The following is a 72,089-nucleotide window of genomic DNA, read 5'->3' on the forward strand; positions in this document are numbered from 1 at the left end:
CCATCGACAAGACGTGAAGCCAAGAGGACATCGAACGTTACGGAGATTGTCATCGTCATGCCACGGTGATGGCTCACAATTTTTTCGGATACGATGGACAGTTTCTTCTCAGATACTATACGGAACATGGCACCGAACGTCCTAAAGTGACTTTGAACGGAGCCAAAATCATTTTCATGCAAGTGGGACAAGTGCAGTTTAAAGATTCGATGAGTTACTTGGCCATGCCTTTGAGTCGAATGCCTAAAACGTTTGGAATGACAGAAATGGCTAAAGGGTACTTTCCACACTTTTTCAATACGGAAGCCAATCAACATGCCGTTCTACCCCATTTACCTGAGGCTCACTATTACGACCCCGACAACATGCGTACCGAACAACGAGAAGCTTTCTACGCTTGGTACCAGGCTCACGCCTCGGACCCTTTCGACTTTCAGGAAGAAATGCTAAAGTATTGTCGTTCCGACGTGGACATTTTACGGCGTTGCTGTGGAAAATTTCGAGAACTGTTCATGGAACACGGAGGGGTCGATCCTTTGAAAGAAGCTTGCACCATTGCCAAAGCGTGTTCCTTAGTGTATCGACAACGATTCATGCCTGAAAACACCGTGGCTGTCATCAGCCCTCAAACGACCCACTATGTCAAACGTCAATACTCGGTCAAAGCCCTACGTTGGTTACATTACTTGTGCGACAAGGAAGACAAGTGGATTCAGCATGCCCGCAACGGAGGGGGTGAAAAGACCATCGGAACGTATTCGGTCGATGGCTGGGACTTAGAAAACCCCAAGATCGTGTACTAGTTTAACGGTTGCTTATTTCACGGATGTCCCGTCTGTTACCCTGACCGTGGCACTAAAAATCAGTTTTTACAACGAACCATGGAAGACTTGTACCAGGACACTTGTCAGCGACACCTAAAGTTAGAACAGCAAGGATACCAAGTGGTGGAAATGTGGGAACACGAGTACGATCACCGTATGAAAACCGATCCCGAGTTTAAACGCCTCGTGGAAAGTTACCAGTTCATGGACCCGTTGAACCCGAGGGATAGTTTGTACGGAGGAAGGACCAATGCCACCTGTTTGCTGTACCAAGCCGACGAAGAGAAAGGAGAAGAAATCAAATACTTGGACGTGTGTTCGCTGTATCCCTACGTGTGCAAATATTGTCGCTTTCCTGTAGGGCACCCGCAATTGCTGACGGAACACATCGACCTGAAAAACATTCGACAATACGAAGGCTTGATCAAGTGTAAAGTTTTGCCTCCCACGGACTTGTCTTACCTCACCATTGTCAAGGCAAACTGATGTTTCCCTTGTGCCGTACTTGTGTCGAAACGTGCAACCAAGACCAGCCTTGTCAGCACACCCAGGAAGAACGTGCCTTGACGGGAACCTGGGTCAGCGTAGAATTGTTCAAAGCTCTGGACATGGGATACCAACTGTTAGAAGTGTACGAAATTTGCCACTTTCCTAAGACACAACAATACCACAAAGGTGATCCCAGTCAGAAAGGCATTTTCGCTGACTACGTGGATGCCTTTTTGAAACTGAAGCAAGAAGCCAGCGGCTATCCTTCCTGGTGTCACACTCCCGAAGACCAAATACAATTCAAAGAGAAATACTATGAACAAGAAGGCATCTCTTTAGACCACATCGAAAAAAACGAAGGCAGGCGATCGTTTGCCAAAGTGATGTTAAATTGCTTGTGGGGTAAAATGGCACAACGACCGTGTTTACCCAAGACGGAATATTTGACAGAACCTTCCCGCTACTTCCAGATGATTCACGACAAAACCAAATATATGAAATACGTGGACGTCGTTCGAGAGAATTTGATCTTGGTCAATTACGAAGAAGATCTGGACTTTGTACAAGACGACCCTTTTGGAAATGTCATCATTGCGGCTTACGTGACAGCTCATGCTCGCTTAAAATTGTACGAAGCTTTAGAACTGTTAGGGGAACGCGTCCTGTACTTTGACACGGACAGTTGCATTTACATCCATCACCCGAGTCAACAGCACCCTAACATCGAAGGAGACCGTTTAGGAGCCTGGACAGACGAGCATCCCGACGACAAGATTCTAAGTTTCGTCAGTGGCGGCCCCAAAAATTACGGCTACGAATACCGGGACAAACAAGGAGAAGTGCACACGACATGCAAATTGAAAGGACTGACTCTGAATTATCGTACCGGTCTTCTTACCTGACTATTGTGATTGTGCCCGTCGATTGGACACGTTTCAGAAATGGCCTACGGATAGGGAAGGATTACCTTCTTCGCATGTTTTAGCTAGAACAGGATTTGTCTACTTGGGACCTGAGTCAGGATTGGGATACGAGGTACAGTGTTTCGCTTGCGGACTGAAGTTACGAATGGATCTATGTATCTATAAAGATTCAGCTATTCTGGAACATACTCGATGGTCTCCGCACTGCCCTTACTTTTCTATGGCCTTTCCACCCATCACACTACGGTACAATGTTGACGGTACCTTAGAGACGGTACCTTCCAGAACAGGACATAAAAAACGTAAAAAAGGAAAGATGTACAAGCTGGAGACTGCATTGCGACTAGTATAAAAAGGGGGCTATGGTCAAGATCGATAGTTCATTGTGACTACCAAGACCGAGCGAACAAGATGAATACTTTCAGAGAAACACAGAACAAGTTGTTTAGAAAGGCACAATTCAAGTGTGAGGCAACGGAAGTGGAATGCGATTGTGAGCCTTGCGATGAGTACGATGCTGTACGCTGTGACCTTAGCGATGCCGTAAAGCATCATGGGAACTTTAGTGTCACTACCCCTATCATGGAAAGGGATGCTGTGCGTGTCAAACCTGTGGGATGCGAAAGCGATGCCGCTCGTCCTCTTGGACACTTTACTGGGTTTAAAGGGGAATGTTCACCTTCACGTCTACCCCCCTACGGAGGTCATCCAGCCCTGAGCAAACTCCTGCCCATGTCACTCAACCCTCATCGAAACGAACCTGTGAAAGACGAATATTCGTTCCCTGTGCGTTTGTCGGAATACTGCGACTTTGAAAATCGTCTTCAATCGTTCAAAGGAAAATGGCCTAAGTATCTGGGAGGACCGACCCCCGAAGAATTAGCCAGAGCCGGATTTTTCTACTTGGGCGAAGGAGATAAAGTCAAGTGCTTCAGTTGCGGTGTGTCACTTCACCACTGGGAACCGCAAGATTCGGCCTACGTTGAACATGCTCGATGGTCACCGAATTGTCATTACTTACCCTTAGTGGGACCGAGACATTGAAGTAACTTACCATCATCTGTTCATGGATACTTTACAAGAGAACATTCGTGCTTTGCCTGTGGAGTTGAGAGAACGCATTTACCGAGAACTGGTGAAAATACAAGTGAAACGTAAAGAACAATTGCATCCGTTACGTCACCGGTGTTTGAACCCTGGTACCTGATGGCTATACAAGGATTGATTCAATTGAAAGTGTTCCATTGGACAGACATTGATCAACGATCCTCTAGTTTTAAAAAGGATTGGTTTGTCATGGACGATTCTACCTACATCATTGTAAACTTACTGCATCGAATTCCAGAGGAAGAGTTAACGAATTACCAACATCTTGAACACAATGTCAGCTTAGTGAAAGAGGAAACTTCTGAACGAATTGTAATGTGCAAATTAGTAACTAAAGGATTTAAATTCGACACTGAAGTAAAACCATGTTTGTGCAAACAGTACATTTCTTGTGTCAGACCAAAGAGGATTTAGTATGACCTATTCATGGATACTTTGCTAGAGAACATTCGTGCTTTGCCTGTGGAGTTGAGAGAACGCATTTACCGAGAACTGATCAAAATACAAATGAAACGCAAACTCAAAGTGATTCATCCGTTTGTAAATTATGCTCTGATTATGAGTGGATATTACATTAGGCACAAAGTTAAACGAGGCTATTGGCCACCACCCAACGATTCCAAAAACAGTGTATATATTTATGGATACTTTACAAGAGAACATTTTGGGCTTGCCTGAGGAGTTGAGAGAAAGGATTTACCGAGAGCTGGTCAAAATACAAGTGAAACGTAAAGAACAATTGCATCCGTTACGTCACCAGATCTTTAACCACTGGTACCTGAATGGTATAAGAGGACTGATTCGTCAGAAATTTTTTCAGTGGTCAGACCTTGTTGAACACTTTCAGTTTGGGGATGATGATGGACTAGACGTTCGTAATTTTGGTTACTTCGAGATTCACTTACTGCAACGTACTGAGGAAGACGAGTTAAAGGATTACCAACATTTGTTACATGGAATCTGCTTAGAAAAAGACGAAACATCTAGACAAACTCTGACGTTTCAGTTACAGTATGTAACATTTAAATTCCCTACTGGAGAACGAACATGTTTGGTTAGAAATTACCTTTATTGCTTCCGAAACAAAGACACTATAAAATCAAGTTGCCATGCCACGGATTATGTCACATATTATTGAACAGATTCCGTGGAAGGAACTCAATGACCATATTCAAACCGTGGATCATTACCATCGATTATTACAAGAACTGTATCCATTCAATTTGGGACGACAAGTGGTGTGTGTCTTAGTGACTTGTTTTCTGGGATATCGCTTACCAGCCGATTCTTTGTGGACTCTTTACGATCAGTACTTACCACCTCAATGGCCTTAAATGGTCACGAAAAACTCCTTTTGCTCAAAGCCTTGCGGTTTCATCTGGATACTTCTCGACCTCAACAGGAAAAAAAAGATTCGTCAACTTTTAGCTACCCAAGACGTGTATGACGATGTGTGTGTGTAGCTTGTGACTTACATCCCCATTGGACAGATGTCCGTGCCTGGAAAGAATGGGGTTTTGAGGCTAGGACCCAAGACGTGGCCCAGTATGCACGAGAGTTGTTCAAGGAAAAAAGTTACTTTTCAACCCGTGTTAGTGACGGTGCCAGAAGAACCCGTCACCCAGGACAGGCCTGAAAGACCCTTTCGGGAGGACACTTGTGTGACCTTACCCCCTACCATAGAACTGGTTAGAACATTACCCAAAACATGTTGCTGTACAGACACTTGTTTTTATTCCACGTTAATCGTTATCATGTGCCTTTTATTCTTGTACTTAAGCCTTTGGCTTTTATGTATTTTTGTCTTTCGTATTCATGTTTGAAAAAAAAATTCAATAAACGTGTTCTGAAAAAGTATATAAACTCTTGTCTTGTTTGTTTTCGTGTCACAAGTGACATTTCTCACACAATGGCTACCTCTGCTGTCTCTGCTCCCTCTTCCTCTACTGTCAAAGTCATCGACGAACACTTAGATCGTGCCAGTTGGGAGGCTTTGTATCTTCGCCATCCCTTTAACATGCTCATTGCTGGACCTAGCGGTTCAGGCAAAACCGAATTCGTCAAACGTTTGATCGAACATAAACATCATTTGATCGATCGGCCACCTCAACGGATCGTGTGGTGTTACAAAGAGTGGCAATCGGCGTACAACCTCTTGCGAGAAAGTCAAGGCGATTCCATCGTGTTTGTGGAAGGCATTCCTAAAGAAGACGACGGCATCGTCTCTGACTCCCGTCAAACCCATTTGGTCATTTTCGACATGTTAGGAGAAGACGAAGAAGAAATTAAATTGTGGTTCACGCGCAAAGGGCATCACCGTAATGCCAGTGTCGTTTACATCACCCAAAATTTGCCACTCACACTCCTCACGCCTATTTACTCGTCGATTTGAAACCTACGACCCCCGAGGATTTGCGATTTCGTACCCACTTGTTTCACCACTGGTGCCAAGACGGAGGGCCTGTCCTGTACACGTCTCCGTCCTCGACTTCATTTCACTCCCCATAAAAAATCTATAAAAACCTCAGACCCTTTTTCGTCTGTCTCACACAGTGTGAACATGACGTCCCTTCAGTCGCATCTTCCCGTCAAATTGATTCGTGCCTTCTATGGCATCAGTCGAGAAAAACATCTACAAACACGAGCTCGTGTCTTAGAAGCTAGTCTCAAAGAAGTCTTACGATGGTTCACGGTGACGGCACGTCAAATACTCCAAGGAATCATTCAGATTCCCCATCAAACCAAACGCTTTTTCGATCGAAACAAAGTCGCTTTGGTCCAACTGGCCGATCCCCGCATCGACACTCAAACCAAAAAACAAATCATTTTGAAACCTGGAGGGAGCGGTACTCTAGGAGGGGTCATCATTCGCTTTCTCTTAAGATGGGATCCTAATGCCCCCAAAGTTATACCCAAGAAAAAAGTCCAACGAAGCCCCAAGAAGAAGAAAAAGACCAGGTCCCCAAGGAGAACTTCTCCAGTGGCGGGACCCTCCTCTGACCAGACACCACCTCGGAAAAAGAAAAGAAGCCCCCAGAAAAAGAAACAGAAAAAAGTCCCCAGAAAAAGAAAAGTCCACAGAAGAAAACTAGTCGCAAGAGAGGCACTTCGGCCAGGACGCAACCTTACACTCGCAAACCACGATCTGCCACAGCAGTGACTGCGTCTCCGGCAGCCTCACGTTTATCCACTTCTCCGTTAATGACACCCAGAACTGAAGAGCACTTGGAGACGTTGATCACACCAAGAACTTCTCCGTTGATGACCCCCAAAAGAACTTCCCCAGTGGCAGGACCTTCCAATTTAGTGGCAGTGGCTGCTGCTCACAAAGTACCTTCTCCCAAAATCAAAGTCAAAGAAAGATCGGGCATGTTACAAAGTTTACTGGATTTGTCCAAGCAAGAACTGGCTAGATTTAGTCCGTTACGTACCCCTGCACGACGTGTCATGCCTGTCCTCAAAACTGATACGACGTAAAGACAATCAGTGGCGACGCGTTCCAGTATAAAAAAGGCCTGTGACCAAGTAGGGTATCAGTGTTTTTTTGTTGCTCCTGAAGACTCAAAGATGTCACCCTCCAGAAAACCCCAAGGAAAGAAAAGGAAAGGACAGCCACCACGTTTAGCCAAACATGGGGACATGTTATCTGTCCTGTCCAAAGCTTCTCCACCCCTACGAAAAAAACTCATTCAAACGGCCTCCAAAGAGGTTATCGATACCGTGTGCGAATGTTGTTTGAACGTTTTGAAAGGCACGATCCCTTTGTCCAAACACCAGAAACAATGCTTAAGCAAGCATCGTCACGTTCTTCGCCAAATGGTTCAAAAGAAAATTCCCATTCGTCAAAAAACGAAGATGTTGGTCCAAGGTGCAGGCATTTTGCCTCTCTTGTTAGGCCCCATACTGAAAGGAGTCTTGGGAACCATGTTGGGAGGACTGCTGGGAGCAAGATAAAAAGGCCTTCGGAAGTCCCAAGATCTCAGAATCGACCCTTGACAACCCCATGGAAGGACGAAAACTAGCTTTAGTGCCTTACAAACGATGGATGGAATACCATCGGTGGCAAGAACAACGCACCCCGCATTTACCTCCCAATCCCAATTTGAGCGAAATGTCCCAGTTACAACACGAATTGCAGTCCTTGATGGATCGCCAAGATTTGTCCGAAACAGAAAAATCGCAAAAGTACGGTCAACTCTTGCAACGACTGCAACTCTTTCACCAGAAAGCTTTAGACGAAACAGCTCAACCCACTCTGAAACATTTTAAGACCTTGATGAAAAGTCCAGCACCATCACCAGTACCAGTACCAGTACCAGTGACCAAGACAGAAAAAGGAGAAGAAGAAGAAGGGTTTCAAACTCCACCAGAAAAAGTACGCAAGTTAACAACACCACCTACCTCCAGAACTGGATGGATTAAAAAGATGATGGCCACCCCTTCTTCATCACAAGAGAAAAAGAAAGTGAAGACAGAAGTGAAACAAGAACCGATATCCCCCGCTCAGACATCCTCCTCTTCAACACCTATTGCTGGTCGCACACGCAAAGCATTGCAATCCAAGAAAGTACCTAAAGAGAAAAAGAGTAGCATCCTCCAAGAGTGGGTGTCTTATTAACACACAAACACAAAAAAATGGAAAAAGTCTTAGCCAGCATTTACTACGATCCCTCCCATCCTGCAGGTTACGCAGGAGTTCAAAAATTGTATCGTGCTGCCAAAACTCGACTGAAAAGTCTCCGTTTACCTCAAGTGCAACGATGGTTACAAGAACAAGCTACCTACAATTTACACAAACCCATTCGACGCAAATTTGCCAGAAGTCGCACCCGAGTGGAAGGCATCGATCATCAATGGCAAGCCGATTTAGCCGATGTCTCTCATTTGGCCAGCTACAATCGTGGCTACAAATATTTGTTTTGTGTCATCGACGTCTTTTCCAAATTTGCCTGGGTCGTGCCCTTGACTTCCAAAACGAGCAGCGAGTTAGTGCGAGCCCTGCAACGGGTGTTGAAACAAAGCGGTCGTCACCCTCTTCGATGGCAAACGGACAAAGGCACCGAATTTCTGAACCAAGCTTTCCAAAAAGAATTAAAGAAACGTGACATTCATTTTTTTACCACCGAGAATCCCGAAACCAAAGCCAGCATCGTGGAACGTTTTTAACGCACTTTGAAAGAACGCATGTGGAAATATTTTACGCATCACCACACTCTGAAGTACATCGACATCTTACCGCACCTGGTGCAAGCGTACAACCAATCTTACCATCGAAGCATTGGACGTGCCCCGCAAGACGTGACTCCCGACAACGAAGTGCTGGTGTTTGAGCGTCTGTTTGGTACGTCCCCGACGAGGGCTGTCCCCAAGAAAAGTGGAATGTTGGCCGTAGGAGATTGGGTGCGCATTGGCAAAACCAAACGCACTTTCTGCAAAGGTTACTTACCCAACTGGACGACCGAATTGTTTCGCGTCACTGGACGAGTTCATGGCCGTCATCCTGCCGTCTATAAATTGGAAGACATGAACAGAGAAGTGCTCAAAGGAACGTTTTATTTGCCCGAGTTACAACGTGTCACCAAAAAAGAAGACGACGTGTACGACATCGAAAGCATTCTCGAACGCAGAACCCGTAAAGTGGGCAAACGACGTGTCAAAGAAGTTAAAGTACGTTGGAAAGGATATCCACCTAGTTTCGATTCTTGGATCGACGCTTCGCAAGTCATCGACTATAAAAAGAAGTGACCATCATGCCCTTTCACAAAGCAGACGCAGCTACGTCGACCACTCCTCCTTCACCCAGTTCTTCTGTGCAAGATTTACAAAAACAACCCTTGTGGGTGTGGTGTGGAGAACGTGTGCCTAAAACGCAAATCGTCTTTTTCTGCCAAATCTTCGTGGTGTATTGTGTCATCGGTGCAGCCATTGCCAATTTGAGTTTGCAACAAGGAGACAAACAATTGTGGACCATTTTATTGAGCAGTTACATCGGTTACCTGCTTCCTAATCCCTCCCTGAAATTCTCCTCGAACGGGAACCACGGGAACCTTGTGTCCAGTGCCAGTGTCAGTCACCACTCCAACAACAACCAGAACCCCATTTTAGACGGAGACACGCCTCTGACGTCCAGTAATAACCCCTCGGACAGCCACAGAACTCTGGAATTATTAGTCACCAAAACCAATTTTACTTAACCTTACCCAGTGACAGTTCCATGGAGGTGTTTCCCCACAACACGTTGTGCTGTTACACGGCCAAATTACCTCAGGCCATCCCCTTAGATCACGAAGCCCATTGGGAAGTGGCTTTGGTAGAAATGATTTACCCAACACAAATCAAAAACATCACTGAAACTCAAAACAATTTTGAGGTCGAAATTCTGGACCCAGCACTGCAGCAAAAGATGACGGGCAGTCCTCAACATAACTCACATCTTGCAAAGGACCTATTACCCCGCAGCAGTGACTCTTCTTCTCCTCCTCCTCCTCCTCTTTTCGTTTATCACTTTAAAATTAACTCAGGCAATTATTTCAGTGGTCAACATCTGGTGGAAGCCATCGCTGACAAATTCTATGCAACCTTTGACAAAGTTCTGACCAAAGAAGGTAAACGTGTCACCATCGAGTACCACAAACAGTCTCACCGTCTACTCATCAAATTTCAAAGTGAGGAAAAAAGTATACGTATTAAATTTTGATCTGAATTGTATGACATTTTGGGTGGAGACCTCAATTTGGTCACGGATAAGCAGACCAAAAAGATTAAAATGGCAGACATTGACAACGACATGCATTTTGCAAGGTATTTTCGTAGAACTGAACCAGGGACTGAATTTGATCTTCGTGTACTCCGATGTGGTGGACTACAACGTGGTGGGACACACCTTCGTACCATTACTGCGTGTCATTCCTTTCAAAGTAACTTCTGCCACGGCCACTGACGAGGAAGGTGGGAACACTTACCACGTCCACCGCGAATTTGTCCATCCTCACTATTTGCCTGTCAGCAAGTCTTATTTGGACTCGTAAGTCATGTATCCAGTGTACCGAGGGGTTGCACGACAGCGAGGACACGGTTTAGTAGATATGTTAAAATCGGCCTTTCGTTCGGTGGCCCCGGTGTTAAAACCGATGGTGACACGCGGATTGCACGCCTTGAAAGATGCGGCACTGACACAAGGCAAAGAATTTCTCCAAAATGTCATCATCGAAAAGCAAAACCCTAAAGAAGCCTTCATGAGGGCAGGCAAAAATGTCTTGTTACAAATGGGCAAAGACCTTTTGGGCCGACGAGAAACACCTATAAATGCCCTGCACGCTACCGAGTCAGGCATTCAGCAAGGACAAGGCAGAAAGAGACGAAGAAGAAAACACCCTTTCACCAGACTTCAAGCTAGAAAGGCAAAGAAAAGAAGAACCGTTCGAGACTTAGACGTTTTCGATTATTGAGAAAGAGACAAAAAATGATGCACCGAGAGTCATGTGTTTGTTCCAAGACGGAACTGGATCTGTTTGCCATGCCCCCCACCATGATGACGATGCAAGAATCCCAGTGGGTGGAATTTCACCCCGTCTCCTCATTGACCGATTCCGCTCCCATCGAGTTTGAAATCAAAGGACAGCCCGAAGATTACATCGATCTGAATAGCAGTTACCTATACTTGAAAGTGAAAGTGATCGAACCACCCAACGCTAACATAGACGCTGATGAAGCAGTAGCTCCCGTCAATAATTTCATGCATTCCTTGTTTAGCGAAGTGGACTTGTACTTGAATAACAAACTGGTCAGCAGCAGCATGGATACTTATCCTTATCGTGCCTACCTGGAAAATCTCTTGACGTACGGAAAAGAAGCCAAGAACACTCATCTAGATGCTTGCGTGGTATGGAAACCTGACCAAGCGAATAAGTTCAACGGCATTACACTTGCTGGGGACGCTTCAAATCCACCGGGATTTGTAGAACGACAAAAGAAAATTGCTGGAAGTCGTAGTTTAGAACTAACGGATGGCTTGCATTTGGACATGTGGTTGCAAGAAAAGTATTTGCTGAACGGGGTGGATATCCGCTGAGACTGAATCGCAGCAGTGCCGCTTTCTATTTGATGGCTGCTAATGATGCCACTTACAAAACCAAAATCGAAGAAGCCAGATTCTACGTGCGACGTGTAGAAGTGTTGCCTAAAGTAGGTAACGACATCAGTCAGACGTTGAGCAGAACGACCGCCAAGTATCCGATACGTCGCGTGGAAGTGAAAACCTTCACCATTCCTGCTGGACAGCGATCCATGATCGAAGATCATCTGTTCCAAGGACAGTTACCCAAGCGTTTGATTGTTGGTATCGTCAAGAATTCAGCTTTCAATGGAGCCTACAATGAAAATCCTTTCTACTTTAATCATTACAATGTGTCCAAGATCGAAGTCAGTCGCGATGGCAAGACCTTGTGTACCCGACCCTTTGAGCCTAACTTTGGTGCCGCGAAGAATTATTTGAGATCGTACTTGTCCCTGTACGAAGCTACCGGACAGTTAGGAACCAACACCAGTCACGACATTACGTACGACGATTATGCAGGAGGCTACGCTTTGTGGGCTTTCGATTTCACTCCAGACCAAGGCAGCGACGAGGGACATTTCCACCCTATAAAATCCGGCCAAATTCGTGTGGAAATTCAGTTTGCGAGTCCACTGGATGCAGGGAACACAGTGAACGTCATCCTGTATGCAGAATTCGATAATACCATAGAAATCAACAGTTTGAGAGAAGTCATCCTAGATTACTAGAAGCCATGGAAGACTGTTATCCCTCTTTACCTAGTGAAGAAAATTTGGAGATGAAATGTGAGGAGACCGTGGAAAAAGAAGAAGTGATCATGATGAAGTCGAGATGGCCAGAACAAGAAGCCTATTTAGTCTCCTGTTTTGCCAAACACTTGGTGGAAAAAATGACGGAATTGATCAAGAAAAATTGTTATGGATGTCAAAGCGATCATCCCAGTCAAATTCAACACGATAAATGCCTAATGTTAAGTCAAGAAGAAAAATTGGACGAGTATCTGGACGAAGCTTGGAGTCTCATCTCGGACAAAGACGTGTTGCACCAGTGGTATAAAGACTTGCGTGAACATTCTTGTCCACCATTAACCACTCAAGAGATCCAACGTATCGAAGCTCTCCTGAATCAGAGTGAGGAGACGAAACGAAGAAACGGTTACTTGTCAGACATTTTCAAGCAAAAAGTCAGGATCGAATTGACGACTTATTATTACCTGTGAACAAGAAAAAAAACCACACAAATCAATGGATACCTGGGAACTTTATTACCTTTTGAACCACAGTTCGTATACGGCTTCTTGGAATCCTGTCGTCTGTGCTAAAGATGAACTCCCTCATCGCAAACCTAAAGACCATCAAGCTTACGTGATCAACACGGACGACAGTCATCTCCCAGGAACCCACTGGGTAGCCGTCTACTTTCCTCAAGAAGGATGTGTGGAATATTTCGATTCGTACGGATTGCCCCCTTTGGAAGACGATATCATTGACTTTATGAGAAGAAATGCTCAGACCACCCGATTCAATAACGTGAAATTACAAGGCACAGATTCCTTGGTGTGTGGACAGTACTGTGTGTATTTTCTGCATCATCGCAGCCTGGGCTATTCCTTAGAACATTTAGTGACTCATTTTGATCCTCGTTCTTCTGCTAGAAACGATGTGAAAGTAGGTCGATGGTTTTGTGACCATTATGCTTATCTTTTGTCTCAAGCTAGGAAACGTAGTGTCCATCAATGGCCTAATGATTTCCAACAGTGGAAATCACAATTTCATTCACAACGTTGTCAGCCCTGTTTAAAGTAGACTGTCAATTGAGAAACAAATGTTTGTGATTTGAAAAAATTGTTTGATGTGATCATGTTGGATTATTGTTTAAAAATGTTAGAGTTGTTGTTTAGTGTTAAGTGATTATTGAATAAAAAATGTTGTGTTTTGAAAAAAATGCCTTTGTCTTTTGTTTAGCTATAAGAATGTTTGATTGATGCTCTTTAACTTCTTACTATCCCTCTCATGACACTCACTGACGTTGCAGCTCGAAAACCGTGTGGGGGATGTTTTCCTTCACGTCCGCGCTTTGACTTTAAGAACCGGGGGTTGTTTCCAGTCTAACCATCCATTGTCGACTCATCCTCCTACGAAGATGTGCTCCAAACTAGCTAAACTCAACGAAGCCTACGTGAATTTGCATAGGGTCAGACACAGTCTGATACCGAAGCCAGAAGAGATAGAGAATGTGAGAATGTTAAAAGTCACTGAAGACCTGATAGAAGAGCTCTTCAGAGAAGAAGTGAACAGGGAGAAAGAAGAATGGACAGAGAAGTACAGACTTTAGAGACAGCAGCAACAGCAGCAACAACAGCAGCAACCTGAACCTGACAGAGGCTTTGTCGATTGTCGTATCGACACCAAAGAGTTCTTCTTCTCTTTCCGAAGAAGCAGACCTATCGCCAGAAAGTCTATCCTCAGAGGACATCGCATTCTTAGAAACTAAAAAGATTGCCATAGCAAACAAAAAAACAGCCCTTTTCAGGGCTATCCCAATACTCTAGAAAAGAAATAACGATCGATTTGCCAATGTGTGTAGGTACAGTAGTGTGAATATAAACACTAACTCTTTTTTAAAAAAATGTGAGGGTATGTGTTTGTGTGTTTGTGTTTGTAAGTGCTAAAGTAAGTTGGTGACGATAGTAGATTAAAATAATGTTTTTTGGTGTTTGGGTTAGATTGGATTGCTTTGCGTATGTAAATAGTCTATTGAAGTGATTTATAAAAAAATTTAAAATAGTGATGGGTAGCATTAAAAAGTGAGTGAGTGTTTCTTTTAGGTCCGCGCATTGCTTTTTGGTCATGATCTAGGTAAGATCAACTTTATGTTTTTAGGGGGATGTTTTCCTTCACGTCCGCGCTTTCACTATAAATTGAAACTCGTTCGGCAGTCTAACTACCCTTGTTGATTGATCAACACCAAAAATGAACACGAGATTGGCGAAACTGTTGGAACATCATGTGCATCTGGAATATGCCAGGCTCCTGTTGAACGAACTGTCCGCGGAGGCCATTGTGGAAGAAGGAAGGATAAGAGAGGAGGAGGAAAGAAGAAACAAAGAAGAGGAGGAGAGAAGATATAAAGAAGAGGAGGAAAAAAGATACAAAGAGGAGGAGAGAAGATATAAAGAAGAGGAGGAAAAGGAGAGAAGAAGAAATTTCAGAATCCCAGAAACCGAAAATTGGGATTCTGAAGCCGCATATCCTGCCTCTGCTCTCTCCCCCAAAAAAGTAAAAAGTAACTGAGGAACAAGATGTGTATGTGGCGCCAGGCCTGGAAGGTGCCACCATTAACCAGGTGTCCATGAAGTTCCAAAAAAAACCAGCCCTTTTCAGGGCTACCCAATACTCAAGAAAAGAAATAACAATCAATTTGCCAATGTTTAGGTAGAGTAGTGTGAATATAAAGACTAACTCTTTTAAATAGTGAGAGTGTTTGTAACTGTTCACGTAAGTTTGTGTGAATGGTAGATTATGGGTTTCTTTATTGTTTCTTAGCGTATGTGGAGAGTATAGTTTGGGTTTTATTATATGAAATGAGAAAGTAGGGGATGTTTTCCTTCACGTCCGCGCGTTGTTTGGTTTATGATCTAGGTAAGATCAATTTTTTTGTCTTGGGGTATGTTTTACTTCACGTCCGCGCTTTTCGTATAAGAACCCACAGTATTCGTCGTTCAAACCATTCTGCAAAGAATAAAAAAGAAGATGCCTTCGAACCACCTTGACAAAATGGAAAAATTGCAAAACGTCCTGGACAATTTAGGAATGATGGAGCAAATGTTGGTTAACCTAAACGAAGATCACTATTCTTATAGTCCCCATCGAGTGAAGATGGAGATAAACAACTTACGAAAAATGAAGGTAATCATCAGTGATCTGTTGGAAGAAATAAAGGAGGAGAAGGAGGATGAAGAGGAAAGGATAAGGATGAGAGCATGGAACGAAAAAATTGAAAAAGAAGAAGAAAATGAGAAGAGGAAGAAAGAAGAGGAGGAGAAGAAAGAAGAGGAGGAGAAAAGAAAGAAAGAAAAGAAGAGAAAAAGTGTAGGACAGAAAATAAGAAGCTGGTGGAGAAATAGAAGAAATTAGAAGAAGAAGAAAACCAAAGCCCCTTTTCAGAGCCAGCCATATTTCTCGAAAAGAGATAGCCTTTCCATTGCCTACCCCTTTTTTAAAAAATTTAAAAAAAAAAAAAAATCCCCTTGTCCCTAAACAAGCCCAAACTTTATTCCCCATGTTAAATTCCCCTTGTACGTATAATGACCCACGATTTTTCGCCATGTTAATTCCCCTTGTACGTATATTGACCCACGATTTTTCGCCATGTTAAATTTCCATTGTACGTATATTGTCCCATGGGTGTTTTAATGCTAATTCCCATTGTACGTACGGTATCCCTATATACTACTACCGCTCATCTGTTTCTAGCTCCTCATCCATGACAGCGGTTTACAGCAGTGTCCGTTTAAACTTGCTAAATCAGGTACAAGCCTGTTATAGATCGATCGCATCTGCACTCACGAATGGGAGTCCTCTTCTGCTTGAACAGATATGTAACCGTTTTATATTCTGCTACCTCTCGTGCATCACTTAGCTCTAACTGTTCTCACCATTTTAACGAGACTTGCTACCTAAAATGTAACTCAGAATTACCGCATTGTAACTGTACTAAGTCTACCATAATTTTGTGAACTCACGATATGCGATTTGCTCACTATCTACTCACTAAACACATAATACATAACACACATATCTACTGGCACTAGGACTGAGTAGACCTTTACAATGGCGTAACGTAATGTGATCAACAGCTCACAAAAGCAACTCACAAAAGCAGCACACACAATATATATAATTTTTTTTAAAACTATTTAACTATTTAACCACGATACTTGATGTGATTGACAACACGTTTTAATGTCAACACGTTTTTAACATCTTGAACCAAATTCCCAAATGTGAATTTAGATCTTAACTAGAATATGACTGCAAATGGCATGCATGCACATTTAATACAAATGAACACAAAATCAGGTTAGGTACGTTCACGTAGATCCATTCATTATAATAACAATCACTTATCATGTATATAGGCACGCATATTCGTTGGGGGGGGAGGCACTGAACGTGTATCTATCATATATCTATCACTAGGTTCCAAGACTTTTTATCAACGGGGGCGGATGTGTAAGATAAGCACCCACCTCCCTTGGAAATCCCCCAATGGCTTGCGTATGATAGAGCCTCTGACAACCAAATCCAGCTCCAGGCCTTCACGAGGTGCTTAACTGAGCCCGGTGGAACCTGTTTAAGCTGACTGGAGAATGGATGAAAGGCGAGTTTCTGGCGCCTCAAAACCAGACTAGAGCAGATGAGGCTTGTTAACCTCTTGGGTGGTCACTTACCTAGGAGAATGTCTACTCCGACTTCAAACATTTGCGACTATACCCTCTCATGGGAAAGGCTAAAGGAGTAAACCCCAACAGATAATCCGAAGAGGGAGTCCATAAGGCGACTTGGCACTTTGATTTCAGTGTCATCTTGGCAACTCATGTGACGTCGCTGCTGACATGACGTATCGGCTTGTCCTTTCCCTTGGATCCGTCAGCTGCGTGAAGATGGCGAATCAGCTGCATGGGCAACAGCTGATTCTCCATATTACCCTGCCCAGGCTTGCGAGCTAGAAAGGACACTTCAGCTTCGCTTCACAACGTCGACAGAACACGGGAATCAACAGTTTACCAGTTGTAAGTCACCGATCGATTGGCGTAGAGTCAGACGCCAGGAATTGCTTCCGACGGTGGGAGAAACCAACAGGTCTCACTGGACAGTTACAGCCCGCCTCTAGCTCAGCAGCCCCCAGACAATAAGGTACCGTCCCGCCACAGTTCGCCTGCCTTGCTAGGTGCATATGACTAAAGGTACTCGAATACCTGACAAGGGGACTGCAAGTACTACCCCAAGAAATAACAAAAGAAAACCAATAAGGAAACCTCCAATCCTCAAGCTAGGTACCTGGAATGTCTGGACCATGCTGACTGAACTCTCAGATGATTTCCAGGCAATCAGCGATGTTAGAAAGACTTCAGTCATCAACGAGGAACTTGCAAGATTCCAGGTCGACATCGCCTCACTTCAGGAGACACGGCTACCAGATTCCGGGTCAGTCAGAGTAACGAACAACACGTTCTTCTGGCAAGGAAAGAGCGCCAACGAAGCCAGAGAGTTTGGTGTTAGATTCGCCGTCGGGAACTCTCTGCTGGGGATGATAGAACCATGCCAACAAGGAAACGGAAAACTGGTATCACTCCGCCTCCATCCCACAACCAAGCCTGTTAACCTGATCAGAGTTTACGCTCCCACACTAAGCGCCACCGCAGGTACCAATAATGAGTTATACGACGAGTTAGACTCATCAACAAAATTCCCAAGGAAGAGAACTTGAAACTACTGGGCGACTTCAACGCTAGGGTGGGTGCCCACCATGACACTTGGCCTTCCTGTCTTGGCAAGTTTGGCACGGGGAGATGATCGAGAACGGTAAGCGACTCCTAGTGATGTGCTCGTACCACAGCCACAGCATCACCAAATCATTACAGTGGTTCCTTGACTTAGGAGTTTAATACGTTCCGTGACGGAGCTCGTAACTCAAATTACTCGTATGTCAAATCAATTTTCCCCATTGAAATGAATTGAAATGCCATTAATCCGTTCCGAATCCCCAAAAAACACCGCAATTTTTTTATACATGTTTTCAAATAAGAAAAATGTACTTATAAATAACGAATATTGTATAAAAACACAATACAATAGAATGTACTGCAATAAACTGGTTTTATTAAGTATAATGTACAGCATTTACCTTGGAGATCAGACGACTTGAAGATGCTGATGGAGGTGGTGGAGAAAAGCTGAAGTGAATAATTGAATCTTATTCGCTGATTTTTGCCCTTTTCGCCACGCTTTCCTCACTTTCATCTGCAGGGGTTTTCGATAAAAACCTGTCCAATGAGGTTTGTTTCATCCTCTGTTTCAGAATGTTTCTGAAATGAGTTAGGCAAGTGTCATTAAATAGCGCTGTCGCACGCCCAGTTGCAACTTTTTCTGGGTGTTTCTTTTGAATAAAGTCTGAAAGTTCCTCCCACATTCCCAACATTTCCTTTATCTCACTTGTAGAGATAACCTCCTCCGCCTCCTCCGCGTCACCTATTTCCTGCAAAACCTCCGTGTGCTGCTGCGTCTGTAGCTCCTTTAGCTCCTCCGTTGTCAGTTCCTCGGAGTGCTCTTCGATGAGCTCGTTGACGTCACCTTCATCCATGTCCAGGCCCATGGACTTGCCGAGGGATACAATCTCCTCCATCACTGCCGTTTCGGGTTCGAGTCTTTCAAAGTCCGTTTCAGACACAACCTCAGGCCACAGCTTCTTCCACAAAGAGGTCAAGGTCCTCTTTGTAACACCCTGTCAGGCCATATTGATAATTCTGAGGCATATCACGATGTTATAGTGGTCCTTCCAAAACTCTCGAAGGGTGAGGTTTGTGCTCTCCGTCACCTCAAAGCAGCGGCGGAACAGGTGCTTGGTGAAGAGCTTCTTGAAATTAGAAATCACCTGCTGGTCCATGGGCTGCAGGATAGGGGTGGTGTTGGGTGGAAGGTAGAGAACCTTTATAAACTTGAACTCTTCGAGGATGTCATCTTCGAGGTTAGGTGGGTGAGCAGGTGCATTGTCCAGGATGAGAAGGGCTTGCAGGGGTAGGTTATTTTCCTGGAGATATTTCTTAACATCAGGACCAAAGACCAAATTCACCCACTCCACAAAGAACTGCCTGGTGATCCACGCCCTCGGGTTTGCCCTCCACATAACCTGCAGTTTTTCTTTCAGAATTGTATGTGACTTAAAGGCTCTGGGATTTTCCGAATGATAAACGAGTAGCGGCTTAATCTTGCAGTCGCTGCTCGCATTGGCGCACAGTGCGAGGGTTAGCCTATCCTTCATGGGTTTGTGGCCTGGCATCCTCTTCTCCTCTGCCGTTATATAAGTCCTCCTTGGCATCTTCTTCCAGAAGAGTCCTGTCTCGTCACAGTTGAAGACTTGCTGGGGTATGTATCCTTCTACTGCTATAATTTCAGCAAACGTTTTGAGGTAATCCTCAGCTGCCTTCATATCCGCGCTCGCTGCCTCACCATGCCTGACAACGGAGTGAATGACGGTCCTGTTATTAAAATTCTCGAACCAGCCCCGACTGGCTTTAAACTGCTCGCCCGATGCCTCGTCCGTCGAAGTGCCTGAAGTCTGCGGCAGCAAATCAGCGTAAATAGCTCGTGCCTTCTCGCAGATTATAGCCTCCGTCACGGTATCTCCTGCGAGCTGCTTCTCCGTCAACCACACCATCAGCAGCTTCTCCATATTTTCATGGATAGATGTCCGCTGTTTAGAAATTATTTTAACGCCCTTGGCTGGCTTTATAGCCTTTATCGATTCCTTTTGCTTCAGTATGGTGCAGATCGTAGAAGTGCTACGCTCGTACTGCTTCGCCAAGTCGACTACACGCACACCTTGGTTATGTTTTTCGATAATTTCTTTCTTTAATTCAATTCACATCATCCGCTTCTTCTTCTCAGCACTGTCCTTCGCACTCACTTTCTTTGGATCCATGGTTGGAAAAACGAAGTTTTGCAAAATAACTGCAAGCACAAATGCGAGCACAACACTGATGCTTCCACTGCGAGCTAACCGCTTAAAGTGAACGAATGAGACACGGGATGCTGGGCGGATGCTGCGACGTTCACTGTGGCGTTCGCTGCGTCAACTAGCGGTGGGGTATCTGAAACTGGCTCGTAACCCGAATTTTAGTTCTCAACTCAAAGCAAAAAATCGGCCGAGAGACGGCTCGTGTCTCGAAAAACTCGTTAGTTGGGACACTCGTAAGTCAAGGAACCACTGTATTTCAGACAAAGCCACAACATACATTGTCTTGAAGGTATTCCCGATCCAAACACTGGCACCAGCTTGACTTGATCATTGCAAGACGGTCTGTCATGAAGGGTGTGATTCTTACCCGTGCATTCCCAGTCACTGGTGTGCTGCAAAACGAAGATCCAGCCAAAGAAGATCCGCCAATCTAGGCAAGATGGTAAACCACGCACTGATGTGAGCACGACGTCATATCCAGACAAAGCTCAGGAATTCACTTATGCTCTCTCCAAGATGTTTGATTCAGAACCTCCCAACGGCATTTCCAAAATGAGATGTGATCACATAAGAGAGACTGTGTATAGCACAGCCACACGGATCTTTGATATTAAGCAGTCAAAGAACAACGACTGGTTTGAGAAAGCAATGGGTCCAACGTATAAAGTGACAGCTATACGGAAGTCTGCCGCAGGCGATACTATTCACGACAAGGGCAAACATATGGAGAGTTGGATGGAGTACTATTCTGAACTGTACTGCAGAGAGAACCACTTGACCAACAATACCCTCAATGCCATTGAAAACCTCCCTCTCATGGCCGAACTGGACGAGAAAAAAAACTGTGGCAGAAATAAAGAAGGCCTTAGTGAAACTGTCCTTATGTAAAGCCACAGGGAAGGATGGCATCTCAGCAGAAGTCATCAAGTGCGGCTGAAGCTCACTTCACTGCACGACCTTCTCTACCAATGCTGAGATTAGGGTGCAATGCCTCAGGACATGAGAGCCGCCATTATAGAACCCTGTACAAGAACAAGAGCGACAAAGCGACTGCAATAACTACATGGGCATATGCCTTCTCAGCTTTGTGGGTCAAGTCTTCGCACGTGTCATCCTGAACAGACTGCAGACGCTTGCTAACAGAATGTATCTTGACTCGCACTGGGGGTTCCTCGCGGAGAGATCCACAATCGATGTGATCTTCTCTGTCAGGCAACTGCAGGAGAAATGCAGATAACAACACAGACCCCTCTTTATGGCCTTTATAGAGCCCACCAAGGCGTTCGATCTGGTCAGCAGAGACGGAATCTTCACAATTCTGGCGAAGATTGGATGCCTTCCAAAGCTGCTAAGAATAGTCCAGTCCTTCCACGATGATATGAAAGGCACAGTGCAGTACAATGGCTCAACGTCCGACCCCTTAGACATCTGCAGTGGAGTGAAACAGGGCTGCGTCCTTGCCTCCTTCGGCATCTTCTTCGCTGTCCTGCTCAAGCACGTCCACAGAAGGGTTGTACCTGCACACGTGATCAGACGGCAGACTGTTCAACCTGGCACGACTGTAGGCGAAGAACAACGTGCCTGAAGCAACTATCAGGGACATGCTCTTCGCAGACGATGATGCTCTAGCCACTCATACAGAAGCTGAGTTACAGCGCCTGATGGACCGCTTTGCTGAAGCATGCGATGAGTATGGGTTAACCATCAGCCTAAAGAAAACAAACGTGATAGCCAGGACGCGGACCCTCCAAGCATCATCTTCAACAACTACGAACTTGAGGTAGTCAATTCAGTTCACGTACCTCGGCTCTATAATCACCAACAACCTCTTGTCCGATGCTGTGCTCAACAAGCCGATTAGAAAAGCATCAATAACTCTCTCCATGTTGACGCAGAGAGTGTGGAATAACAGCATGCTGAAAATGAACACTAAGATCTCGTGTACCGTGCCTGTGTACCAAGCACTCTCCTGAACTCTGTACGCCTCACAAGAGAAAAGACTAATCGCCTTTCACATGCGATGTCTCCGACGCATACTCGGGATCACCTGCAGCGATCGAGTAAAAAACGACGATGTGATTGAACGTGCCAAGGTTCATAGCATGGTCACACTCCTCCTCCAAGGTCGCATCAGATGGTTGGGCTATGTACGTCAGATGTATGACGGATGGATCCCCAAAGACCTTCTTTATTTGAAACTTGCCTCTGGCAAAAGGTCGATGGGACGGCCACGTCTCCACTTCAAGGATGTTTGCAAGCGCGGCATGAATGCCCTTGACATCGATGTCAACACCTGGGAAGAGCTTGCTCTAGACAGGACCAGCTGGCGACAGGCTGTCATCAATGGTCTAGCTTGCTAGCCAATGAAAAACGATCTCAGAGACAGAAGAATCAGCTCCAACCTACACCAGATTCAGCCTTCAAGTGCATCAAGTTCTGCAAGGAATTCCACTCCCATGTTGGGCTCCATAGCAACAACAGACGTTGCACAACCACCAACCAGGACATATTTCATGGGCGCACTTCCATCGTCTCTCGGGACTAACGGATGCCAACCATATCTATCAGTATATCTCGGTGTTTTAGAACGTCATATATTTCACATGAGAACTATAGTAATATTTTCATCATTTCGCACATAACTGTCGACCAAGACAGGTGTGTATTTTCATAGAGTAAATAAAACTTACACATGAGTAAACGGAGGGTCACACTCACCCACTGCGCCCATTCTTCCAAGAAGATCTGTCAAAATAATCCAAGAAATCCAAATCCAAAAATCCAAATACAGTCCTGAATGCAAATACCATCATTCACATCAAAGTTATACAACACTGCTTCACCAAAATGTACTGACTAAGGAACTGAGTTATTTTGAGTCACAAATCCTAACACAAACCAATTGGTTGGATGGATGGATGGATGGACGGACGGACGGATGGACGGACGGACAGACGGATGGATGGATAGATGGATGGATGGATGGGGTGGGTGTGCGTGCGTGCGTCTGTGTGTGTATATATATGTGTGCTTACAACGTTTCACTGGGGACGGTGATATTAAAACGTTAGAACTAGAGCCTTTATATGCAGCTTCGTTTATTTGCTCTAGTAAACAAGTTCTATGATCACTTTCAAAACTCATAATGGCAAAATATTTTGAAAAGGGCAACAAACAATTGTATTATTACATGTTGTCATGACGAAAAAATCAGTACGTTTTATCATCTGATGAAAGTATGAACATGTACATTTATCAGCCGGTGAATCAAGGCTAAGCATGACCAAAGAACAGAAGAATTATTATTCGTTAAACTTTTACTTGAAACATCATGAGCAACGCAACAGAAATTGAACAAGACAGCAAAATCAAAATACTTACTCAAATATTTCTTTCAAAATAAATTTTTCATCCGTCTTTCCTTTAATCTCACACCGCCATACGACGGCTAATTTTTAATGAAAGACTCAAAAACCATCATGGACATATTTGATCCCTTTATTACTTGTCACACCACAAAAAAGTCTCACATTTGACCTAAACTCTCCGGTTTACAAAAGTAAGGTAAACAATTAACAACTTGTTGTGCACACATGTTAGCCTTAAGCACAATAATCGGACATGCATCATTGCACCGTTTGCACTCACTACTAGAACAGTTTGGTACCCAGTGGACTGGTTCTGACTGACTTCTGTAATAGATTGATAAAACGAATAGCTTTTCTTTTCCATTTAAAATAAAAAATCATTTTCGAAAGCAGTCGATTTAAACTATAAAATGGTATGTGCGGTAGACGGCACTTAAAACCATATTTTTGTCCTACCGCAGGTACAATTACTTGGATGTTAAAGATAAGACAGCACTAATTAGATGTGACCCAGGTAACGTGTTGCCCATGCATAGATCACATGCTTCGCTTTGTGAAAAAAAAATTTGCAGCTTTTCGATAGATTAAGTATTTCGATAGAGTAAGACAGAGTAAGTATTTTGATTTTGTTGTCTTATTCAATTGCTGTTCAAGATGTTTGAAGTAAATGCTCTTCTTAAAGGAAATGAGAATACATGGGGATACATATTAATAATTTACCAGGTTTTCAACAACTTGAAAAGAAAATGCCGCATTTCATCGGCACCAGAGACGTTTACTGAGGCAAATTAGCCTTTTACTCGACATGCCCGATGGGCACATCACTTAGAATACAGGAGGGGTCAGATCTGAAATTAGAGGGTCTCGGGCGTCAGGCCATCGGATATTTTAGCGCTGGCCGAAGTTGTTTATCTGGTTTCGTCGCGTCAGGTGATAACAAGTTTATAATTGAGCTAATTTTTTCAGGCGGATAGCACAAATAAAAAAATGTAACCAATTCAACGTTTATAATGAAAGACCATTATAACAAAGCATTTGGAATACATGGACGCTATAACAGAGGAGGCAACGTTATATCAATGAAAGAAATAAACTATTTTTACTCTGTTCCTCTTTATATCTATATGTATATATGCCAGTAACAAAATAAATTAATCATAGTCCTCTGAGACAGGGACAGATTATGTTATTAGAATCCTGTTGAATATCAATTCGAATAAATATTTTTGACTTAGTGCATAGTATATCAGCAGCAAATCTAAATCATGTCTAAACATTACATTTATATAAGTTATGCTAATTGCCAAGTGTTTTGTGTCACATTTTGATACATACTGTGTACAGCGAATGAACTTGTAGAACTAAGCAATCGTATTGGATTTAACACTCATAAGTCAAAAAACCAATAATATAAAAATCACTTAATTTATAAGTGAATCAAAACGGCAACTTGTGATTGGTTGAATTCTGGTGATGATGTCATCATAATATTAGGTATAGTTTCTTATGACATGAAGTTAGCACTTTTCTCTGATGGTTTAAAAGAAATAGAAAGAGTTAATCATTAATTCTTTCAAAACTTCTGATAACGAGTTACCAAGAAAAATGAGGGGTGGTATGTGTCCACCTCAAGCTCCTTTTTCCTGCAAGCGTTGGTCAAGAGGTAGACATGAAAATTGATGCACAAAATATACGACAAATTTGAAAGTAAGGTTTATCTTCATCATTTGCGTACGATTTTCAGTGTTTCGAATCTATGTATTCTGTCTGCATGTAACAGATAGATGTTTAGATGCATCTTGACGAGGTTTTCGACCCTGCTTGGATGAAACGAAATATATTTTGACTGTGGTCGCAGTCATTCCTAACCATATTGATGAGGTCTCATTCCTTTCTATGACATGATGAAAATTAATCGGCGAATATGTTGACTGTTATCGTTCAGTGCTGTCATATCATTTCCAATCTGACCAAGTAAATATAAATCATCAATAATACGGAAGTTAAAGATTTTTCGATATGCATTTATGCTTGAAATACTAACTAAATTACATGAAAGAAAGGACATTCAGGCAAACCAAAACTTTATAACATGAAAGTAATCCGCTTTCACCAACGATTAATACTGACAGAAAGCGTAATACAATTTTATTTAGAATTATTATGGTCCAGGTAGTATTGACCGCGCAGCAATCGGTCGTGATCAGTCTCGTATTACCGATGGTAAGGGTACTTAAATTGGCTGCTGTTCAAACACTGAGTTGATTAATTAGTGTTGACATATATCGCGATGATAGGTCCAGCCATAATAACTGATGGGAATTTGAAGGATAGGTCAGAAGGAAACCGTATAGTAATAGTTCCAGTAAAGACTCACAGATTTCCTGAGAGGGGTATTAATTATAATGTAGGTTCCATGATTACTCAGAGGTTAGCGTGTCGGACTCGCGATCAAAAGGTTAAGGGTTTGAAATCTACCACCAGATCAGTGTTGGTCGGCTACAGTAGTAGTGTTTTCCTGGGCAAACGCTTTTTTAATAAATGAAAGTTGCTTTTATGGTTATGTCTATGAGAGTGCTAGCCCACTCAGCCAGATTAAGGAAAATTAAATTAAATGGTCATTTTTTTTGCCACTTTCGATGAATAAAGTCGGCTCAGAAGTTACTGTTCTGAAAGGACGATCGCAGACGACAACTTTACATATTGCCTGAGAAAGATATATAAAGTACAACGAGGCGTCCCAATGGGACAACAGTGCATATAATGCGTCCCAAGGGGACAACAGTGCATACGAAGTATGCAAGGCACACGTGCTGATCACTAAACAACACAAAATAATATGAAATATGTTTGCAAAGCATAAATTATAGCGGTGTAACATTTAATATGGCTACTTAAATGATCGATGATAAAAACTTGGATACTTTATTTGACAGATCCAAAGGGAAACGATCAAACGTTAAACAAAAACTAACTTGACATTCATTTAAGAGAAATGCAAATGAGTATAGACTTTATGAATATTTCAATAGTCATAATTTGGAAAAATCAGACTCTCTGAGTATATATATGTACAATGTCTTAACGATCAGATCGATCTGAGTATATATATGTACAATGTCTTAACGATCAGATCGATCTGAGTATATATATGTACAACGTCTTAACGATCAGATCGATCTGAGTATATATATGTACAACGTCTTAACGATCAGATCGATCTGAGTATATATATGTACAACGTCTTAACGATCAGATCGATCTGAGTATATATATGTACAACGTCTTAACGATCAGATCGATCTGAGTATATATATGTACAATGTCTTAACGATCAGATCGATCTGAGTATATACATGCACAATGTCTTAACGATCAGATCGATCTGAGTATATATATGTACAATGTCTTAACGATCAGATCGATCTGAGTATATATATGTACAACGTCTTAACGATCAGATCGATCTGAGTATATATATGTACAACGTCTTAACGATCAGATCGATCTGAGTATATATATGTACAACGTCTTAACGATCAGATCGATTAAGTAATGGTAGTAGTTTCCATTTAGGAAAATCAACATGTAAACATTTTGATACTAGACTTGAAAATTACAGACTTAACGGCACATATAAGATCATACTTAACCGTATGCAAAAGAGGTACAGATTGCACAAGTAAAACGTGAGGTACTGATTAAATCCAGGATAACCCATCAAGCATTTATGGGTTTGTTGTTTGGGACAAATGGGTTGCTGGTTGACGGGGGGGGGGGGGGGGGGGGAGTCAATACTCGCAATAGCCATGACTCCTGATATACGAAGCAAAAAGATCTGGAATGATATATTTCAAAAAATATACGCAGATTAAAAGAACATTATACAACGATAATTTTTTAGGAGATTACAACCATACAACCATGATACATAATTCAATGACAGCCAACTAACAACACACCCACACGTTTAAAGCAGATGAACAGAACTATAATGGGATGAAACGTGGATAAGAATAGATGTCATAAATGCATTATTTGCTGAAGCAATATTGAAAATTTAGAAACTTATTTTTAAACTAGGGACCCGAAACCCACAATGGGGAAAGTTCCTTTCTTCATTAATTTCTGCTTGTTTGGTTAGGTGATATTTGAATGCAGTTTAACATATGTTTATGTTTGTAAAAGATGTAGTTTCTATGGTAAGACATTCCAATTGTATACTGCGTTTAAATAAAAGGTCGAAGACGATGCGATGTTTACTCATGATACTACAACATTATAATTACACTATTGTAATGGGAATGGTCTGATATTCAAAGGAAATTAATACGAAAATATCCTGGACAACTGTTCTTCATAGTGTTTTATACGTGGTTTATCTGTTTTTGTTTGACTCTGTTTACCACCCGATGTTTTCCACACGCTGTTTTCAACAATCTGTTTTCCACACGCTGTTTTCTTCACGCTGTTTTCCACACGATGTTTTCGACACGCTGTTTTCCACACGATGTTTTCCACACGCTCCACCAAAGAACAGATCTTGGCTTAATTTTTATATACATCTAGTGGCTTCCGTTGTACCTCTCTGAAGTGTGTTTTTCCAATAGTATCTGATCTTATAAAACATGACAAGTTATTCATATGGCATCGGAACAATGCAGAGCATATAGTATTTTTAAGCAAGAAATACAAATTTTGTATATAAAGAAACCTTAGCCTGTTATTTGTGTGTGTGTGTGTGTGTGTGTGTGTGTGTGTGTGTTACTTGGAAAGAAAAAGTGTGTTTGTGTGTGTCTTGGAATTTTAATGTAGCTTTAACAATTTTTCTGTCATATCGCTACGATATATGTATTGTGGCAGTTTATAGTGATGTCTAGCACTGAGGCATCATGCCGCAGACATGTAGCATCATGTCCCACCAGTCACATTATCCTGACACCAACCCGACCAGTCATAACAGCAACCTCTTAATGCTGAGCGCCAAGCGAGGCAGATGTTAGTACCATTTTTACAAGTCTTTGATACTGCTTGGCCTGGTTTCGAACCCGTGACCTCCCGCATCCGAGGCGGACGCTCTAACCACTAGGCCATCGGAGCGGTCGGAAGAAGTCAAATGTAATTTCTAATACATGTATATACATCTCCACTATTTATAGACCATTCTTAGAATGTATTCATATATTCATGTGACCCTGGGTCAGCGAATCCAAAACGAGGCTAATATAGGCACCAGCTTCATTTTACCTCGCAACCATGGCTGCCACAGTTGATACCGGCAACAGAAAAAATCGTGACAATTATTGTTGTGTTCCGTTGTGCAATGGGAATGCTAGAATTCACATAGATTTAAGCTTCCATCATATCCCATCAGTGAAGAAGATGGAGCTTCGTAGAAAATGGATTATTGCAATACGTCGTGATGAGGGGCTGAATTTTAAGGTAAGAAACTGGATGATTGTTGGTGTGTTTATATTTTCTTGCAACTGAATGATTAAGAATAAGAATTCCAAACGCAAAATAGATTCTGTCGATGAAGTAAATGATTGTATGTATGTGTGTTTTATAATGACAGGTTTCTAAAAATGTTACCCCTAGTCCCATTCCACATAACGGGGTCATCGAAAACTGGGCGTACCTCCAAGCAGCGCATTTTTATAAGAAATTATGAATTTTGCGTAGGAGTAGTAAGTACAGAAAAAGTAAAGTTATTACCTCGTTAAAAATACAAGTAGAATGTAAATGACCACGATAGAGAAGAGAGATAGCACCAGTACAATGAAAATGATGAGAGTACAAGTTGAATGAAATTACGAGAGAGAGAGAGAGAGTGGATAAGAATTAATGAAGCTGTTGATAAAACATCACTGCATAATTTCTCTTATTTACTCTGAAAAGACCTGATTTATGTGGGGTTTATTTTGCTTGCTGTTCTCCTCCAGATGGCACTGATATTTAATCAAACCATAGCTTTGTAACTTTTGTTTTACACATTTATTTCATGGTGTGTGCATGACACAGTGTTTATGTGTATGAGAGAGAGAGAGAGAGAGCAGACAATCAGTGGAAAGCAGCCTCTGTTAAAACTCTTGTATAATTTTAAATTATAGTGAAGCTGGTAACTTTACTAGTTATATTTTTTTGTCTCCATTATAGTTAACAAATGTTGATGAAAAGCTACATTATTATTTTATCTTCTTCAGATCCTGTGAGTTGCATATAGCATGCAAAAGTAAAATTACAGAGCTGGAGAAGAGACTGAGGAAAGCAGTAACAGAATTGGAAGAGAAGGAAAGGCAACTGCAAGATTTGAATAAACAAAAATAAACATGGAGAAATTTGGATTGAACAGATTTACAGATGATGATGAAATGATAGACTTTTACACTGGTTTTCCCACATATGAGGTTTTTATAACCTTCTTCAATAGCACCAAACCTACTGCAATTAGAATGAAGAGCTTATATTACAGCACAGGGAATGACATCAACATCAGGGGACGGCAAAAGGCAATGGACCCAGTGGATGAACTTTTCATGTTTTTGTGTAGATTTAGATGTGGATTTCCGATTGAAGATATGTCTGTTCGATTTAATATTCACAGGTATTCTGTAAGTCGGAAAATAATCATGTGGACAAATTATTTGTATTTCTTACCAAGTTGTGAGCAGGTTCAAGCAAATATGCCTCTCGATTTTCAACTGTCCTACCCAGGAACTAGAATTATTATTGACTGCACAGAAATATTTACAGAAAGACCCTCATCTCTAGTGCTTGCATCAAAGACTTATTCAAACTGCAAAACTCACAACACCTGAAAAGGTTTGGTAGGGATAGCCCCACACGGTGCAATCACGTGTGTCTTCCTTGTACTCTGGATGCATGAGTGATGTGGAGATCACAAAGCTGTCAGGGCTTATAGATTTGTTAGAACCAGGGGACCAAATCATGGCAGATAAAGGTTTTGTTTTACATAAAGTTTTAGAAGGTACTGGTGTTTCCATTGCAACACCACACTTTCGGTGTAGTTATGGGTAGTTCACAGCTTCCCAGGTGGAAACCAATCAAAAAATTGCAAGCCTGAGGATACATGTGTAAAGATACATTAAGAGGGTGAAAGAATACAAAGTTATTACAGTCTGTGGTGCCTTTGACAATTTCTGGGTCAATAAATCAGTTGTGGACAGTAGCAAATGTACTGACTTTGTTCAAATGACCACTAATTAAACAAAAGAAATAGCATTTTGTGACATGGAAGTATCATGTAGAACTTCTGAATGAAAACAAAGATACTGAGACATTATGAAAGTACCACATAAGGTTCATTTTATTGACATTTCAGTAGTTTATTTTTAGACCTTAAAATCATGCCACATTTCATTGGCTTCTTGTCATGCAAATACCTTTTAGATGTGTGAATCTTGTTCATTTTATTAACATTTCAGTAATATACAAGTTTTTTTAAAACACCTTTAGTAACATCGTGTAATATTTCAATGACATCTTGAATTTCATGCAAATACCTTTGGTAAGATGTGTGTATGTCTATATATATATATATATATATACACACACACACAATTATTCAAAGGGTTCATGTGAAAATGATACACAATTCTATAATGCATCTATGGGTGACTGTTCCGGCCTATATACATATATAGTAAGCAAAACCAGCTACGCTGAATTTAAAATTGACAATTTATGTAAGTAGATTTTAAAAGCAATGCAACAAAGTCCACATTGGCAAATGACTTGCAGCCATTTTGCTTGGAGTTGTCAGAATGATTTAATAATGTAAAGGCATAGAAAATTCATTTTAATATATCTTACAAAACATTCATATGCATATATACAAACAGGAGAACGTACTAAATGAGGTAGAATCTATAACAGAAGAGATCAAGCTTGTCCTTGACAGCTTGCCAAAATTCCCTGTCAAACAGAATAGTCTCAACATGAAAGTCATTTTCCAACCACACACAGAAATCACACCATTCCAGTCCTGTAACTGCCAACTGCATTTGAACTTGGTAGTAGTAGTTGTGGTTTGTTTTCAATTTCAAGGCATCATTAGAGACCGCAAGGTACTTCAGAGATAGTAAAGTGTCTGCAACTGGACATTTAATCTCCAACAAACCATAAGGGGGGGTCATGTTGGGGTTGTAGACTTTACCATCAGGAGTTGCAGCAAGCCAATGACAAAATGGGCTCACAATTATGCCACTTGGGTACAGATTGACATTGTCATTCATTCTCTAGAAGAAAAAAGTTATTTTTTTTATATAAAAACAAACCAAAATCATAAATCGCAATAATTTAAAAGGTGATTTTGTTTCTTATTCAAATAAAATGTTCCTACACACTGGGGTGTCATTTATGCAATACAAATTATTTTCCTTGATTTCTTAAGCAGGTTTTACAAATTTTTGTTGTTGAAATTTCTTTTAAAAAGGATACAAATCGGATAATTTTCTTTTCTTCTTTTCTTTACAGCATACTCATTTTGTATTCCAAAAGCAATCCTAATTTAGGAAAATAGACAGTCCTGGAAAGTTTATTTGAAGAAATATGATATGGCCAAACTGTATCGTAGACAGCATTTATGCAAGATCTGAATTTCGATAATATTTTAAGTGTTGAAATATTAAAAATATCTGTGCATGTTGAATATAATTTTAATAATTTATAATATAAATATGAATGAAAAAGACAGGTTTACCTCAACAACATGTGGTGACTCGTTCTTCTTTTGTGATCTAAAACACCGTCCCTTGACAAGGCATTCATTTCCATCTCTATAAAATGAAAATAAAAGAGAAACTCAGTTTAATAAACAGATTAACATAATATCCCATACATAAAATGACAAAATGTTATATTGTTTAGACACGATTATTCCCTATTATGTTTACTTGATCTAATGTGTGCAGTTACATACTGGGTGTTAAATTCATCCATCTACCAACACCACAAAACTAATAATAATTATAATCAATGAACAATGAAGAAGTTCACATAAATAAGGGACCAATTTGTGTATTTGGGGGCAGGGTGCTCTTTGAAAAAAAAAAAATATATATATATATATATATATATATATATATATATATATATATATATATATATGAATGGATATAAAACAGCTTTGAACAAATAATCCTGCTGTTTTGTGGGTAAATATAAAAATGTCAGGTTGTGTACTTTTGATACATATTAAAATGCAAGGTATGTACCCAAAACTATTTAAAGCGCACCACAAAGTCTCTATTGGTGAGGAAGGGGGCGTGGTTGGTTAAAAGGGCAGTTTGTGTCACTATGCACGTTTTGTAAATGTTTTATTCTGACCGCGTGTTTTGACCACAGTACTGACTGACAGCTGTACATCTAAATCAGACCTACTCAGAACAAAAAATATGCTTTAAACAGTTTCATTTCTATATCGTTAACTTGTGTTTTGTGTGCAGTAGAGAAAAAGTACACTCAAGATAGGACGTAAATCAACTTACCTTTAAGAGAATGGACATATCCCTCACTGTAATACTTGAATCCTTTTGTCATCTGTTCATTCCTGGAACTGCTGGAGACACCCGTGATGAAATTCTCAACGAATGTAAAAGAAATATCTGGCAAACAGCTCAGATCGTTACTCGATGTACAGTAAGACGCCATATTTTTTTTCTCAGTCTGCCTACCGTAGCCTCGTTTTCGCGAGACATTAATATTCATGAGGATCTCATTAAGAATGGTCTATAGGAAGCAAATTTCAATATGATTCACACATAACGTCCACGGCTATTTCTGCACCGTCTACATAATGATCCCACCATGTTTTTGGTATAGATATTAAAAGCATTGTTAAAAGCTTTTAGAAAGAAGACGTGTAAACCTTTCCTTTTAAAACATTGGAATTTGTGAGAATCTACTTCAGGGATTTTCGTAAGCACCATTCGTGTTCAATAATTCAGAATTTTTGACAGAATCGGAGGTGAGAGAATTGTGATAGACATTTCGGTACAAATGAAAGAAAATGAGATTTCCGTGACAACGAGTTTATAGTATTCTACAGAGATATAGATGATGCACGTAATACGATCCAAGAGTACAGGAATCACAATCAATCATGTTTGACACGAGTGGTAACTTCTTGGCCACATCGTAAACATGGGTGTTTCGACTGTCGTTTGGCAGTGGAACTGTTTGTTATTTAACAGACACGAATTGATGGGACCTACATTTGAATGAACGTAATCACATCTTAACGAGTAAACGACTGAAAACGATTTGTTATACAAAATTTATTGGAAGGCTTGTTTAAAAAACTGTTTGATTCTGGGATCGAGCACGCGTTCGAATATTATGTGTGGATGACTAACATTTGGTGCATTCAATAGTTGACGAGTAAAGCATTCGAACACATGTACCTCCCAGGAGAATATAATATGGCTCTCTTTGATACAACTGTTCAATTAAATTAAACACTGAATGAAAATCGATTTAAAGTCTTGCATTAATCATGCATAAAGCTAGAGAAAAAAGCAATTCATCTTTGCCACATTTTGACAGAAAATAAATGAACTTGTAAGATAGATGTTCGAGATGTTTGAGAACATTGAATATTTAAACTTGCACATGGATAGGAATCTCAAGTAGAGATTACCGTAATGAGTTAAGAAACAATAAATATGGTTGTCTCAGCATAAAAAGCCACAATAAGTGTTTTTCTTCGCTCTGAAATCCATGTTGAATACAACATATATATATATATATATATATATATATATATATATATATATATATATATATATATATATATATATATATATATATATATATATATATAACATTCAAAATGCAGTTTAAATAGATAAAGTTATTGAATATACAGATGTCTGGTGAAATATGGATGTTTGTGTAAATTGAAAATGAATATCGTATATCGATAAATGTGTATATGAGAAATTGGAAGGGATAATATAATAGCGCAATTGAAGGGCACCACATTAAACCAGTTAGAGTAACGTAACTGAGACAGAAAACGCAGTCGCGTTGGCATTTAGCTCATAGTAGCATCAAAACACCGCAATACCAATTGGAATAAAATATTTATTAAAAGTGGCGTCATCATAAATAGAAAAAACATTTTTGAAAAACAAAATGTATCTGCAAAGATTCTTTACCTCTATTTCATATGCCATAAACCTTACATATATATATATATATATATATATATATATATATATATATATATATATATATATATATATATATATATATATATATATATAGACAGATAGATAGAAGTTATCATCTTCAATTAAAGAGGATGCATGCTGTGTTTGTGATTTTAAAAGTGTCATAATACCTTACTCGAAGTGTCCGTCGTGCTGCACAAGACAAACATAGAAGAGATAAAGTCTGGACAGTGCTAACAGCCAACCACTTTCCATTAGGTTTTGTTTGTACCTCTTGTTGGCCTTGAATGTTACATAGGAATGGTTTACGGACCTACATCTAACATTGATGCGCTTTTATAATAAAACCAAAATAAAAAGCATTGAGTGAAAAATGCAAAACCTATTACATTAGCAGCTGAAAAGGAGAAACTATTTTAACTCCAAAAATATTTAAAACAAAGATATAGACAGCGAAGCTAAAGGACATAAAGTGCGTAATCACGATGACTTGACTGGAATGCATAGCAATCCTGCTCTTAAGGACTGGTTTGAATTTCATATACCCAAAACATATCCCACTATTCATTTATAACTTGTCCAGTTATGACAGTCAGCAATTCATTTGAAATAATTATGCAACAGTGAGTTGAAAAATTTATCGAAAAGCGATGAGAAATATATTTTATTCAGCAAGGACTTAAGCGTAAATTTGTGAATAAAGGATAACCATGAAACAGTTAATTGGTTCGAAAATTATAGCTCAGATGATTAATCAGAGGGATACAAACTCACGAAAACATTGAATTATTTTGGTAAGTTTTACACAGGTGTTGCACAGGCACCAACAATTCTGATAAAGATATTTACCTATACAAAGGCATGGTTATATTTTAATCATTTATTTAAACATATAGGCCATCAATAGGGTGATTCAAACACATTAAATGGCGACTGTCACTAGAAAGATATTACTATGGTTCATTTTCCACTTGTTAACATTAGGTGATCTACATTACTTTACCGTGAAAACATATATTTTAATGATGTACAGGTATTTCAGTTAGATTTTTGACAGATTATGACGTGTTTTTTTATTCACTTTTGACAGATTATTACACGTTTTAATCAGTATCCTTTGCCGTGAGAATCATTATCCTTTGCCGTTAGAATCAGTATCCTTTGCCGTGAGAATTATTATCCTTTGCCGTGAGAATAATTATCTTTTGCCGTGAGAATAATTATCCTTTGCCGTTAGAATCAGTATCCTTTGCCTTGAGAATTATTATCCCTTGCCGTGAGAATAATTATCCTTTGCCGTGAGAATAATTATCCTTTGCCGTGAGAATTATTATCCTTTGCCGTTAGAATCAGTATCCTTTGCCGTGAGAATTATTATCCTTTGCCGTGAGAATAATTATCCTTTACCGTGAGAATAATTATCCTTTGCCGTGAGAATAATTATCCTTTGCCGTTAGAATCAGTATCCTTTGCCGTGAGAATTATTATTCTTTGCCGTGAGAATAATTATCCTTTGCCGTGAGAATAATTATCCTTTGCCGTTAGAATCAGTATCCTTTGCCGTGAGAATTATTATCCTTTGCCGTGAGAATAATTATCCTTTTCCGTGAGAATAATTATCCTTTGCCGTGAGAATAATTATCCTTCGCCGTTAGAATCAGTATCCTTTGCCGTGAGAATTATTATCCTTTGCCGTGAGAATAATTATCCTTTGCCGCGAGAATTATTATCCTTTGCCGTGAGAATTATCCTTTGCAGTGAGAATACTTATCCTTTTCCGCGAGAATTATTATCCTTTGCCTTGAGAATAATTATCCTTTGCCTTTGCCGCGAGAATTATTATCCTTTCCTGTGAGAATAATTATCCTTTGCCGTGAGGATTATTATCCTTTGCCGTGAGAATAATTATCCTTTGCCGTGAGAATAATTATCCTTTGCCGCGAGAATCATTATCCTTTGCCGTGAGAATAATTATCAACGATAACGTGGTAATAGTAAGTTTGAAGAAAAGAAAAAGAAAATCAAACTTTCCAAACCTTTCTTTGGTAGTTTTGCTCTGTTAGAACTAAACAAGTCGCTATTGTACGAATTATATTGACATTCTCTAATATAGGTAAAATCATCGGGAAACACTGGCCCATCGTGGAATCGTCGGACGCACTGAAGTTAATCCTCCCTATAAATAAAAAAAATGTGTAGTCGCCTACCAAAGACCAAAACACCTCAAGGACATCCTAGTCAGGGCGAAGCTAATGCCAATCACTAATCAAGACCGCCCTATTCAATCTGGCCCCTGTGCCGATAAAAGGTGAAAACCTGTCAACATACGATAGAAACCAGGACATTTTCTAGGACAGTGACTAGAGATAAACTAACCATGCATGGTCCAAACAAAACGTGTAAAACAGAGAATGTCATTTATCTCATCACATGTAAGAGCTGTAACCTTCAGAATGTTGGAGAAACTGAAAAGCCACACAAATGATCAACCTTCATAGATCTCAAGATCTGATTGGATGACAAAGAAACTGTACAGAAGCCCGGTCGCAGAACACTTCTCCTCCACTGGCCACACTTTCAGCGATATAACACTTATTGCAATTGCTCACAACCCCAACTGGAGTCCCCAAACGAGGAAAGAAAAGGAATGTTACTGGATACGCCGCCTTAGAACATTGAAACCAAGCCGTTTAAACCAAGAAGACAAGAAAAAGACAACCATGCACAAATAAAATTATCTTTTACAGCCGACACATTTTCTTTTAAATAATTCTCTAAATTAGCCTAATAGCCTATGATTACCATAACAATGAAATATCCGGGATATAATTTGCGTTTACATAAATTTACATAAAGTAACAGATGTCGTTGTGGCTCATCAATTTCTGGGTGAATGCAATTATTTTCCAGTATCGGCAACTAGCTGAAATAATGTAGCTGAAACATAATAAAGTTCAAAGGTTGAATTCCTAAAGGCTTTGTCTTTCTCCGATAATACATATATACATGCCTAAAACAAATATAGCTCAGCTGGTTGGTATGCGTGTAAGCCCGACTATTAGATGAATAATAAATAAACATTTTGTGAGCATCGTTATTTCCTTTCTTCTGTTAATTTGAAAGTGGTAACCTTTCTGATTGTTTGCTAATTTAAGATCACCACGATGTAATATGTTAGTGTGTGTACTTTTCATATTAACAGGCACAATGAATGTCATTGTAAATAATGTAAACTAATGTAAATATTTATGCTGCTAATTTCTGGGTGCAGTTTTTGTTCATTACTTAGTGCCATCTGTAAACTGTAGTATAAACTGAAAACCTGGGACTAAATAAAGTCTGACAGACCTTCTAAAATCACCGAGAATCTGTCAAATTTTGAGTTGAAATTTTTTCTGGGTTACTTTCCCCCTCTCATTGTGCACGTGATCAAAACACCCTCATTGTTTATTTGGGGTTGGAACTGCAAAGGGTGTACATGACACAACGATTTGTCAGACTGAGGTATTTTCTTGTGCTTATTACGAGTTATGTATGAACCGTACGTCGAAATAATCGTAGAGATAGAAAAAGGAGCATTACTTACAGAAACGTAGGAGACTTTTACAACTTGCTTATAGCAGCATGTATTTTTGGTTCCCATGGATTTTCCAATTTTGCCATACCGTCAGGATTGATTAAATCAAGTCTTCCATCCTCACTGTTAGTAAAGATGCATAGAGAAAATATATTATAAATGTTTTTTAATTATTGAGTCGCAAGACGAGTCTCTCGATCTTTCACTCAAGTATTCAGTTCTCTTTCATATGTTTTGATTTAATTCTGATTTTCTGGTATTATTCTATACTCTAATCATGTCTGATGTCATCAGACACACAAGGATCGAACACAGATTGATGTACAGCTCCACTTGTTGCATTTGTTGCTAACACGTTTTGATACTGTTGCCGGTTTTCAATGTCAGACATTTAAAATGAGTCTAAGATATCGCAATTAACTTCCATAAATATCAATAGTGTTCTACGTCTTTGATTCGTTCAAAGGAAAAGAATAGACTCATTCCTTTTGTAGATTAATTTCATAAGTAGAATGTTAATTGATTTCTTGCAATCTGGCACAAAGCTATATATTATGGAATGTCTTTACAAATTTCAGCATATAAGTTTCCAAACATTTGATATAATTCTCATTTTTGTGTTTTGTTGGCATATTGTCAACGTCTGTGGTGTAGTTTTTAAAATACATTACAAACCTGTTGTTTCTTCGCTGACAACTTTAGCACTACTGTATGATGCTGATGATGTTTTCTGGATTTTTGTTTTCCCAACTTGACATGCATTTTTTATGAAATGCATTCTGTACACTCCTGGCTTGGTACAGTATAAAAGTCATAAAGCAAAATGCATCCCAGAATTATATTCGTTTGTTTTATTCATACATCTTGACATTATATTTTTTATTTTTTTTTCCATCTTTTTCTGTAGTAATCTAGTTTCTTTTTTAATTCATTCATTCCATCGCCTAATGCAAAGTTGTGTAATCACATTTCCTTGTTCATTTCAGTTTGAATATCTTCATTTTGTTCGATTTTAATTGTATCAATGTTTCAACTTATTTATCGTATATGAAACTGAGTTATTTTTTTCTTTTTTAATCGGATCTGTAGGTTTCTTCAACGTAATGTTTAATGTCGTTTCTTTCATGCAAACTTTCCATCTCTGGTACGTAATATTCCGTTATTTTCTTTGTTTCTCACTGTTACAGTGGTAAATTTTAAAACTAGCTTTAGCATTTATTTACATAGTTTAATCTCTTTTACTACTAGAGATTTATGAAATCTAAATCTGTGTATCTATACACTGTAAAAGGTGCACTGGTTTTTATCTCAACTGATTTGGTTAATTTCGTGCAATTGTTTGTGACCGTTTGTTTTGTGGATGTCATATATTTTATGCATAGTTAATTATGTGTGTATGTATGTATGTATGTATGCATGTATGTGATTAAACGGCATGTCAGCACAACTCTGGCCATATAAAGATTTGTAGCTGTAGGCATAGAAAGTCATAGAAAACAAACATAAAGCCAAAAGTAGTTAAATCCTTAAAATATAAAGTTTAAAGTCCAAGGCTTACGTAGTCATCCCATCAAGACTTACGTAGTACATCACAGGTAAAAAGGTGGTGTCCATTAGTCATCCCATCAAGACTTGGGGCCCCGAGTGGCCGAGTGGTCTAAAGCGCTCACCGTTCCGGATCACTGCCATCTCACCTCTGTCTGCGTGGGTTCGAGTCCAAGGCTCGGCTAGCGTGGGTACGTGGGAAAGCCTGCCAGTAGCTTCTCGTGGGTCGGTGGTTCTTCCCTGGGTTTTCCAGGGTTCTTCCTCCACCAGTTATACTGGCTGCCATGTATAGCCTATCTTGTGCTGAAAATTGGCGTTAAACCCTAGAACAACAACAACAACAACCCATCAAGACTTACGTAGTACATCACAGGTAAAAAGTCCAAGGCTTACGTAGTCATCCCATCAAGACTTACGTAGTACATCACAGGTAAAAAGTCCAAGGCTTACGTAGTCATCCCATCAAGGCTTGCGTAGTACATCACAGGTAAAAAGGTGGTGTCCATTAGTCATCCCATCAAGGCTTACGTAGTACATCACAAGTAAAAAGTCCAAGGCTTACGTAGTCATCCCATCAAGCCCAGAGGCGTAGCTGGGGGGGGGGGGCAGGGGGGTACATATGTCCCCGGGCGCCAAGGTACAGGGGCGCCAAAACGAGGCTTACAACGTTACATTATAATAAGTAAACAAGGGTAATATTCAAAAATGTGATTAAACGGGGAGGGGGCTGGGGCGCCAATTTTATAGTTCGTCCCCGGGCGCAAAATATCATAGCTACGCCTCTGATCAAGGCTTACGTAGTACATCACAGGTAAAAAGGTGGTGTCCATTAGTCATCCCATCAAGACTTATGTAGTGCATCGCAGGTAAAAAGGTGGTGTCCATTAGTCATCCCATACAAATAGACAGCATCATCGGATCTAAATCAACATCTGCCATGGAACCGTGTGTTACAACTTAAAATAACCCAGACCAAGGTCGGATGCCACATGATTCTCCACTAGACCCGGGTATACGCTGTTAACTCTACATCATAAGTAGAACGAACAGCAGTGACCTTAATTTGTCGGTGCATTATAACACGGCTAATCGGGGTCAATGCTGTTTGTAGTCATGACTAGCTATACTCAAGCACATACGGGGTTTTAATTCAATAGCTAAAGTTGACATGTAAATTGATCTACGCTGAGCACCAATGCTTTACATGATCTAAGATGAATTTTTTTTCGTGGAAACACCTATCAAAGTATGTAGAATGGTAGGCAGTAATGTCGTTATTATAATGTGCCCTATAACTGATGAATCAGCAAAAAAATGTAGTATCAGTCTGAAAAAAAAGATTGAAAGCAAATGGAACGGACTAATGGCAGGACTACAGTAATTACAGAAGATGACAAGAACGTTAGGTTTATTATACCTTTCCGAATATATATTAAGACGTCTGAGCACTTGCAGTTCCAAAATGTCTGGCCTTTTAATCCCATTTTGGTATGTCATTTATGGTACACAGACAGTATATGCATAGATATAAGATATACCATAATTATATAACACTAATTATACAGGACAGCAGCAGGGAAGGCGAACAGACCAATGGTTGAAAAACGTCCAAATGTCGAAAATAAACCTTCCTACAAATGATCGAAAAAAAGAAAAGCGTCGACGAATTTAAAAAAGCGTCGACACTTTACTGAGAGAGTCTTCATGGAATTTCTAATTAATATTACTTTATTGTCGTTGGTGACTTTTTTATGTTTATTATGCACGTTGTTTACGCAATTACGTCAACGCGAGGTCGCGCCTTCCCTGCAGCTATTCATCCAAATATCTTATCAAGACCTACACGATATCGGGATCTAGGATCATATAAATTTATTGTTATAAATCCATGCGGAGTAGCTTGCGCTCGTGAAAAGAAATTTCTAAATTTAATTATATCCATGTCTCCGCTACACCAAGTTTGATGAATATTTCGCAACGTATGTGTGTCTACGCCATTAAACACAACTAAAACATTACAGTTATCCCTGATCACTTTCGGAATCTGTACGTATCGCTGGGTAACATAAATCACATCAGTGTTTTTATGTCTTCCTCGAGAAAATATTCTAGCTGGATTTGATTGTTTGTCCAGCATCACATCATCGTATACAACTAAATTATTAATAAATCCATATAGATCATCAACAGATGATGCTTTATCAATATCGGTTATAAATTTAATGACATCGTCATCCAGTAATCGCGCGTTTTCATTAAAATCTTTAAGCACATCATAACATCGTTGATCATCAACTGATGGTGCTACCAAATATAACTTATCCCATTTTAGCCATCTCATTATAAGATTAAGTAACAACTGTGTCTTTCTACTTCCAGATGGTCATATTATTATCATCCTAATCGAGTTCGGTAACGCAGGATGATGTTTACCTGGCTCTCGTCGCCGAGTTCCTGAGAAATCAATTATATCCATATTATATAAATACATGAATCTATATTGTTTACGCTGTAGAACTAAAACCCCAACTAATGATCTGTCCACGGTTACAACAAAAAATGCGAGAATAGCATATGGTGGAAGATGTGCAGTATGTAACAGAAAAAAGTTTTCTTTTTTACCTATAAAAGATGGTGGTGATATTGCTAAATTAATGTCAAAGTTCTCAGGAACTCCGTGGGCTAAATACCAAGGAGAAAAACATCTACCAGGATATAATTATTGCGGTCCTGGTACTCGACTTGATATCAGACTTGACAATCAGGATCAACCAAACCCAGGCGAGGAACCAATAAACGCTATTAATAAAGCGTGTCATGTTCATGATGTAGCATATAAAAGCAAAAACCTACAAGACAGACATATTGCAGATGTGAAATTAATTCATGCGTTAAATTCTATAAAAATTAAAAATATCAGAGAATCGTTAGCTAATTGGTTAATAAGATCCACGATGAAAGGTAAATTAGCGCTAGGTGCTGGTAATGTATAAATGGAATCGATTTATTATTCCCCAAGAGGATACTGGAAAGGTAACGCAGCAATTAGTAAACTCGCTGATGCAGCAAAAGTCACACGTGTTACTGCTAAAGCGTGGTTATCTAAACAGGCAATATGGCAAATTTATCTACCAGCACCGAAACAAATTCAGTACGCGTATTTCGATGTCAGCGTCCCTAATGAAGTTCATCAAGCTGATATTTTGTTTTTACCACATGATACTGTACGCAGAAAAATATACAAATACGCGCAACTATCGTTGATGTTGCAAGTAGACATAAAGAAGCAGAACCATTATTGACAAAGACAGCTGCTGAAGTAGTCGATGCGTTTAAACGAATTTATCAACGTGGACCCGGACCACAACGTGGTCTACAATGGCCACATCTGCTACAGGTTGATCCTGGCAAAGAATTTCTTGGTCCAGTATCATCGTTGATAAAGCAACATAATGTCACCATCAGACGAGGACACACTGCAATTCATCGTGATCAGGCAATTGTTGAATGATTTAATTGAACACTTGCTGAGCGGTTATTTGGATATCAATACGCGAAGGAATTTATTCAAGACAAGAGATCTCGTGAATGGGTTGCAAGATTACCAAGTGTGATAACTGCGTTAAATAATGAAGTAACTCGAACGACCAACATGAAACCTATTAATGCAATTACAAAAAAAATATACCAATACAACGACGTGATTTTTCAGCGCAGCCAGTATTAGGTAATGTTACTGTAAGGTATTTATATGAACCCGGTAAACTCGAAGGTGGTAAAAGAAAGAGCGACTGATCCCATTTTGGAGTGTTACCTCACATAAGATATCCACCGTGACAAGATCCTCAGGTAGACCCGCAATCTACAGATTAGATTCAACTGCTCTTCAACGTGAATTTACACGTGAACAATTGCAAGTAATTCCTGAGGATACGCAATTACCACCGCGATCACTTAACTAGCACCTCTACGTCGATTACACTCAAGACAGGTCAACATGTTATTTTCTCGTGTATGACCGCGACTGTTATCTTTTCTATCTACGGTAAATTGTCTTGGATTATTATTTGAATATCTCCATAACATCACACAATTACAACTTGTACAATGATTATTCTGTTGTTGTTGTTTCAACGTGCTAATAAATTCAACGTCGAGATCAAAATCGCGTTTATTTTTTTTATCAGATTGTTTATAACCAGCTAATTTTTTTCTTATTATATCATTGTCAATATCATCACTAATCACTGACTCGTCCAAGACAATTCTCCGCAACTGAGATATTCTTCTGACTCGAGACACTGCGAGATAAACTAAGTTTGACCACTCGATACGATCATCTATAATCCAAACAACTGTATCAGAAATAGTTAATCCCTGAGATGAGTGAATCGTCATTGCATATCCTAGTGTCCACAGAGATTTGTTCAACGATAATGCATCTTCATCAACATCAACATCAACTGTGATAATATCATTTAATACTAAATTCTGTTTCTCGGTCTGTCCCGGTATATCAACGTCAATATTTTTCCGCCGTGTATCAGCTGGTCGATAACATGTAACTGAAACAATTCCCATTGAAGTGTATCACGAACTATTTTTCTACTTGCAACTATCAGATCATTCGGTTTCCACGTCTGCAGAAAGTCGTTCATGGGTGTTTCTGAAATTATTCCACGCATTACTTCACATTGAATTTTATTCGGCTGTAGTCTGATTAATTTTTTAAATTCTCTTAATTCTGCATCAAGCGCTCTATGATCATCATTTATTTCTTCGTAATAATCGACAAAGTTATTTAGCCATCCATGTGGAGATGGTCCAACAAACGGTGGTGGTTGACCGTGATCGCCACACATTATCACAGCAGTATTTCTTGTTAATAACCAATCAAGAAATGCTTTTAATGTTTCTAACGGCACAGTGCATATTTCATCCCAAATAATGATCCTTGGAATATATTTTTCTCCCATCTTCGAAGAAGTCCATGCATCACCCTTCCATCGGAAGAAGCTATGATAAGTACATAATTGTAATCCTCGTTGTTTCATCTCTCGCGCGAGTCTGTGTGTGGGTATTAGCACGATCATATCTGAGTTCTGAAACAGTTCGATCGCTCGAGTGGTTTTACCAGAACCGTCAGGTCCGTTTAGATAAACTGTTTTATTTCTAGTTATTGGATCGTACACCGATGGTGCAGATGATAATTGTAGTTTTTGATGGTTTTTTTTACAATAAATATCTTTAACCGCAACATCAGCTGATTCGGAATAATCGAGTATATTTTCCTTTTTTATTCTCCACGAACCCCATGATGCACAAGTGTCTATATTTAATTTTTCTAACAGTCCTGAATATTGTTTTTTTGATATAAAACGAATCTGTAGCGACCCTGACAGCGAGTGTAGAAACTTTATTTATCATCGATAATAGATTTATCGAAACGTACGCGAGCATCGATGATCTTAAATGAGTATACTGAGGTGACTCACCGTCCATATAACTTACAACTGTACCTAATTTAGCATCATCCATAATCAATCTTGTACAATGTCGTCTGTGATCATATGCTTCTCCTTGGGTGAACTTGCCGATTATTTTTCTACCGAGATCTTTTGCGATTTTATACTCGTAATCGGTTATATCGGGTTTTCATCATCGGAATATTTCTTTTGTTGTGGTAACCAAACTTCGGTTTGTTTCCGATATGATATAATTGCTTCACTTGCAATCAACAGTGTTAACATCGCACAGTCAAGCATATACCGTAACAGTACTATTGGTGCCCACATTTTTTCTGAAAAATGTTTTCCAAACCAGGTATAACAAATCGCATGGAGATCTTTAAACATTTCAAATGACTCGATACAAGCAAATCCAGTTAACTCAAAATCCGGTAATGGTCCATTTATCGATACTCGTGTCATCTCGTGCGTCGGATGACCGAATCGCTCAAAGTACACAGAATAATCTCCGTATCCAAGAAAACTTCCAGGATAACATGCAACCATATCAACTGAAATAACATCTTTAAAATTATACTTGGTATTCCACAATCCACCGTGTCCGTATTCGACACAACTCGACATTATATTATTAAGAAAATTAGACCGAGTTGGTTTCCAGGAATTTTTCTTTCTAGCAAAATGAGCCGCAACTGACGAAACAGTAAAACAGTTGCTCAATAGTTCGTCAGTATCATCAGTATATTGCAGCGCAAGATTTTTCTTTTTTTCGTGGAGAAGATCTGTTCGATAAATAACACCATTTGGTCGTGCAAACTGATCGAACTTGATTTTTTCTTCCATATCTGATTCGTCGTTAGAACTCTGAAACAGCCATACTGACACAGGATCGTTTTTACTTATCTCGTTAATAAAATCAAACATATCACCGCGATATTATTTAACAGTTCGATCTCGTGGAAACACTGTTACTGCGCTAGTCCACGTGTGCGCGTTATGATCAATAATTTCGATCGAAGCTCCTTTTGATTTATATTTTGATTGATATAAGATCTCTCCTGTTATCGTCGCTACGGTTATTGGGAATTTTAATTCTTTTTCCTAACTGAACGACATCTTTGATAGATGCTCTGGTATCTTTAACCATCTCGCCCCACTCGTTTATTATTTTACGTCTTTTATCCGTTAGACCGTTTCCACGAGTCGAAACGGTAAAATGTTCTATTACTCGTTCAGCCACACAGTTTATTTTTGAAAATCTCATCGGCGCCAGTTTATTAATGCTGGGTTTTTCATTTATCACATAGATTCCATAAATAACTGCTATTACAGGATACGCTCGCTCATAATACGGTTTGTCAATACCGTGTCTGCAATGTGGTGCTGGAGTATGAGGTAAAAAAGAGTTATGTGCGAAATGTGGTGGAAAAAATATCGAGAACTTAAGAGATACTATGATAAAAAATATAATGTCAGTGACGGAGCTATAAAATCCGTGGAAGATTATCTAAGTTTTCAGACAAATTATGATTTAAACAAATAATATTATTGTATAATGGAGCAAAATGAATTTGTCCCACATCCTGTAATAACTAAATACGAATCAAATCGTGATGGTATGATCGGAAATTGTAGGTTGAAAAGACCAGTTGGTTTTGTTACTAATACTGTCTATCTGATGTTTGGTGTTGATAAAAAGAAAAAGTATTACTGTCATCGATTTGTGTATGAATGTCACAATGGGTTGATCCAAGATGATCTTGTGATCGATCATATTGACTCAGACCCTCAAAACAATAATTTATCCAACCTTCAAGCTGTTACACAGAGCGAGAATAATACACATTGTAATACTGGGAGATGTAAAACAACCGGAAAGAGGGCGGTTAAATCTACAAACATAGAAACTGGCGAAGAAATTATATTTCAATCAATAAATTCTGCTGCAAAGTATTTTGATATTCACCCATATTCAGTACAAAAAGTCGCGGAAAATATATATAAATTCGCTTTCTCAAAAAATATAAGCAAACAGTTATTTCCAATATCAATAATGGAGATAAACTATCAATACTATCAAGTAATTACCTCAAATTATATTTATTAACTATTTATTTTTTGGGGTTCCAGCATTTTCCACTCGTATACTACTTATTTTCGACTTGAGTGAAAGGGAGATAATTCTGTAATATAGCTTTCTCCGTAGATTTCTGATTTTTATGCTCGTAATTAGTCAATTAACCATCTACGACGTAAGTAATATCAATAATTATACTCGTAGAAAGATATTTATGGCTTTTTAGCTCACAAAATAAAAAATAAACGTATTTTACACTTTACAAAATACAACACAGTAAGTTATTTTTAGATCCGTTGCAGAGATACATACATTGTATTTTGTCATTTTGATACTTCTATCGTTGATGCAGAAAAACCCAGAAAATTCCCCATTTATGGGTTTTTCCGGGTTCCTCCACTATATATACTGGCCTTATAGACTAGGAGTTATGGTGTTTAATGTTGTGTTGTGTATCCTCTGAACTTACTAGTGTGCGGTGGCAGACTAGAAGTTATGAGGCTTATATGTTGTGTTGTGTATCCTCTGAACTTGCTAGTGTGCGGTGGCAGACTAGGAGTTATGAGGCTTATATGTTGTGTATCCTCTGAACTTGCTAAGCTGCGATGGTAGACTAGAAGTAATGGGGTTGTACTGTCTTTTTATGTATCCTCTGAACTTGCTAGGCTGCGGTGGCAGACTAGAAGTTATGGGGTTTAATGTTGTGTTTTGTATCCTCTGAACTTGCTAGGCTGCGATGGCAGACTAGAAGTTGATATGAGGGTTATTTGCGATTGAAGAAACCATACATCGAACACTTCAGATTGTTAAAAATTTGATTTAAATATATATATACTGTATAATGAACCATGAAAATATTAATGATGTAATTGTTGCTATTAAAAAATTGGAAAAAGATGGAATTAATATATCTGATGAATTAAATCCTGAAAAAAATAATTTCTGATTATGAAATTTTGCAAGAACGTAAGAACCAAGGAATACACACACTATCATCCGAATACAGGTTCATAAAACGAATTCAGACTGCGACGTTTCAGTCGCTAGCTACTATAGAAGATGATCAAGTGAAGGAATTCGTTCCTCTTTCTGCTGCAGTAGAAAAAATTAGATCGGAGTTATCCCACGAATACGAGGCAAAATAATAATTAGTACTCGTATAAGACAATTAAGAAAAACTATGTCAGCGAGTAACTTCGTTACTGATGAAACGACCGAGTACGTGTAATATTTTATTTTCTTTTATCAGAAATATTTTATTTTATTTTATCAGAAATATTTATTTTATCAGAAATATTTTATTTTATCAGAAATATTTTATTTTATCAGAAATATTTTATTTTATTTTTTCAGAAATATTCCGACATTTTTTTAGTCAAATTTTTTATTTTTTTCAGCTATTTTAGTCGATTTGTCAAGGAAAATTGATGAATTTTCCAATATCATTCGGGTCAAACTTCAAGCGATTCTCTAATTGATTTGTCGATAAATCGTTAAAAATCCTCATTTTTTTCGAAAATTACCAGAAAATTAACAAAAATCGCTTGAAAAATCTCATTTTTTTAGCTAATTTTACTGATTTTTGGTGATTTATCGATAAATCAATTAGAGAATCGCTTGAGGTTTGACCTGACGAAAAACTGTAATTTGATGAATATTCCTTGACAAAATCGACTAAAACAGCTGAAAAAATAACAAATTTGACTAAAAAGGTCGGAATATTTCAGAAAAAATAAAATATTTCAGAAAAAATAAAATAAAATATTTCAGAAAAAATAAAATAAAAATATTCCTGATCAAAGATCTATGATCAAAAATCATCACGATAAAAGTCTTTAAGATGAAGATCTACGATAAAAGTCTTTAAGACTTTACATGTAGGTTCACAATCAGTTCCTACGTGGTCAGTGAGTTTGAAATTGATTCGTGACAAATACTGATTATGTGTACGTAGATAAACAGGATTGGTTGGCTCTTGCACGATCAAATTCCCAGGAGATACTTGTGGAGTGAACGTGTATAAGATATATCCTTTTTGAGCCTGATTTGACTTTCCGAGATGTATTTGATAGCTGCCATCGATTACGTCACAAACAAGATTGACTGCGATCGTTGATGTTATATTAACGATTCATAGTGAGACGTGACGTCCGTCATTTTGTTGACTGTTGTTATATCCAAGGATAGGCTCGGGTGGTATCATCTTTCTCCATGCATCAAGTATTTTAGGAAAGTTTTCGTTGATACGATCATTGAGAGATTTTTTTAACTCATCTGCGCTGTACGCTGGAAATTTAAAATTCGGTAGATCTACATCTTTTATCGAATACGCGCTTGAAAAATCTTGTTTGTCCTTGCTGGTGTTATTAATTGTTGCCTGGATTACTCGCCGGTTGATATATTCCATGTCAGATACAAGCTGATTTAATACCTCCACGCGACCAATTATTTCTCTACACGAACTCGTTGCCGTAGTCGCTCTAGTTGTCTTTTGTATTCTCGGTTGATTTCTTCAAAATATCTAATGATATCATTTAGGTGAAGACCAATACCCACCCTCGACCCCGTTACATTTTCAAAAACCAGGATATATCACCTTCACCGTCGAATACAATTAAGTAATCATTTGCGTCTTTTACACTAAGTAGATGTTTGTATGATGGGGCAATTTCATGATATGATTGCCTATCCGTGACATAATCATACTTTTTCGGTTCTGGTGGTATCGGTGGAGGAATTTCAGGCCAACCTAGTACGGATCTTATCGATGATTAATAAATATCAACGGCGTAATCAGGTGAATGTATTTCAATCGTTGCTGATAAAGTTGGCTCATGAACGTTAACTTATATTTTTGATTCTTTTCCTGTTATTGATTTTTTTCTACGTTGAAATTCCTCATTGATTTCCTCGACCTCATAACTGCCAGTTGGTATTCCAACAACGACCCAATCAGGTGTTCCATCGGGCTTGTTTTTATTAGCAAATACAAGCGAATTATTTGCTGGTGTTCCATTAAATGATTTTGATCTGTTATTTGGCCAGCTGTAATATACTCGTAATTGCGAACGCGATTTCATTTGCACGAATCGCAGTTGGAAAATTAACACTAAATTCGGGATTAGTCGAGCTTATCGAGATCATTGTTGTTTTTGGTGGAGCTGTGTTTGTCACGATCTGCTGGAGTAGCTCTACTGATGTCATTATTAATACTCGAACCTTTAACAGCACTGTTATATATTTTAATCATTTCTGAAAACTCAAAATCAGAAATTATTCCATCGCTGAGGCTTGCTGATAACAACGAAGATAACTTCGAATATGCGACCGTCGCTGTGTGTAATTTTATTATGCAATCGGATAATTTTTCATTCATGCAGGTGCATATTTTTTTGTTACGATATTAAAAACACATGCAATTGTTGTTGTGGCTGAAATACAGATTGTTACGGCTACTGGTGCCATCATTGTCATTGTTGACAATATAACACCTGTTCCAGCAACAACAGCGGATACTGAATAAACAATCACGTCGACGATAACCAGTCGTCGTTGATATTTTTTTACTTTTACCGTATATTGTTCGATGATATCTTTCAACGCTGCTTGCCATTCACGCTCTTGATTGTACCTGTATTGAGATGCATCGTCGATTGAGGTACTCATTATAGTTTATGCAGTAACCAATTGAGGTGTTTCAGCTACAAATTCCAAACACCACCAGTAAGATGTTGCGGTTAATTTCTTATCAGCTGTTGCGGTTAATTTCTTATCAGCTGCTTCCAGAATAAATATTTCTTTGGTTCCCTTGTTTAATATGATAGTTACAACTCCAGAAAACTTATCAGTTGAATGACGCCATGGATACGTTGTAAATATCTCGAATTTTGCAGCACTAAACACAGATAGCCTGTACACGCCAGTGACTGTTGCGGTATATTTAATAGTTTTATTCTGCGTTGACCATGTTGCAAATCCCGATGATACCGTGTATACGATGTTGGTAATATGCCCGGGAGTTATTCCAGGTGGAATTTTGATCAAACTAATTTTGTTAACGATCTCAGGAATCCCCGCTACGATGTCTTCGAGTGTTTTTTTAATCGTGTCGATGTTAATTTTGATATTAGATAGTTTTGCGTCAACGGTGGGCGGAGTACCAAAAATTTCGGTTTCGTTAATTTTTCTAAAATTTCTACGGAGATTTGTGAACGCGTTTACGTGAACATCATACTCGGCCCGCAACGTGGATAATTTACCATCTACGGTGTTATAGTTGACGTCGACGTATTTTTTCGTTGCTGCGTCTTCGTCGGATGTTGGATCCCTCAACACTACAATCTTATTCCCGTTCATGCTGAGTTCTCCCGTCATTGTGTCACCGGTATTTTTCACGCGATTAGCAACGCTTCTTGCAATTTCATTTCTGATGGTTGCAAACGACATACTTGAGTCTCTGATTTTTCCGCTGTCAGTAAACACAGGGATGTTATCCGTGACCGCACCGAGTACTCGTCGAACTATGTCATTCCATTTGATATTGCTGGTTTTTAAAACACCATATCGGTCCTGAAAAACAACAACTTCATCTCGGTCAACTCGAGCTAGGTTCATAATATCGGCGAGTTTATCTTTAGTCGCGTATTTTAACAGATCGATGTCATCGGATTTTTTCTTACTTTCCTTACACGTAGAGGAAAATCTTCCGTAAATATCAACCATTATATAAGATCCTTGATCTGTTTAAAACACCTTGCGCGCAATGAAGCGGTTACTTGTATAATCATGCACAACTTTATGTGGCTGTTTGGATGATTTTGATATGGCGTTAAGTACATTAATTGCTTCACGGCCGCATATTGGCGGATCTGCCATTGTTTGTGTTGGTAGTGTTGAATACCAAACTTTTTTATGAAGTGGCTCGACATACTTGATAAATTCAACGGGTGGAGCTTACCCGTATGAATCAAAATAAACGATTCCACGTGGATCAGTTGCGTATGATACCCAGTGAGTACCGGGTCCTGAATTTGAGTCAAGATCAATAATACCCGTTTCGAGTTCATTCGGTTGTTTCGGTAATTGATCTCGCAAAAAAACACCTCTAAAGACAGATATTTTTAGTTGTTTAGCAGCATTAAGTAAATCAAAATTTGATGCTGGAACGTCTAACGGATTGTTCCTGGAAGCCTCAGACCCCATCCCCAACGAGATCCTGGTAATCTTAGGCCGCGTCCCTTTTTTTGTATCCCTTTCCTGTTGCTTTCTTTAGAGCCATTCCAGCAGCGGTTCCAACAGCACCTAACGCGGCTGCTTTTGCTACGGCTGGAGCAGCAGCTGCTATTAACGCCGGTATTGCTGCAAGGAGTGGAAAAATACCACCTGTTTTAACCATGTCCTTGATGGCGGTAGGAGAAAGATGAAATTGAACTCTGGTTTTTGATTCTAGGGTTTTATTGAGATGTTTAGTCTGGTTATGTGTCAACGATAATTTTTTTTGACCGCCACTTGAATTCTGATCTCGTTTTAGTGATATTTTTGTTCCGCATTTGTTGGCGTTTTTTGATTGTAATTTCTTCACCTGACCGGGAGTCAGAGTGATATTAACGTGATTGTATGACATTTTTTATATAAATATCTTTTTCTAAATAACACGATTAAAGATTCTCCACTGGTGCATCAATGATTCTCATTCGACCGCTACCACCTTCAAGTAACATGGCTTTATCGCTGAGTATGACCGCGATTGCTCTATAATCAACACCACCACCTGTATTTAATGTTGCTTTAAGATGTATATCAACGACAGATTGTTTTGATAGATCAAGATGCTCCAGCGAAAAATAATAGATAGGATACAAAGTTCTGAAATCATGTTGTGATATTTGCAAACCGGTATCCACATTTTGATCACGTCCCATGAATGACATCAAACGATGATATACAAGTCCTATATGATTTTATCCATAATTAAGTTGTATATTCTCTGTTGGTTCTTGTTGTCCATTTATCCGTAAAGAAATATCTGTGATACCTAGTTGGTCAAAAATCATATGAGTACGTTCTTGATTATTTAAACGATCGTGGTTCTGAAACGCAATAAAAATATGCCGCGGTGCAGAAACACCTTGTTGTAATGCGATATGCCATGTAAACTGACCGTTAGCGTTAGTTTGTATACTATCCGCGCTTGTTGTTAACCACGACAACAGGGATTTACCACCTGTGTCCATGAAAGAAAGTAATTTTTGTTCTTCTGCGATCGTTGGAGTCATCACCGGCATCCACAAGGAAAATTTTGTTAATATTACTTTACCAGCATCACCAGCAAGTCTCCACAGAGCATCGTTATCATCACTCTTTCTTACAAAAACAGCCGTGTGTCTAGCTCCAAAAATAACTTTTCTAACATTCCTACAAAATCCAAAAATATGCGATAGTGGAATCGTACATGAAAAACTTCTCTTGGTTCCTAGCAACATATTTTTACGCGTTGCAAATTCCAAGTTGAAATTTGGATTAGAACCACGAACCACCGGCGCCACATCAGCATCAGCGGCAGTGTGTTTTTTCGGTCGTATTATATTATACGGATTATCATCGGGTTCACCAGAATTATATTTTACAAACATCATCGTGGGACCTGCTGATCTTGTATAATCATCAGAGTATCTTGCTAATCCTATTATTGTTGTAACAACGTCGACATCGTTCTGAATCGATTCGATATTTTTTCCATCAATCATATAAGTGGCGCTATCAAATAATGACATAACACCATTGTTGACAAAACCAACTTTTACTGCATCTATGTAATTATTATCATCCGTTTTTACAATTATACCTTCTACCTCAATAAAAGCCTCAGCGGGTAAAAAGTATCTACTTGTATCATGAACTTGTAGTTCAATTCTTCCACGTTGATGTGGTAATCGTGCGTCATAAGAATAAAACTGATAATCGCGTACAGACTCATCTTTAAGGACAGGTGCTTCCATGTCAAATGCTGTGTCGGACATGCGCTTGAACATTTTATTGTAATTATCTTTCGTCTAACACGTTGATTACCGCGTTCGGGAAATTCCACTTCGGGAAGTTCCACTTCCGGATATTAAACTTGAGATATTATTTCCCGATTGACCGAGTCCTTGATCTGCTAGTTCTGCTAGTTTTTTATTTGCAGCTTGATTTATTATTTTACTGACATCTGCGGGCATCACTTCAGTACTTGGTAATTTTACTGCTTGTCGTTTTCGTCATATTAATTGTGCTAGTCTATCTTTGATCGCCGAGAACGCCTTACCAGCAAAATTGATAATTGCACCAGGAGCTTTTTCACGAACAACATCGATAGCTTTCATCGATAATTGTTTTGCAACAGGTGCTACTCTTGGGGCTATGCTTGCAAATAATCCCTGTACAACATCACCAAGTCCATCTCCGTAAATTGCTCCGTAGACTGGTAGTCGTGAGTTCACTACTCTGACCGGTACAGGTCTGCTATAATTATTGTGTGTGGTCATCTTATCTTATTTATCATTTATCTAATCGCGGTGACTAATCATCAACGAGCTCATCGATAAGTTCTCGGTAAACGCCGATATCCATGATGCCGCCGCGAAATAATAGTTGACAAATATCAGCTGCTTCATTAATTATTTCTGGTGAATTATTTCCGGCACGTTTTCCCTCTATGAGAACTTCTAACCGTGACACGTCATTGAGAATATTATCAGGACAAATAATATTACCTCCGAAACCACTTCCGGTTGCTCCTTCTTCTGTTGTTTTCTTAAATAGTCTTAAGGGTGATCTTTCTTCTTTAGTTTTTTTTTTAAGTAGCTCTTCAGACCCTTTAAGTTCCCACATCATCTCTTTCTGCGGTGAAGAAGATTGTTGTTGTTCTATTTGTTGCAGAGGTGGAGGAAGTTGATAGGAAGACTCTTGCTGGGAGAGTTGTTGTTGTTCTAGTTGTTTTTCCTCTCTATAAAGTCTTTTTACTTCTTTATCAAGATTTTTGTATTCTAAACCTCTAGCTTGTTTTTTGTTGTAATATATACGATATACCCATTTAATAAAATTTTCATTGTTTGTGTTTTCATAACCGGGTTTTAAAATATCAGATTTATTAAATATACCAAATAATATTGTTTCGGGTAAATCATTTTCTTCACTATTTCTAATATCTTCGATAAACTCCTCTCTAAATTTTTTAATCAATTCTACGTTTTTTTTACTGGTTTGGGTTTAGGTGCAAGTTCTCCTTCACGTCGGCGACTTCAGTACGAAGTTTTCCAATACCTTCAAGTATTTCTTCATCGACGGGTGGAGGCTGAGCCGCAGCTATATCAGTTGGAAGATCTCGTAAAATCTTCTTTGTTTGTTTAGTTCTTCTTGCTATTTTTTCATTTTGTTCTGCGGATTGTTTTAATACTGGAAAAATACCCTTTTTCCTCTCCTCCTCGTCATCCTTAATATCTCCCCATATAGTTTTTTCAGCAGCCGCTGAAGCTTTTTCAGTAGCTGTAGTGACGGGTTTAAATAGTTTTTTAGTGTCTTCCTCGTACTCAACTTGTGATTGTTGCTGCGCTCTTAAGTTTTCTCTAAATGAGTCTCCTACAGGAAAAAATTTCTTAATTGCTTGTAATCGTTCTCGTGCTATTCTTGCAGTATGAGATTCAGAGTGAATCATTTTATTATAACAATAATTTTTTTAATTAATAGCAGCAGGGAAGACGCGACCTCGCGTTGACGTAATTGCGTAAACAACGTGCATAATAAACATAAAAAAATCACCAACGACAATAAAGTAATATCAATTAGAAATTCCATGGAGACTCTCTCAGTAAAGTGTCAACGCTTTTTTAAATTTTGTCGACGCTTTTCTTTTTTTCGATCATTTGTAGAAGGCTTATTTTCGACATTTGGACGTTTTTCGACCATTGGTCTGTTCGCCTTCCCTGCTGCTAGGACCGTAGTCAACCAAAATGTCTTGTAGAAAGATTCGAATTAATGATATCTAGCTCTGACATGTATTTTTGAAACTTTTCAACCAAGAAACTCTGTCGAACTCAAACTGAATAAGCAAATCGCACTTTTGATACTTCGAATTCTAACTCAATTCAAACTGAATAGCAACTGAAGTGCAAATAGAATTTGATACTTAGCATAAACCTACGTCATTTAAATTTGGAAGACTATTAGAAAGAAAAAAAATGTAAGGTCCTGAAAGTAGCATCATAGTAACTTTATTCTCGATCCAGCAAAGGTTCAGATCCGCAAACTCCCGCATCCGAGTTTGACGCTTTGACCACTTCGTTTATACAAATACTCAAAGAGTTTAACAAAAAGCAACAATATTGACATTAAAAGTTACGTGATTCATTTAACAGTTTGAAACCAGATAGAGACAGAATAAAGTAAGATGTAAACAAAATATTTTTATTTCTTAGAGTAAAATGGTTGGTTTTCGTCAGGGTCACACTGGTGTACGTGACCTTTAACAGACACTAATTTCTATCGGTTTACAGAAGATGATCACGTGGCCTCTTGTTTAGGTTTTTGAAACGATATAATCTCTGTAGAAGCTGGGCTGTTAAACTGAAAGTTTTGTATGTTGTGCTTTTTGGAGTTATTTCAATTACTTAGATTAAAAGGGAATTATTCTGTTATTTGTCTGGAAAATGCATGTGCTCATGTGAAATTCTTAATCAAAGACAGTTCTTATAAGAAATTTATTTTTATTTCCTAAACCGGAGTGATAATTCTTGTTTCTACAAGGAAATGTACAGATTTCACCATACGTCATCGTCTTGTATCTTGGATTCTTCGTCGGAATTCGAACTTGAAATCTGTAAAACTTTTTGTTATTAGGACTACTAAAATTGTATTCTTGGATTATTTTTGGATTTGATTCTTAAAACCTAAGTTCATATTTTTTCATTTTTACAAAAAATTTCCAGGGAAATAAATTATTGTATTTTTTCAAAGCTTGTTGTTTTCACTCTTTCTTGTGTCACTGTTGTAATCTCTGTTGAAGAGGAAATAAAGTCAGTCAGTCAGTCATACATATATACATACATGTATGTGTACATGGTTTAACGGCACATCAGCACGATAGTAACTATGCTGTGCTGCTAAAAAAATGTTTTAAAAACATAAAGGTAGCACTTGAAAACCCTTTCTGATGGCAGCAACTCAAACTAAGTGTACTCATGCAAGATTTAATTTTAACAAGTTAAAAGAATCTTAAATATATTGAATTAGGTAGAAAATATCCAGTCCTTAGCTTATTTCTTTCTCTCAGTTTGTCTCTGTACTTTGCAGACAAATACACAATTTTTTCCAACCAAAATGATCACAATCCTCGAATAAAAATTAAATTTCGTTAAAAATTATGTTGAGAATTTTTTTGTGATAATTCACAGATGGATATGCACGAGTTCGTCAAATTTACGGAAAACTGAGTTTTATTCTCAGTTCTTACTTTCTAGTGTCAGTTATTTCGTATACTTGTGGTCTGCTTTTCTGTCTCTTGATTTATACGTCTCGTATTTTAAAACACTCGCAATTTACATTAGATTGTCTTTATTTTCTTTAACGTCTATTTTACCAAAATTAAAAACAAAGTACGACGAAAATTGCAATGGTGTTGACAGCCGAGATAAATGGTAATGATCAGCATGCAAATCCGACGTAAATAGCACACAAATAATTGACTTAAATAGTGTCCTTTTTCAAGTTCGTTTGACACGTAGTGTTTATTGCGCATGAAAAATTGGAACACTCTGAGTTAGAAGCAATTTGGGCTTATCAATTATAATGTTCCTGGTCTTATTAAGTTATAGTGATGCATGTGAATCGAACACACGCAGTTTTATTTGTGTTCTTCATTCGTATGAGACACTTTGTCCAAATAACGCATAGTAGTCCATATCAAGTGAGATAACGTTGTAATTTATCACCAGTTGATCGGAATCTTCATGATTTAGGATCGATTAGTATAATACCTTTATGCCTCAGTATATTCCATGTATTTCCTCCAATCATCGCAATCCACTAGACAAGGCCGACATATTTAAATCAATATTCTGTTTTAATCAAATGAGTGACAGACTAAAATATACTTATGTGCGATTAGCTAAAAATTAAACAATCCGAATGAATGAATGAACGAATGAACGAACGAATATATAGATGGATGGATGAATGGATGGATGAACAAATAGGATCCCTAATTAACGATTATTTTTTAGAAAAAGATTCTCTAATTGCTAGACCTGTTGCAAGAAAAACTTGTTTTTTTAGGAATGTCATTTTATTAAACTCTGAATAATTCATTTGAATTAAACCCTAGCAAACACTTGTACATATAATGAAAAAATGTTACATTTATCGTCTCTTCGTTGCTTATTTTACTCCTGTTTCCATACTTTTGAGCTTCGAAATCAGAAATCTGCATTTTAATTTTAATTTCAATTTTGTAACAATTTTTCTATTTTTCTTTCATTCTAAATTTTTTAATTCTGAATCAAGTTTCACATTAAACGAAAATAAACTGTAACTACAAAAATTGATAAAACACATACATCGTAGCTGAAAGTATATAAATGTAATTATAACTAAATATTTACCATAATTTGGATAATAAATCCTAATTGTAAATTACTAAATTATAGAACACTATACATGTCTATATTTTTCTAATATCGATAAACTGATATAATGGTATAAACTTCCTGTATAATTTACAACAGAAACAGTTATCGTTAAGGAGGTACAAGGTACAAATCACGCTATGCATTGGTGTTTCTTTCCCAACAATTTATATATATATATATATATATATATATATATATATATATATATATATATATATTGCTGGCACATAATTTGCATGCAATCTCAACTTTTGAGAGTTTGTTGATAGTTTCTCTTTCAGGAAGTAAAGGTAGTTATCATTATTTTAAGTACTGCCCTGAGAGTTCTATTCATAAAAGAAATTGTGTGTGTATCTCACATTACATAATGTTATTTTACTTACTTTAAAGGAAAAGTAATGAGCAGTTTATTTGTTAAATTTAGTATGTACAATAAATGCTTTATATAATCTAGACACCAGAAGACGGAAAATGTTTTTGTATCATACACAAATAACCCATTGGAAAGAACCGTATAGGACAACACGGTACTAATGATATGGAAAAATGGGAACCAGTCTGGAAATGGGTGTACTTAAAATAGAGTATATAAGGGTTTGACTGACCAGGATTGGTTAATAATGTAAGTTATGTTTTAGGAAAAATAATCTTTTGAGAGCTGATCCTAGTTGTGAGTGAAAAAAAATAGAGACATTGTTTTATTGATGGAATTTCAGTCCTTTAACAGTCTTGAGTTTGGAACACTCATTACTAAAATTAGCACCAGACTCTTCGGTGCGGAATTGAAAGCACATGTTTCAAACACATGCAGGTCCAGAAAATGCCGCGTCTCATTTCCTTTCCTCAACACAGAAGCTGACATCCAGATTCCATCTATACTGTTAAATATAGGTTTGATCATGAGCACTCAAAAATTTTAAGTTATTTAATTTTTAATATCATGGCGTTTGCATAGGTTTACTATGGGAACTGAATTAGTACCGTGAGTCCTATAAGCAGTGTCACTACCGTTACCCATTAAACACTCCCCTTGAAGTCAAAAGTCGGTCTGTGTTTCAAATGGCTACATGTACTACGCGATCTGTTTATAACAGCTACGTCGAGTACGCGGTTTGTGTTTAAAATAGCTACTTGTACAACGCGTTTTGCATTTATAATGGCTACATTATTGCGCAGTTGAAACTCCTGGTTACAACATCTGCATACCGAGCATAACAAACCATTTGGATATTAATTAGAGAGAGATTCTTAATGCTGATGCTAAAATAAAAGGCACAGTTGAATTAAAAGCAAACTAACTCGACGATTGTGGTAAAGATTTTGATGTTATAGAAATGTTTCACTCGAATAACATTCTTAGCTGTAGTACATATATCACTGTAGTGAATGAACACAACCCGACATCCTGTCGCAACGACCCATTTATAGATCTTCTCATGCTTTCAGATCTTTCATACAATTTAACTCTGCAAACTATCGATGCCTAACAGACTTATACACGACAAATTTCAAAAAGTTTGAACTAAAATGTTTCCATAAACGTGAGGGGATATTTCGCCAAAAAACATTTAGTAGCTTTCTCCGTATTAATGAAGTTATTATCTATTAAAAAAGTGAGAACAAACATTTCCTAAAACTGATTCTGAGACTTTGCATTGAAATACGTTGTCCTTCGAAGGGATGTGCTTTTGATCACTTACCAATAATGACTGTTTGGAACCGACTGGAATCAGGTCCTATGGTCTAATATTCCATACTAAATGCCAGGTTTGTATCTAGCATCACCCAAATCAAACAGGCATGTCGTTCGTCTTCCAGACGTTAATATAATGTCAGAGAGATTTTGGAAATCTGGTTTCCTATTATCTGGCCAGTGCCCTTAAAAACTATAGAGTACATCTAGCCCCACTAGAATTACATACTTAAACGGGTTAACTACTGGAATAACTGGATCGAATTTTTAGGCAGATGTCATAGCTAATCACAGAGGACATTGGTCATTAGGCGACCATGAAAGACGCCAGATATCAGTCTGAGACAGTTTGCGTGTTAGCTGACAAATCTTTCTTATTCGTAATGGTTTCCAATTTTAAAATATAGTTCTAATCACAAGATGTAGGAGGATGACAGAGTTCAGTAATACTTTTTGTCGTAAATATGAAACAACTTCACGCATCACATGTGAAGTGATAATGTTTCCAATTTTCTACAGAATTTTTCATTTGAATCTTAAACAGCAGTGGAATCTCTCAGCCGCCAATGCGTAATTTAGGCTCGAGCCGATTGTTTGTGATGGATGGGAATTCGCATGCACTGTGTTTCAAGTCCAATGCAAAATGTGGGTTTTTTTCTCTCAAATCGAATCAACAGTCTTGCGACGGATGTCGCTACAGATCAAGGGGACTTTTCTCAGTTTATTACATTTCAAAAACGTGTTTATCCAGTTTTAATGTACTATAGTCCGAAGTTTAGCGAGATTTTTTATCTTAATAGTATTTAATAAAATAGTTGGATGCGAAGTCCATTAGTATGTTCATATAATTAAGATGATAGAAGAGCTGTGCGGGATTACTCAAATCATGTGGAATGGTGTTACTCCTCACATGCATGCCAGCTATCAAATAATCAGAACTATTCCAATTTGCAGCTGCATCCCACTTTTGATAACTGAACCAAAAACCCGTACTTTAAAGTCCTAGCTAATTGGAGAGTGTCTTGATCTGCATTACGTACATTTGATTTTTAAAAGTTCCAATTCATACAGTAAAACAACTGACTAAACCTAAATATTTTGTTCCAATATTTCAGGATTGTTTGGAATTTTCTGTCAAGTTTTTGGCTTTGTCATGCTTGTATAAAATCGGAAAATATTTTTTGAAAAACACGTAGTCAAGATTGCAAATCATTTTATACTAACGACTTTGTTAAAACAATGGAAGTGAAAAGTAATTATTTCTTTATTGTACTGGCTGGCCAAAAGGGCCTTTCATGGTGTAAATCTGATGCAAATTTCTATTTTGCCACAATGAACAAATTGGTTGAAAATCCCGAGAGATTTCGAAATACATTTTTTTTTGTTTTGTTTGTTTTTGTTTTAAATATATAATTGAAATGGGATTATTTGTCACTGCAGGTTACTGGCTAAAATTTCTCAGTAGCTGAATTTGGTCCTATGCGCACTCCTAACTGAAAACGGATTATTTGACGCCTCGATTACTGGCTAAAATTTTTCTGTTGCTGAATTTGCTTTTATATGTGCTTCTAATACGGTAATGAATGTTGCAGAAAATCTACACATAAATCTAATTATATGTGTCTACCATATTAACTTTATTACTGATGGAATGTTTGCTTAGAAAAAATTTCATGGTTGATGGATTTGTTTCATGAGTAAATTAAAATGTAATCCTTTATATATTTCACTTTGACTTTGACAGCTGCAAAATCCAAGACAAACAAAACAAATACATGCCAAGATAGGCCCTAACGTTGCTTTACGTCAGTCAGTGTAATAGGGTCCTAACGTTGCTTTACGTCAGTCAGTGTAACAGGGCCCTAACGTTGCTTTACGTCAGTCAGTATAATAGGGCCCTAACGTTTCTTTACGTCAGTCAGTGTAATATGTATGTTCTATGGAAACATGTGATGCTGAAAAATATTTTTTTCATTAAAAGAACATTTAGGGGGAGGGGGAAGGGCCAAATTTCTCTCGTGTGAGTTATACACAAAATTAACTTTGTTATTTTTGGTGTGAGTGTTTGACGTATTCAAATTACAAGCATTAAATCTGTTAACATAAATATACTGTAGTTAATTTTATTTTAGTTCCTATCTACATAAATATATCGTGTTTGTTTTAATTTTTGTTCCTATCCACACTTCCAGATGCATTATCCGAGTATTCACAGCCAGCATAGCAACCAAGGCAGCATGCAATATTTCTCCAAAATGGTCTTTTTCAGAACTCTCTTGAATAATTCACCATTGTTCCAAATACTACGAAAGGCTAAAACACTCATATCATCACTAATCCAACGTGACAAAACGTGACAAAACGCAGATTTCCAACATAGTAAAAGAGTTCAGATAATTTACCCCATCCAATGGGAATAGACTTAATTCTTCTAAGATACCACCTGACCGACCATTCTAATGGGATAAAGCCCAAAACTTGCAAACATATTTATCAATAATTTTATTATTAGTAAGTGTCAACATGTATGTAAATATCTATTTATAGATCCTATTGCAATTTACGTTCTTTAATGCATGAAAATAGAACCTTTGCACGTACGAAATTTCAGCTAAAGATAATCACTACAATTTTTATCTGTATCTATCTCTCTGTCCATCCATCTATCTATCTACCTATACTGAGATTCAAACTCGGGTCCGTGGGTAAACGGCACCGATCGCTTCTCTCTCTCTCTCTCTCTCTCTCTCTCTCTCTCTCTGGCTGTATAACTATCTCTGTCTCTGTCACCCATCTATCTATCTATCTTTCTGTCTATAAATCTATCTATTTGTCTGTCTGACTATCTATCATTCTGTCTTTGAGTATGTCTGTCTCTCTTATCTATGTGTTTCTTTCTCTTTTTCTCTGGCTGTCTATATATCTATCTCTATATTTACATTATCTCTCACTCTCTCTCTCTCTCTCTCTCTCTCTCTCTCTCTCTCTCTATATATATATATATATATATATATATATATATATATATATATCACTTTATTTATTTGTCTATGTCTATAATATATGTATCAATCTGTCTGTCTGTCTCTGTGTTTAGAACAATTTCAATCTTTTCGGGCCTTCAAACATTACCCAGATAATACTGACCTGAGGACCAAACATGTAAGAAAATAAATGACTGTCAAGGATGCTAAATTCTCGCTCTCTATTGCTTAGGGTCTAACACAAAATCGAATGCAATAATAGTAGCTAGGTATTAATATTATTTCTGTCAGCAGAGAATAACAGCTCCAATCTACCATCCACAACCTTTCGTAACCTCATCAGAAGGAAACACTAACTGAGGTTATGAACCTTGTAAATGATTTTAAAAAGACAAAATATGAGAGAAAATTGCCAGATTTTTGTGGAAACTCCAAGCAAATTGTCTATTACAAGCATGAAATGGTATGGAATGGAGATGGCGTCGTATCCAATTGTGCTCATCTCATAAATAACCTTCCATCATTTTCAAGTTGTGGGAAAACATAACAGTATCTTAATGTACGTGAGGCATATTACCTCTTTCGTGGCAATAATCAACTATTATGCCATTCTCTCTGATCAATGAGACTGCATTCTTCAATTCAAATGAAAATCATAACTTCGTAGTTTACATATGTCAAATTTGACAAAGAATAATAATGAATTTATTCTTGCACTTCCTTGTCCTAGACTATACTAACAAATGGGAATACAGGTCAACTATATGATGTAAGATTGTGGTATACACATAGAATCGAAAGGCAAGATTTGGGTTCACTCAAAAATTATTTTAGGGTCATCCTTATTTTTTTCAAAGGAGATCTTAATTTATAATGTAGAATTATCCTAACAAAATGTAATTCTAAGATAAATCACCTCATAACGGGCATTATTTTAGGATGGCCCTAAATTCGAGTTCAGGGTCACATTGTTTCGACTGCTAATTGAACGTTTCTACGATGACATTAAAGTTATGATTACGCGCTAATTATAGCGATGTAGTTTCCAGCAATCAAATCACATTTTTCTCAATCAAGAATGTAGAGTGACCCTAAATTTGAAGTTTATACTTTAAACCAATATATTATTATTGATGACGATTACGATGATGACGATGACGACGACTGCATAAACAATAATAATAATAATAATAATAATATCATATCTACTAAACTGTATGTATGTATGTATGCATTCATGTATGTATGTATGTATGTATTATGATTGTATGTATCTATGTAGAAAGAAAGTCTATGACAAATATTAAAACTAATACTATTTCTAGTAATAAAATATAACTAGCTGCATGTTGAAACTATCATTAATACAAATATGTTATCCTGTACTAATTATTGCATTACCCCTGGGTGAGGAATAAGAATTGTTTTACCCCCGGGTGAGGAATAAGAATTGTTTTACCCCCTGGTGAGGAATAAGAATTGTTTTACCGTCGTCTTATTGCTATCAGTTCTAAATAAATCTAAAGGTATTTTTAAAGAAAACCTCTTTAAACAAATGGAAAATCTGTTTTGCATTCTGCTTATCATGACATCATTCTTTATTTAAGTGCAAACACAGGAGTATCAATCGAGTTGTTTAACATGATGTGGACTGATAAAAAATGTCAAGTTTCCATATTTACTTCTTCCTTGTTTTCTCGAGCTTCACATCGATGTACACAGCACACGCCTCTTCAATACATCAATGACAAATTTATCCAATATCATTCGTAGAGACTAAGACATATTTCACAGGACAGATATCTTGTATAAAAACCATCCAAAGTTTATGCTTTCAAATTTATAAGCAAACAAAACGATGTGATAAAGAGCATTACAGTATATAAGGAGAGCTGATGTAGCATACAACAGTAGTTTGAGCAAAGGTTACGGTTTGTGAATTCCAGATACGATACTTTTTTGGACCAATGTGCTAAAAATACCCAATTTAAAAAAGGTGTCGAAATCAAGTTCTTGCTACTAACAGGAAAACATGGATCTCGAAGAGGTCTTAGACCTCCAAGCACCAAGTATGAGCATACTTGAGTACTCTATGATTCCGGATCTCCATTTTTATAATAGTATTTGTGTTATGTATATTTAATTTAATTGTTTGTTTGTTAGGTTTAAATTCTTTTTATTTCATTACATGCTATTGTAATGTAACATTTAAGATGGACTTGATCTTGTCCAAAATTGAGATAATTTCTGCTTGACCTGATTAACTTTAACTAATTTTAATTTCATTTTATGTAAACAACTGATACATAGCTAAATTATCCTCTTTGTATATGGACTTAATATCAGGATCTTTATAAGAAGTAAATATGTTGATTTGGGTCAGGGTTTTGGACTTTCGTAAGTGAATTTTACAGGTTATGATTTTGATTTTGTAAACATCATGATCATTCCAGAAGTTTTTTCCATTGGGCAATGTTTTTTTTATTAGAAAATGCTAATTGTGACCTGAGGTCAAGTATAGAACTATATAATATTGTAATTGTGAGGACGTGGTCATTCGTGCTTTAACATCTAGCACTTTCAAGTTGTATATTATATGTTGTGACCAGTAGTTTTGGGCTGGAATCTTTTTTGTTCACATTATTGAATTCAAGCGATTATTTCCTCTGGAAATATAAACGTGCTCTGATAAAATTCTTGGAAGAGATATTCACGAGAATTTTTTAGTATATTTAAATATGGAATTATATTTATATGAGTCAACAAAAGACTGTTGACACATCGACACTTTAATAGCTACCACAGACACGTCATGGACTTCACTTTTGGGATTTTTTTCTGAACATTTACTGAAGTTTATTCAGGACTTTAAATTACTAGAACTTGTGTATGTAATTCTAGGATTATTTTGGGATTTAATTCCCAATACTTTAAGTTGGTTTTTTTAATCTCATTTTTACGTTTTATTCTAGGGAAATAATTATATTTGTTAAATTTTACAAGGCTTGTTGTCTTTCACTCTCTTTTATTAGTTATTTTAAGATCATAGACCTTTTCTCCACTCTTTCGCGTGCGCTTTTTGAGTTTGCAATACCGAGTATTTCTCTATAGCTAGATTTAATATTTGTCTTCTTCAAGTCCATGACATGTCCAGTTAGCCATCTCTTTTGTTTTACCGTGTTTGTTTCAAATTAGTTTTGATACTATTTTTAAAATGTATGCCCTCTTGCAAGCTAGTTTTTATCGCTTTGACATTGTCCTGAGTTTATTTATCAATATATTATTTCGATTACTTGGAAGGTGTAGAAAATGAAACGGAAGTTAAAATAAAGCCATCACCATACCATTGAAAGGCACGTGACTGTAGACACACAGAGTAGAACGTGATCATCAGTCAGGAAAATATCCTCAAGAATTCAAATCAAACAAAGCTGGATGTTCAAAAACAGAATAGGAAAGCTCTGCAGTATGACAAGCTAAACGAAATTATTGAAGTTCACTTAGTTCTAGTCATATCTTGTTTTCATTTACTGGGTTGATGTGTCCAAGTCGCAACTCCAGGTAAATCAGTAACTGAGTCCAATCGAATATACAAACAGACAAAATACATAATAAGTAAAATAACAGAACTTTGTCAGCATTCCAAGGTAAGACATTGTCCACTCAAATGTCAAAATACTTCATCCCATAAATGTCAAGTGAAACAAGAACTATTATTAGCTTTATATTTCAGAATCGTAAAGTCCATTATTTCATTCAGTGAGTTGCAAGAAGACGATCTCACTACATCCAACATTCTCCCTTGACAAATCCATCAATTATCAGCAAAAATACAATCAACCCAACTACGCCCGTGTTTGTCTTATCCATTATTGATGGTGCCTAATCGTTTTAGGTAATAAATATAAAGACAAACAATATGATTCAATTCGACTGACGTGCATACTTTGATTAAGTTTTAACAGCCTCGTGCAGAATGCCTTTATTTCTTCCAGACACAATTATTAAACTTAAATAGTATGTCTGCAACAGTTTGAAAGCGCAATTTCTTTTTTGAAAAGAAAGCCCAAAACGGTATAAATAAGCAATCTACTTTACACTCTTCAAGCACTATCAAGAATATCCAATTCAGGATTAGCTATATGGTGTTGACATATGAATATCCAATTCAGGAGTATCCTGGCGGTATTGACATACGAATACCCAATTAGAACATTTCCTGATGTATCGACATCAAAATGTCCAATTCAGGAGTATCCAGATGGTACTGACATAAGAATATCCAATTCAGGAGTATCCAGATGATATTGACACAAGAATATATACAAATAAGATTAGTATTCTGACCATTAAATTCACGATTAATTGCAACAGTGTCACCCTCATTTATTACATCGACAGGAATTTCTCTGTTTTTTCAAGGCTAAAATCTACACCAAACATTAGTTAAACTTCTTGATTAAAATATGCTATATCAACGTTTGATGTATAATAGGTTACAAACAATAAATGGGGGCCCCGAGTTGGGGCCGAATGGTCTAAAGCGCTCACCGTTAAGGATCACTGCCATCTCACCTATGTCTGAGTGGGTTCGAGTCTCGGGTTCTTTCTATGTGGGTATGTGAGAAAGCTTGCCAGTAGCTTCTCGTGGGTCGGTGGTTCTTTCTGGGGTTTTCCCGGGTTCTTCCTCCACCATTAATACTGGCCCCCATGTATAGCCTATCTTGTGCTGAAAAATGGCGTTAAACCCCAACAACAAAACAACAACAACAACAAACAATAAATGGACCTCAACAATAAATACTAATAAAAGAGTTTATTTTAATAACATCGCGTTTGAAAAATTGACTGTACATATAAGATTTCTTACTGAAAATGAAAGCGATTTAATTGAATTTACTTTAAATTAAATGCAAAACAATAAAGTTGTTTCTTACCACTAAAAAATCCCAACTTTTAAAGCATCATATTCTCCAAGCTCATCCAATCAGTGGCAAGATCATGTAATTAATATACGAGGATCTCGATGATATAAGTCCCTGATCTGTTTGATTGAAATCGAATCAGAATTTTTAGGCAAGAGACTTAATATTTCTGGAGGCAAACATAAAATATAAAATCGACAAAAAAAAAGTTTTAGACAAGAAAGCAAATCTTTTCGAGGCAATGGAGTGGCCCTAAAAAGGGTCTTTGGGTGGTTTGTTAACTTGATTCCGCTAACACAGAGGGCACCGCAGAGGTCTTCTTCTCTTCCTCAAGCTTATTCTGACTTCTGGACCGTAGATGATGACTCTCTTCAGACAGCCTTGACTGTCCACATAAATCTTCTTTTCCAAACGCGCTTATCGGTGATCTTGATGATTGGCTATGATGATTTGACATACATGGGTAAGTCCGTGCGGCACAGCATCAACGATACGAGGGTAGATGATTCAACGTTAGTCCACATCTTGTGACGAGGACAGGTGAAGGAAATTTAGTGAACTGGTGATATTTATAGTGGAAGAGCGGATCGAAACGGATTGAGTTTTTCACCAATCACAATCCGCGTTACAAAATTCAGTCACAGCACAGAGTCTGTCTTCCAATCCGAAGAGAGCTGCCTGTGACGTCACATTCCCTATATAGATGCTCTAGCGTATCTGCGCAGTGAATCAATGTGACAGAGATAGAATATGATGGAAAGACGACGAATTGGGATGCACCGGTCGTGGACACGAGAAATAGCAGAGGCTACCAAAGTCAACACGGTCCTATCCAGAAGAGACCGATTATTTTAAATTGGGATTTAGTGGATTTTCTCTCTTCTTCTCAAGAATTTGTTCCGGCTCCAGTATCGTCGCCAACTTCTCCTTCTTTACAAAAAATCTCCTCGCACAGTAGCTAAAGTATTGGCCCCAATTCATGCCAGCGATTTTGATGATGACATGAGTGAGCCCGAATCCAGATCCAGAGTCTACACAAAACCAAAATTCACCACCATTAGTAAACCATCCAAAGTACTACCACATTCGAGAGACGGAAAAGCGCTCCTCTAGAAATTTCAGAACGACGGCTTACATTTACACGGTGAAGTTTAAAGATTTCAAGTCCGATGAACCGCTTGAGAAAGCAGATAAGTTCGTCGCCGATGCATGGGATTCTTTGTTAACCACACTGAAACGACAATGTGAATAAGACGATCGCTTTAGACTTTCCATTCATCACGACAGTTCGAAGTCACCCGTTTGGATCGAGTTAAGCAGCTCGGCAGAATTGACACCTTGCAAAGTCATTGATAAGATTCAACATGTGCAACAATCCAACGACAAGTTTCACATTACCGATCGAAAATTGACACTGTTCATGACTCATATTTTTCTTCCCCAAGGGACAGGACGCAGAAAGGTGTTTTTTGGTGGACGATCTTTGCAGCACCAAAAAAGAGCCTCGTCCAAATTAACAACTTTCAAGAGTAGATGTGTATAGCCCGTGCCATTTTGGTGGGATGAACGTATGCCGACAAGAACGAAACGGCAGAATAAAAAAGAGCCTGGAAAACTATTCTGCAAACGGACCGAGCAAAACAACGAAGAGAAGTAGACCTCCTGTTACAGCAAGCGGAGATATTCAAAGACACCTCTTGTGGCATTCCAGAAATACAAAAATTGCAAGATGTCTTAGTTCCACGCTACATCTTGAAAGTACACCCTAAAAAATGCGCGGACCACATTTGTTTCGTGGCAAAGATTTCAAGACAGAAAATACATTTACGTCTATCATCACGGTGAACATTTCGATGCTATTACCAGTATACAGATATTATTGTGAACAATGTAAATATGGCTATAACAATCGAGAGCAACACAAGTATTGTGGATCGAAATGTGAGGGATGTTTGGTCTCTCAACCCTGTATTGACGAAGGACAAGAACGAGTGCATTGTCTAGCTTGTCAGCACACATTTGTCAGCCCTAACTGTTACCAACAACATTTAAAAACGCAAGGTTCACAGCAGAAAATGCTTGTCAACTGTTAAGACTGAGCCCTACTTTTGGACAAGGCATACATACCAATAGTGCCAAGGCACACGTATGTTCAGGAAAGAAACGATGTCACATTTGTCGCGAAATCATAGACCTGGAACACGAATGCTACATTTAAAAATACCATTCCAAGCATGAAGAGGAAAATGACCAGAAGAAACGCAATTTCATCTTTATCGACTTCGAATGCATGCAAGAGACTGGCATTCACATTCCTGGTTTCTACATGGCTCACCAAGCGTGCGAGAAGTGCAAGAAACTATTTTTAGTCATTGCCCTCACTGATTCCTGGAGAAAATAAACTTTCGGAGACCAAACACGCTGTTCGATTTCGTCCATTAGATCTTAAACCCTATCGTCGAGACGTGGGGTCAAGAGGACATTGCAGAGATTGCCATCGCTATGCCACGGTGATGGCTCACAATTTCTCGGGATACGATGGACAATTTCTTTTGAGATACTATACGGAACAAAGTACCGAACGTCCTAAACTGACTTTAAACGGAGCCAAAATCATTTCTATGCAAGTGGGACAAGTGTAGTTCAAAGATTCGATTAGCTACTTGACCATGCCTTTGAGTCGAATGCCTACATCGTTTGCAATGAAGAAAATGACCATAGGCTATTTTTCCGCACTTTTACAATACCGAAGCCAATTAACACGCCGTTCTACCTTATTTGCTGAGGCTTACTACTACAACCCCGACAAAATGAGGACCAAACAAAGAGAAGATTTATACGCTTCGTGCCACATTTAAACCTCAGACCCCTTCAAATTTCAAGAAGAAATTATAAAGTATTGTCGTTCCGACGTGGGCATTATACGGCGTTGCTATGGAAAATTTCGATTATTGTTCATGGAACATGGAGGGGTCGATCCTTTGAAAGAAGCCTGCACCATTGCCAAAGCGTGTTCTTTAGTGTAGCGCTAACGATTCATGCCCGAAAACACCCTGGTTGTCATAAGCCTTCAAACGACCAACTTTGTCAAACGTCAGTACTCGGTCAAAGCCCTATGCCTGCTACATTACTTGTGCGACAAGGAAAAAATATGTGTTCAACATGCGCGCAAAGGAAGAGGCGAAAAGACCATCGGAAGGCATTTGATGGATGGTTAGGACCCCAAGATCGTGTACGAATTTAACGGATGCTTATTTCACTATGTCCCTTTCGCGACCCTCAGAGCGGCACTTTTTACAACGAACCATGGAAGACTTGTACCAAGCCACTTGTCAGCAGCGCTTGAAGTTAGAGCAGCAAAGATACCAAGTGGTAGTAATGTGGGAAGACGAGCACGATCACCGTTTGAAAACCGATCCTGAGTTTAGACGCATTCCGGAAAGTTACAAGCTGGTGGAC

General features: G+C 38.4%; 1 protein-coding gene and 1 long non-coding RNA gene across 3 annotated transcripts; one reads left to right on the top strand and one right to left on the bottom strand.

Annotated features, from left to right (window-relative positions):
* The first annotated feature begins 28,665 nt into the window (after nt 1–28,665).
* LOC149801165 (uncharacterized) lies at nt 28,666–32,238 on the top strand. The gene is made up of 2 exons (XR_016420584.1): nt 28,666–28,948; nt 29,710–32,238. It is a non-coding gene; the product is annotated as an uncharacterized LOC149801165 (long non-coding RNA).
* On the bottom strand, nt 30,908–33,255 carry LOC149801166 (uncharacterized). 2 transcript variants are annotated; one of them, XM_089955192.1, is made up of 3 exons: nt 33,016–33,255; nt 32,229–32,304; nt 30,908–31,764 (listed from the first exon to the last, which is right to left on the bottom strand). In XM_089955192.1, the coding sequence occupies exon 3, from the start codon at nt 31,759–31,761 to the stop codon at nt 31,378–31,380; it is 384 nt and encodes a 127-aa protein (XP_089811318.1). In that variant the 5' UTR covers nt 31,762–31,764; nt 32,229–32,304; nt 33,016–33,255; the 3' UTR covers nt 30,908–31,377. The 2 variants fall into 2 exon arrangements, with proteins under 2 accessions (XP_089811318.1, XP_089811319.1); XM_089955193.1 differs by having other exon boundaries at nt 31,629–31,764.
* Nucleotides 33,256–72,089: the final 38,834 nt, after the last annotated feature.

This window comes from Sinohyriopsis cumingii, chromosome 4 (genome assembly GCF_028554795.1).
Source record: "Sinohyriopsis cumingii isolate HCF-2022 chromosome 4, ASM2855479v2, whole genome shotgun sequence".
NCBI lineage: Eukaryota > Metazoa > Mollusca > Bivalvia > Unionida > Unionidae > Sinohyriopsis > Sinohyriopsis cumingii.

Excerpts from the sequence above, each read along its gene's own strand:
- LOC149801166 (XM_089955192.1), bottom strand. The coding sequence starts at position 31,761 with ATGAATGACAATGTCAATCTGTACCCAAGTGGCATAATTGTGAGCCCA.